The 60948-nt window shown below is 34.8% G+C and overlaps 2 protein-coding genes and 1 long non-coding RNA gene across 3 annotated transcripts; all 3 read left to right on the top strand.

Moving 5' to 3' along the window:
- The first annotated feature begins 1152 nt into the window (after positions 1–1152).
- On the top strand, positions 1153–51963 carry LOC136801539 (DNA polymerase epsilon catalytic subunit A-like). Its single transcript, XM_067058179.1, has 62 exons — positions 1153–1264; positions 1436–1568; positions 1831–1911; positions 2018–2062; positions 2675–2767; positions 2926–3005; positions 3205–3394; positions 3715–3900; positions 4095–4205; positions 4410–4495; positions 4688–4743; positions 4857–4920; positions 5196–5256; positions 5527–5598; positions 5761–5874; positions 6068–6160; positions 6363–6479; positions 6880–6987; positions 7265–7393; positions 7633–7735; positions 8261–8407; positions 8744–8889; positions 9238–9296; positions 10833–10922; positions 11407–11499; positions 11772–11841; positions 12736–12810; positions 13558–13647; positions 14193–14260; positions 16410–16605; positions 17313–17711; positions 18109–18231; positions 18552–18800; positions 20100–20309; positions 21180–21312; positions 22361–22457; positions 29167–29305; positions 29632–29738; positions 31655–31700; positions 32211–32293; positions 32758–32851; positions 33440–33524; positions 33970–34042; positions 34343–34433; positions 34931–35109; positions 37847–37961; positions 38999–39055; positions 39731–39822; positions 40850–40939; positions 41433–41517; positions 42682–42764; positions 43505–43625; positions 44008–44151; positions 44645–44716; positions 44939–45052; positions 45639–45724; positions 46166–46298; positions 47843–47977; positions 48200–48282; positions 48669–48807; positions 49900–50009; positions 51852–51963. The coding sequence occupies exons 1-62, from the start codon at positions 1221–1223 to the stop codon at positions 51907–51909; spliced, it is 6825 nt and encodes a 2274-aa protein (XP_066914280.1). The 5' UTR covers positions 1153–1220; the 3' UTR covers positions 51910–51963.
- Positions 35971–37359, top strand: LOC136801547 (uncharacterized). The gene is made up of 2 exons (XR_010845869.1): positions 35971–36381; positions 36569–37359. It is a non-coding gene; the product is annotated as an uncharacterized lncRNA (long non-coding RNA).
- Positions 51964–55390: 3427 nt separating the features above from the next.
- Positions 55391–60714, top strand: LOC136801536 (uncharacterized). The gene is made up of 6 exons (XM_067058177.1): positions 55391–55476; positions 55784–56194; positions 56676–56972; positions 58457–58585; positions 58825–58855; positions 60186–60714. The coding sequence occupies exons 1-6, from the start codon at positions 55416–55418 to the stop codon at positions 60235–60237; spliced, it is 981 nt and encodes a 326-aa protein (XP_066914278.1). The 5' UTR covers positions 55391–55415; the 3' UTR covers positions 60238–60714.
- The last annotated feature ends 234 nt before the right edge of the window (positions 60715–60948 follow it).

The following is a 60948-nucleotide window of genomic DNA, read 5'->3' as shown; positions in this document are numbered from 1 at the left end:
CGGTTTAGACTTAAACTTGTATATCAAGATTACAGGATTTCGAGTACAGGCTGATTTTACTTTCGTTTTCAGTGGTTTCATTTTCCATTTCAAGCCAACATCTTAGCAATGGGATGCTTGCCCATAGTTACAGGGGTGAATGACGTGGATCCAACACCGTCCGCGCAGAATGCTTATTTTTTGAATTTTTCTAAATATATATAAATCAAACCAATCAAACATTCTGTCAAGAAATGAGAATTTTATGCGAAAAAGAGAGAACCAACGAACCAATAAATATAAAGTTAAAAAAAAAAGCTAAGCAAAAATATAAACACGGCAATCACAAAATTACAAACACTAAAAACTACCCAAAAGCCCAACAAATTTAATGTCATCTAGAGTCCCCGACTTGCGACAGGTGCAGCGGTATTAAACATGTTTTAAGGACGTCCAACACTCAGCCTCCCCCAGATATATACAGTGATTGCAGTTTAGTCCCGCCAAATAATGCCAAATACTTTATATATGATTGCAGTTCAGTACCGCCATTTTTCTTCTTTCTTAAAGTCGGGATTGAATTATGAACCCCTGTCGGGACTCAACTTGAATTTTTGCACAAACCCTGTAACTATGGGCGAGCAACTCGTTGCTAAGAAGTTGGCTTGAAATCGAAAATGAAACCACTAAGAACAAAAGTTGAATTGGTCTGCACTCAAAATCCCGTAATCTTGATAGGAGTTTTAGTCTATTGACTGAGTTTAATGGAACACTCACAACTTTCAAGAAATCTGAGGTTTTGATAAATTTGTTAAATCAAAATTTAATTGTTCAATAGAGTTCAATTAGTACGATTGCTCGATTGGTTTGACAAGTTTGATTGATCTGGTTCGCATAGATTTTATCAGCCTGAGATTAGGTGTTTCCAAGGCTAGTACACCACTACTGTGCAACAGAGAATTTTTTGTATAAACTCAACTTGCTTTTAAATTCTATTTAATTGTAGAGTTTTTTTAATGCAAGGTCATATAAAAAACCTTGTTTTTTTTACTTTCGTAGAAGATATGAAAGTTTCACATGAAAGCTTCATATGAAAGCTTGTCATTTAATTTGACATTGAATTTGAAACTCCATCTGCAAAACGCCCAGCTATGTACTTTTTCATACCCTTAACACAATGTTTCTTATTATAGTTTTCTACACAGAAATTATAATAGATGGTAGCAGAAATATAGGGGAAGATGGTGTTAATGAACTCAGGCAAACTCAAAAAAGTTTCTGAATTGTAAGTACTTTTCCAATTTTACTTGAACAAAAGTTTGATCTGATTCTTGACATAACAAAAGAAAATAAGGATTAAAAAGTCATAGGCTTTATAACTTTACATGTCTCTAAATACGTATGACTTTACATTCTACATCAAGTTTTTCAGTAAATATTTTTCCCATCTTTACAGCAATGATGATGGAAATTCTCTTGAAGCAAGGTTAATGAGAGTTTCAATAATTGATGGAGTTGACTCCAAGTTTGGTTTTGATCGATATAAGGAAGCTATTGATAAAGTTGGATGGCTGATTAATATGAAACCGGTGAGTTTGTAGAAATTACTGATACAAACAAACTGTTTCGGGTCAAAATCTGTCAAATTACCTTTAATATACCTTAGTAGTATTAACCGCTGGTCTAAGACACCTGTATTATTACTCTTATAAAGACTTCATTAAACACCTTTTATTAACATTTAACATTGTACTGTATAATAGCCTTTTAAGATTAATATGATATGATTTGACGCAGTTTGACGTGCCAAGAACGTGATCTGGAATCATCTAATTTTTTGTTGTTTTATAGACCGAAATTCAAGATGAGGAGAAAAAATTGATTAGTGCTGTCGATTATTATTTTGTCCAAGATGATGGCAACAGGTTTAAGGTAAGAGAAGAGAAAATTCTATTGTTTAAATAATTATTTAGATAATTACCTCTTGATTGTTTTTCACATCACTGAGTGTAACATCGTTTCTTTTTTTACTTTATAGGCTACAATACCATTCAAACCATATTTCTATATTGCAGCAAGAAAGGTAATATTTTGAAATTTGGGAACTTTGAAATCAGTATCACATATTGTTAACCGGTTAATGTTTCAAAGCGGGCTACACGTTTTTTGAGGCAATGCAATTGGTTCTTTTTGCATGACGACGGGCCTACACTGCCCAGAGTTGCCCGTCGTTAGGAAAATTCATTGTGACATCACTTTTTGAAAGGAAAATGAACAATGCGTTGACATCTTTTCTCTCATTTTTTATTTGTGACGTCAGATATTATAACAATTTTTGATCTCTTTTCGCTCGTATTTTTCACTTTATTTCGCTATTTTTCCTGGTAAAAGAGCTAAAAATCAATCGAAGCTGAAGGAAAGGGTTAACAAATACAATAATGACCGGTTTTTTCGGGCTGTACTGAAAATATTGCCCACGGTCGACGCAAAAACAACCTTGCAGGCTTGGTCCTTACTTGACCTCGGGCGATATTTCTCAGTACAGCCCTCACTAACCAGTCATTAGTGTATTAATACATTTGTTATCATCTAGATAGTAATTTGCCTTGTTTATCATCATCAATGCAACCAAATAACTGTATCTGTTAGCATGAAATGTTTTAACATTTCAAATCAATGATATTTCTCATTTCAGGGTAGCGAAAGAGAACTAGCAACATTTCTGAACAAGAAATTCAGTGGTATGATTGCTGGTATTGAAATGCTGGACAAGGAAGATTTAGATCTGGTATCTTTTGATAAATTTTCAATGTTTTATTTTGTAGTGAATATTTATTGTTTTATCTGTACGTATGGTACAACAGAGCTTGTGTAATTGGTGTATTGTTAATATTTCATCAATCATTTTTTAGATCTAAGTTAATCCATTTTTTTTCTTCTTTTCAGCACAATCATTTGACTGGTCTAAAGAAGACATATGTTAAACTTTCATTTCACAATGTTAAAGAACTACTAAAAATCAAAGGGTAATTTTCATTGAAAAGAAATTATGATTCACTGAGATTATAATGACATTTGATTCTCTAATTGCTATTCTGATGATTTCAATTTACAATGATTACTGTAATCTAAAACAGTGAAGTGTTCAGTCACAACTGAGATGAAAACATGGCGAAAACATACTGTTTTGATTACATTTGACAATTTTCCTCTTTTTCAAACTAGCCAATTGATGCCAATTGTTAGAAAGAACAAAGAACGAGAAAAAGCCAATGCTACTGTTGCCCTAGTGACTGGGGAAAGTTCTAAAGCACCTTCTTCGAGTAAATCAGATCAAATGGATAACATCTTGGATATACGTGAATATGATGTTCCTTATTATGTTCGAGTATCTATTGACACAAAAATTAGTGTGGTACGTATAAAAGCTTGATGACGACCCTCACAATAATGGTCAAAATATTACATTAAAAATTGTATAAAGAACAACAATACAAATGTATTTAAAATCACTTTCTTATTGCTTCCTTATAAAAATGAATGTTGGAACATTGATAAAAGTAAGCTGTTATTACATAGATGCTTACTTTGCATTACTTACCCAAAACCACATCCCACTTTGTATTGTCAGTTATTAATATGGCTTACGAAAATCATGAAAGGCAATAAATGGAGATCGGTAATTTTCATTTGATGAAATAAACCTTCATAAAAATATCAAATTTTTTTTTAAAGGGTCATTGGTATACTGTCAAGGTCAGAGGTATCACCCATGTGGAGATTACAGAAAGAACAGATCTGCTTCATCGTCCTGATCCTGTGGTCATGGCTTTCGATATCGAAACAACAAAACTGCCATTGAAATTTCCTGACTCAGCTATTGACTCTATCATGATGATCTCATATATGATTGATGGCCAGGTTAGAATACTTTTTTTTAATTTTCAATAATACCTTTACGCACTTACGCACTTATGTTGTTATTTTATAACAAAAACTATTTATACCATCATAGTATGACTACTTGCTAGATTTTACAAGGCAGAAAGAAAGTAGTATAAGCAGCTTGTCTCTTAAATTGTTTCTTCTACAGCTCTTTTTATTTCAAATTTTAGGGTTTCCTGATCACAAACAGAGAAATTATTTCAGAAGATATTGAAGATTTTGAGTATACACCAAGACCTGAATATGAGGGACCGATCATTGTCTTTAATGAACCCGATGAAGTATGCTTTAAATTGAATAGAAGATTATTATAATGTCTTCTCTGTACCATTACCAACTTGATACCCTTTCCAATTTCTGCCATTTGTAATCTAAATCATCAAGATACATTGTGCGCTTTCTAGAGTACATTTCTCTGTTGTTTAGTTCCTTTTTGCCAGAAAGGATTCTCTTTGTAGTACTAAATCGATCATATTTCTTTTTAGGCTGCATTACTTCGTAGATGGTTTGATCATATTACAGAAACGAAACCGATGATTTATGTCACCTACAATGGTGACTTCTTCGATTGGTATGATACCCCGTATTTATTTTTCAAGAATGGGATTAAACTTAACTTTATTTTTTGTAATGTAATGATTAAGCTAGACTTCTGTTACTATATTTTTTTTATTTTCTATAATTGTATTGCTTTTTTTATCTCCCTAAAGATTTTGTATTGTAAATGTAAAAATATTTTTATTGATTTTCTCTTCTATTTTAGGCCTTTCATTGATGCTCGAGCCAAAATTCATGGGATTGATATGAAAGATGAAACAGGTTTATTTTTATTCTCTCCTTTGATTGCATAGAACTTCTCTATTTTTTAGGAATTTTATATGTTTAGCTCCTCATGAGAGACGATAAAAAAGACTATTGATTCTCCTTTGTAGGTTTTGCGCCTGATGCTCAAAAAGAATACAAATCTTCATATGGAATTCACATGGACGCATTTAGGTAATAATTGCTAAATTAACTAAACAAAGTTTCCTTTGTATTCCCTAACTCACTTTGGTAGCATCTTATTTTTTTATATTGGCTGCAGCAAGCTATAAGTTTTTTCAAATTTTCATTGTACGAAGTTAACTTTGTATTTTAAGATTGACAAATAGCAGTATAAATACATCTGTCATTAAAAGTTTTTCAGCTTTTCATTGACTAATAACTTTACTTTATCTCTTTTTGTTAAATCGTGTTATCTTGAAATATTATAGAATAATGATTATTTTTAGATGGGTGCAGCGTGACAGTTATCTCCCTGTGGGAAGTCAAAACTTGAAAGCTGTAACAAAGGTATAATTTGCAAGGGTTTATTGTTTGTAAATACATTAAACAATATGGATGGTTCAATACTGTATATCTTACAAAAGAAAGATTAGTACTGATGGTGTTCCTGTTGGTATTATATAGAGAACAAACCTCTAGCTAAGACTTGGTGTATCAGGCTTGATTATTTTTGTCATTAATAATTAAAAGCTGGGTTATATCTTCTAAAATTGTGGTCCTTAAAACGTTATTGCAAGATTTGACCATTTATTTTAACTTTTTCTTGATTTCTTTTAGGCCAAATTGAGATACAATCCAGTAGAAGTTGATCCTGAAGAGATGGTCCGCATGGCCAGTGAGGAACCCACTGTAAGTAGTTTTTTGTAAGGAAAAATAAAGACCTAATAATAATACGAAAATAGAATTAGATATTGATTGCAGAGCTCAGACATTCAAGTTTGTTCTGTATATACATGTATATGTAAATCAACTCCCACTTCATAAAACTAAATCTACTTATTTGATTCATAGGAAATGGCAAACTATTCAGTGTCAGATGCTGTGGCGACATATTATTTGTACATGCAATATGTCCATCCTTTCATCTTTGCCTTGTGTACTATCATCCCCATGGACCCTGATGAGGTAATGTGATACATCAAAATGTTGATACCATATTATTTCTAATTATTACTTCCCTCTTAAGAACCTTTCAATTTAATGAAGGCAACATTGAAAGTAACGTCTCCTTTTAATGAGTACACCTAACAATATAACTCAAGTATACTACAATACTTGGGATTTCTTTGTTTTAACAACCCCATTTTGTTTACTTCAGGTTTTGAGAAAAGGTTCAGGAACCCTTTGTGAAGCTTTGTTAATGGTTCAAGCTTTTCACGCAAACATCATCTTTCCAAACAAGCAAGAACAGGTACTATTCTGATGCTATTTGTCTTATATGGAATATAGGTATTAGTAATTTTGAGTGAAGCATTGATTTTTCTTGATATTACATTTGATGCGCTCTCTAATTCGATCTTCAAGGGGAATAGGATTTCCATTTAATAGAGCGAATGAGATAAATTTGAAAGTACTCTCGCAGTTTAATATTCATGTCATTTTATTGATCTTAGATTCATACAAAGTTCTTTGAAGGTCATCTGCTGGACACTGAAACTTACGTTGGTGGTCATGTTGAAGCTTTAGAATCAGGTGTCTTTAGAAGTGATATTGCTTCAAGATTTAGAATGGTAAGAACAGCTATAATATATTTATTTAAGAAGTTTGGGAGTCTCCGAATTTGAAAAAGACATACAAGAGGTGGAAATATTGTCAACAAAGAATATGGTCTTGTTTTACTTTATTTAAAAATATGTAACATAGGATTGCATAGGAAACTAACTTCTAATCTCAAAATAACTTTTATTGCTACTTTGTAGAAGAATTTCTTTTCTCCAAATTGAAATCTCTATCGTAAATTGTCAAAATAAACTTTTTCCGATCGACCCCCCACCTAAATATAGGGTCAGGTGACGGCAAACCAACATTTTTTCAAGTCCAGCCTAATAGGATAGTAATAGTAGAATTAGTATGGGGAGTAAATATGATGTTCTATCTCTTTTTTATCCCTGGTTATAATTCAATTACTAGGTACCAGAAGCGTTCCAAGGCCTGATCGATAATATCCATGACACCATAAAGACAACAGTTGAAAATGAAGAAGGTGTTCCCATTGAGTTTGTCACTAACATGGATGAGGTAAAGAATTTCTCTTTCGTTTCTTTTCCTTTCCGTTGCCACATTTTACTTTCTGTACAATATTTTTGTTAGCTTTTTAGGTTTTTAGCTGTCACCCATTGTAGAAAGTTTTAACAGGTACAACAGTTAAAATAGAGAATTAATTGCTGAAGTTGAATCTCACTTTCAGGCGGTTTAAGCCTTTCCCTCCTATTTATGTTTTAACCCATGAAGAATAATACTCATTAAAAATCATTGCCTCAATAATTCAAATTTTTGAGTTTTTTTGTTCCATTAGGTTTGTGAGGACGTTGTGAAACAGTTGGAAGAGCTTCGAGATACACCAAATCGTTTGGAAAAACCAATGATTTACCATTTGGATGTTGCTGCTATGTACCCGAACATCATTTTGACCAATAGATTACAGGTACTTTGTGCAAGTTCAATTTAGTTTATTTGTTAATGGGAAAGCATTTATTGTCTGTAAAGTCTGCTAAAATGCCCTACGTGCTCATATGCCTGGTGATTTAGTGGTGGCTACCTTCCTGCCCTTATGTAGTGCCCTCAGATTTTTGACGTTTCCATAGTTATAAATATTTCTAAAAACGAAATTCTAAAAGCATATTGAGAACTTTGCCCCCTTAGACCTCTTTCTTTTTTTACTAGCCACCAGCCCAAGTGAACGAGGTTACGTGTGCAGCTTGTGATTTCAATAAACCTGGTGCTAAATGTCAACGAAAATTAACTTGGATGTGGAGAGGAGATTATAGTGAGAATTTTAATTTTTTGTTGTATTCTTGGTTTACCTTTATTGGGATTGATTGTTGATTTTGACATTTATCATCTACATATTTTTATTGATTTAGCACTAATCATCGTAGTATTAACCCAATGAATTTGGTCATTCATTTCCTAGCTCGGACTTCTGGGAGATCAGCCAGAGATTTTTTTAAGCACTTTTATGTCCGTATACGTCGGCTAAAATACTCAACCTAAGAGTAACTAATATTATCTACTATTCAAAAATTCTTCGGGAGCTTTGCCTTCTGAACACCCACCAGATCCCCACCAGATCCCCAGCTTCATCAATGTACAGCTTCGCTGAGCGAATTCCCTATCATGTATATTATTAGAAATTCAATATACAAAAACAAAAACGGCCCAAGCTCCAAGTGCTTAGAAAAATCCCTGTCAACTGTTTAAAAGAAAAGCGATGACAAGAGAGGTGGAATCAAGGTTTTTGTTCTTTTGCCTACTCCATTTTAATTTAGAAATTGTCTACCTTCCAAATTAGGTCCTGCTAATTACAGTGAATATCAAAACATTCGCTCCCAGCTGGAAGTGGAGAAAATGCCAGGAAGATTCCCAGGTGACCCACCTCGCAACTTTCACCAACTTTGGCCTGCCGAACAATCCTTACAAGAAAAGAAACGACTTGCAGGTGAGACTTTACAAAATCTCAAAAAGTGTGCATGATATCCACATGTTCCATTATGTTACTTCAAGAAAACATCTCCTTGTTAGTCAGAATCTATTCATTAGGATAACGAAGCTCAAAGGTGACATTTTTTCTCCCTTGCAAATTGCCTTACCTTTACTCTCACGTAGTTTGCTTTAGTGCATGTACTTTAGAAATCGATAGAACTTTTCATGATTCGTTGCACAAAATTACTTTGCCTTTGCAAAGCAACAACGGCGAAGCTTTTTCTTTTTACCTACTTTTTTTCAGCTAATAGTACAATAAGATATTTTTTATTATCTTCCTTTTTTCTTGCAGATTATTCACACAAAGCTTACAAGAAGACCAAAATCACCAAATCTGAATTAAGGAGTACAGTGATTTGCCAGAGAGAAAATTCGTTTTATATCGACACTGTTCGAGCTTTCCGTGACCGGAGATACGAATATAAAGGTTTATTGAAGGTATGCATCAATTTGTTTGAGCCTTTCATGTCGAATGTAGAATAACTTTTTAAAAATCCAGTATCACAACAATAGCATAATTTAGTAAACGAGTTTGTTAATTATTTTCTTATTTATTATTGTTCTTTTGACGTCAATGCAATGTCTTCTTTCAAACCTTTCCAAGCAAATATTTTAACAACCAACTTTGTGCCCTCTTTCTGCCTACTCTAACAATTAGAATAGGCAGGGCAGAAAGTCGACCGTCTAAACTAGAGCTAAGACATTTCCTTCGCCTAGCCAATGATTTTAGGTTCTTGCTAACTGGAATTCAAACAGAAAGTAATCACCGTACTGGTTGCATTTAAGGTTTGGAAGAAGAAGGTATCAGCTGCTGTTGACAAAGGAGACCCTGCTGAAGTCAAACAGTAAGTCCCCTGTACAATTCAGTGTTCAGTTCTTCCGTCTTAAACGGATTTCTTTTTCAACGAGGTACAAAAAGTCTACAAATTGAACAAAATTTAGCAAAATTTGTTGTTTAATGTCCATTCATTTTTGAGGCAAAACATTTTAATTTGTCCACTGCTATACAACTGCTTTCAGTTGAAGTCTCGTTGCCTTACCTTTGAACCTTTAATTATTGACATTTTAAAAAATAAAATAAAATAATATTGTGCCTTCTGAGGAGAGCTTTGGATGCCTTTTAAGGAGGGACTTTGTTTAAAAGTTTTAAAAGTCTAAGTTTATTTATTTGAAGGGAAATCGATATTGATTTATGGTAGACTAAACGCTGTTTTGGATAATTCCTTGATTTGATATTCTGATTTTTTACGAGTGCAATATCTTCTTGACTTTTTGGACCTACCTGGAGGTCCTATAAATTAACCTGTGTTCGTCCGTCCGTCCGTCCGTCTGTTACCAACTTTTCTCGGGATTGAATTATAGGAATTTTTTTGATTTTTGGTACAAAGGTGCAAAATGGTAGTGGCCAAAATGTGACGGAGCCCGATTTTCGAAAAAAAAAATTTTTGGGCAAATTTGGGCCAAAAAACGGCTAAAAAATGGGTTTTTTTGGACTTTGTGAAAAATTGGATCATTAATTTTTTCTGATTTTTTGCATGAAAGTAGGGTACCATTATAGGTAAAAGATGGCTCAAGCAGATTTTTGCAAAAAAATTTTATTGGCTCAAAAAACGCATGTTTATCTATATCACTATTAATAAGCATACATCAATGTTCTTAGTCAAATTACTCAATTTTTTTATGAGATAGATGTTTTTTTGGTCATGAGGGCTACTTTTGAAGAATATGTGTGTTTAGACAGGAAATTTTGGTTGCTTGGCGTGTTTTTATAGAAAAACTGGCCAAATTCGTTATTTTTTTATAAGCACATTATCAATTACTTAGGTATTAGCTTTTCTCGAGATTGGCTCTTTCATTTTTTAAGATTTTTTGCACAAAGATGCATAACTATAAACCCTTGAATATGATGGAGCCCGATTTTTGAAAAAATGTTTTTGGGCAAATTTGGGCCAAAAAACGGCTAAAAAACGGATTTTTTGGACTTTTTTCTAATTTTTTTGCATGAAAGTAGTAACCATTATAGTTAAAAGATGGCTCAAGTAGATTTTTGTAAAAAAAATTTGTTGGCTCAAAAAACGCATGTTTATCTATAAGAATCACTATTAATAAGCATACATCAATGTTCTTAGTCAAATAACTCAATTTTTTTTATGAGATAGATGTTTTTTTTGCTCACAAAGTCTTTAATATGAAAGAATATTTCAAGAGCATGCACGTTTTTTTTATAAGAAACAGACGACTAATTTTAATAGATCGTCACTATTTGTGTTCTGAATGATTGTTTAATGGTCACGTCACGTATATATCAATTATAAATGTGTTAAATGCATAACCAGGTAGGTCCACAAAAGTATCACTTGTTTTGTTTTATATCTCTTCAGTGCGAAGGGTATGGAAGTGTTGTACGATTCTCTGCAGTTGGCTCACAAATGTATCCTGAATTCTTTCTACGGTTATGTCATGAGAAAAGGGTACGTTTTGCAGTGCTAAATATTCTTCCGACTCAGATGGATTCCTCTCTCAGTGAAGTATTGTAAAGAGGCAACTCAAAATTCTGCATGATCTATAAGTTTCAAGAATATGAGGTAATTTTTCTGCGCCTAATTCATTTTCCGTCTCAGATGAAAAACCTTGCTTAGACCATTGGTTTTTAAGATTCTTACATTGATATTTAAAGACATCATTTTTGCGATATACAAATAAGGGTGCATAAATTATGCTGACAAAGCAGAATAACGAAATAATAGTTTCAAATTTGTTTTTCCTTTGTTCAAAAAAGCAGGGTAATCTAAGGGTAGAATTAGTCTCAAATGGTTCGGAAGATACTAATAAATCAAAATCAAAATTTAATTTCTAAACGGTTTACATCGGAACAGTGCCACTAATTCTACTCCGTATGAAATCTCTGTGTTTTGTGGAGGACCATTCTTATTAACTATATTTCTTCATGTTTAGATCACGTTGGTTCTCGATGGAGATGGCAGGTATTGTTTGCTACACTGGTGCAAACATTATTACGCAAGCTCGTGAACTGGTTGAACAAATCGGGTGAGTTTTAAGAAAACTTAACGCCGGTTTCCATAAGTGTGTGCAGCGATCGCTCTTTTTATCTACAAATTCGAACATGCAGTTAAAATTAAAATTCATTCTATTCTAGTTATAAAAACTTGTTTAAAAGAGCATAGTTCGAGTTGAGTAAAAAAAGTTTTCTTAGCAGTTTTTTAAAGTTCAAACTTGATGTGACGACGCTCCACCGACCTCATACATTTTATCTTATATGAAATTCATTGTTTATATTATTATTTTTCTACTCTTTCTAGTCGTCCACTGGAGCTGGATACTGACGGTATTTGGTGCATTCTGCCAGCCAGCTTCCCTGAGAACTTCTTGGTATGTATAATATTATAGTAAACTAAATCAAGAAATATACACCAATGAAGTAAAAGCTCGAATAGCTAGAAGCGAAACTCTTACGTATAATTTGAAGCCGCTAAATCCTACCTAAGCAGCCCCCGTAGTTTTATACAAATACCAGATTGACAGTAAAATTTGCCGCTAGATTTCAGAAGATATCGTCAAAAATAACGGTGAATATCTTAAGGCTTCACTTTTTCCTGCCTTAGAAAGGTTAAAATTCGCTTCTAGCCCTTCGGGCTTTTACTTTATTGATAGACATTCCAATTAGCGGTCAAATGTCCCGGATGGTGACCGCTTATTATATGTTCCACTGTATAATACTAGGCAGGAAAAACTTTATTATTAGGTATAATCGGATGTTTAAAATTAAGTAAAAAGTGATCCATGTCAACTTTGTATATTTCATACAGTTTATCAACCCTCAGCGGCGCGATCGACTTTTAAGAGGACTGGTAATGAATTCACAATGAAAATTTGTTCTCGGCGCGCTATATTTTTACTACCTTTTATACGAACCAATTAAATTATCTCAAAAAACTCTTATGTCATAAGAGAGACATTTGCCCGAGCTTATGCGGGGGAGTACTAAATATTTTTCGCATTCGAATAGCTCAACTAAAAAATGTTTCTTCATCACTTTAAAGCCAGGGCAACTTAAATTGTTCACAAGATAGCGCTTCTACGTCTGTGTTTTCGATGCCGTTGCCGAAAAGTTTCTCGCTTTCATCCTTCTCAATACTGTAATCCATATCGGTGGGGACATTATTAAATGGACTAAAGTCAATAAGTACGACGCACCATTTCGAGAAGTATCCCACTTGTGTGCTAAATGGAAGATTTAAAAATCATTTCATTTTATTTCTTTAGGTGAAAACAACACATCCAAAGAAGCCAAAGATCACCATTTCTTATCCAGGAGCCATGTTGAATTACATTGTCCAGGTAATTCTAACTTTTATTTTCGATGTTATCACAAATTTATCATTAATTATCGCAAAGTCTGTATGCTGCAATTGATAATATTCCACTCTTAAACATCTTTTCAACAAACACACAATGCGAATCCTATCAATATTTACGAATCAATATATTTTTTCCATTGAAGTATTTGGAGATTGGCCTTAATATTTTATGGAATTTCCAGCGGGTTCGCATGTTAAGGAATCCCATTATCGCACTTAAAAAAATCTTTTCTGTGAATATAGTATAGTGCTCCTTTGACTATACATTATATTGGTGAACACTATATGCTATATATATAGTTTACGGACCATAATGGTTGAAGTAAATAACAGGTACTCTGATTATAAAAAGGAAATGTCTTTCTGTCAACAATCCCCCTATTCATGATATGCGCCATTTTAATGACTTCTGACATTACATCACGGACCCAATAGCTGATTGGTTGTAAGTGACCTAAAATCAGCCAATACGTCACTTTCAACCAATCGGCTGTCGGGTCCGTGGAAGACATTGCAATGGTGCACAATCATGAATAATTGTTAGAATATTGAAAATATATATTGCGGGACAATATTTTGCGGACACTGTTTCGATATATTGCCGGAATTCTGCAATATAGTGTCAATATGTTGCCCACCAATCAATATAATATAATGTAGCCCTTAATATAGTCAATTTTAGGAAAAGTTTTATAAGAATATAATGAACCTTATCTTGGTTTTGTAGACTAATTTCACAAACGACCAGTACCACAACTTGAAGAATGCTGAAAAATTGGATTACGAAATCCGAAAAGAAAATTCCATCTTTTTCGAGGTAGGAAAAAGGAAAATGAAGGAAAACTACCGTTTCCTGTAGCTAAGCTACCTTTGAAAAAACCTTGCGTACTATGTCTGGAAGCGCTAGGTGGGTACAATAGACCTCATCGGAGTTTTTGATTTTTCTAAAAAAGCCATGCATTGTGGGATTGTTTCGAGTGTATTACAATAGAATTCCCTTGAGGAATTCCTAAGAGATTTCTATTGTAATACACTCAAAACAATCCCACAATGCATCGCTTTTTTAGAAAAATCAAAAACTCCGATAAGGTCTATTTAACTGTTTTTCCCAGATTCAGCGGTTTTTCTAATAGTCTAATTCGCAGACCTCTTCTATAGATATACTTCCTTTATAGCGCCATTTTCTTTTAGAAAAGGGATTTACCGAGTATAGTATAAAGCAGCCTCTATACTAAACTTTTTTTCGTTGGAGGATAACTAGAAGCATCTTCATCTAATCGATCTTTTTCAGGTATTAGATAAACTTTGTTCGGTTGCAAATTTCTTTTTGTATTATATTATATATGTCCGTTCTTCCCTCAGGTGGACGGCCCTTACAAAGCGATGATTTTGCCAGCTGCAAAAGAAGAAGGAAAGAAACTCAAGAAAAGGTTTGAACAATGTTTATTTAAGAAAAGAATTCATATTTATTGTGTCTGTCGAATCTTACATATTAAGACTGTGATCAGATATTACGGTAGACTAGTAAACTAGTCGGTTATTACTTATAACCTTATAATAAAACTGTCAATCAAATAATGTAAACACTAATTAAATATTCAGCGTGCGTGAGAGAAAAGGAAAATAACCGACTAGAAGCTACTTCCAACGCCTATATTTCTTCACCTAAAATCGTAAGGAGAGACATACAGATTTCTGTATGTCTGACCCGTGCGGAGTTGCATTTATTTTTGGACCTACCCCGGTGGGGTGGAGGTCCTATAAATTAACCCGTGTTCGTTAGTTAGTTAGTTCGTTCGTTCGTTCGTTAGTTACCAACTTTTCTTTTTTGCACAAAGGTGCATTACTATAAACCCTCGAATGTGACGGAGCCCGATTTTCGAAAAAAAAATTTTCCGGCCGGTAGAACCGGAAATGTCCCGAAAAAAGCGGTTTTTTGAGATTTTCTCGAGATTTTATCATTAGTTTTTTGCGATTTTTTGCACATAGATGCACATTAGTACTGCCGAAAAGGTGTCGAAAACCGTTTGCCGAAAAAAAATTTTTTCCGGTCTGTAGAACCGGAAATGTGCCGGAAATCGTCGTTTTTTTCACATTTCCGTCACATTTTGTTCAACTTATTTAATTGTTCTTTAGAAAAATGTTTCTTTTTATGATGATGCCAAAACTTAGCATTGTTTTGATTTCCAAAAAAATCATCCTTTGAATCCGGAACTCCTTAAAATCGCCGGAACAAGCCCGAAAACCGGCGTAAAACGGTTTTCCTTCATATTTTCAAACTTATACTCGACAGATTTTTCATGATTTTTTGCACAATGATGTAAAATGGCAATGCCCAAAATGTGACAGAGCCCCAATTTTCGAAAAAGAAATTTTTCCGGCCGCTAGAACCGGAAATGTCCCGAAAAAAGCGGTTTTTGAGATTTTCTCGAGATTTTCACATTAGTTTTTTTGCGATTTTTTGCACATAGATGCACATTAGTACTGCCGAAAAGGTGTCGAAAAACCGTTTGCCGAAAAAAATTTTTTTCCGGTCTGTAGAACCGGAAATGTGCCGGAAATCGTCGTTTTTTCACATTTCCGTCACATTTTTTCAACTTATTTAATTGTTTCTTTACAGAAAAATGTTCTTTATGATGATGCCCAAAACTTAGCATCGTTTGATTTCCAAAAAAATCATCCTTTGAATCCGGAACTCCTTAAAAAGCGCCGGAACAGCCGAAAACCGGCGTAAAACGGTTTTCCTTCATTTTTTCAACTTATACTCGACAGATTTTCATGATTTTTTGCACAATGATGTAAAATGGCAATGCCCAAAATTTGACAGAGCCCAATTTTCGAAAAAGAAATTTTTCCGGCCGCTAGAACCGGAAATGTCCCGAAAAAAGCGGTTTTTTGAGATTTTCTCGAGATGAATGATTGATTAAAGTGTCGATATTATTTTTCTTTCACCGTTAAACATCGATGCGTTTCTTAATTGCTTTCCTCGTTCCAATAGATATATAAATCGAAATTTAAAATTATACATTACTTCCATTAAATTCTAATTATTCGTTTTATAAATAGGTAGGTCCATTAAAGTATTACTTGTTCTTTCTGTTTATTGCGTTTTTAGAAATGCTCATTTATTCATATGTTCCCATGTTCAATGTTACTATGAAATATCATTTAGTCAAAAAAGTTGGATGGATTCTCAAAAACTTAAAAAAAGTTGTAAAATTAAACAACGTTTTTTGAGGGAAGTAGCTTCTAGTCGTTGAAATTCGGAAAAGAGACGCAACATCACCCCTTCGATTCTTTTTATTTGGAGCTTGATTTTTTGTATATGGGTCTGTTTTCAACGACTAGTTTACTAGTCTAATATTACGGCAGTATATATATTACGGTATATAACCATACGGTATATAACCATACGGTTTCCTACCCGTAACAAAAACCATACTGAAGCGATGTTAAATTGTAATGTCTGAGCATGGTCTAAGTATCATATAAAAGATAGGGTTGTCATGGGCAACGAGCCGAATCCATCATATCTTTTTTTTAAAGAAAATCTAATTTTATTCTCCATGCTTTCCTTAGATACGCTGTCTTCAACGAAGATGGAAGTCTAGCAGAATTGAAAGGCTTCGAAGTCAAGAGAAGAGGAGAATTACAACTCATTAAAATCTTCCAATCTTCTGTTTTCGAAGCCTTCTTGCAGGGCACATCCTTGGAGACTTGTTACGCGGCCGTCGCTAAGATTGCAGATTATTGGCTGGACGTGCTCTATACTAAGGTAAGCGATTACCATAACTTTAACTATCTCTTTTTCTTTTAACCATTGAAACTTTTTATTTGAAATGAGATAATTTGTCTTTTATTGTTGTTATCTTCGTCTAATCTGATGAGTCATTTCACTGTCGAAATGGATCATGGGTAATCAGGACTGATTCTGCTACCATAACAGCTTCCTGTTGGTTAGATGCAAGAAAACACCCAAAATTTTAAACAGCAGAAAGTCGTTTTCAGAGCGCGGTGTACTGATTACCCATGATTTCCTTTCGACAGTGAAATGACCTATTGAGAACTGTTTGCTACCCTCCTCTTGGCAGTGGGATTTAGCAGTAGATTAGTGATCTTGTTGGTGGCGTTAGGAACAGCATTATGTTTTTATCATATGTTTGTTATAAATGAAAACCGCCCTTTATCAAGGTTTAAGTACATTCTAAGACTAATAATTAAAAAAAAACCCTAACATAGAATAAACCCTAACATAGAATAAACCCCATAAGATATTTTCCAATTATTATTCCAAAGGTGAGAGGCATTCTCCTTTTTACGACCTTGTTATAAATCCTCTCTCCCACGGTTTTCCCTAACGATAGATCAATGGTTATAAAGTTGATAATAAATTATATATCGCATGGATCAGGATCCAGGGATGTTACATTGGTATAAATCCCCTTCAAAAGGCATGTTTTAAAAATCTTCTCTTTAATTTAGGGCGAGAATCTACCTGATTCGGAGCTGTTCGAATTAATTTCCGAAAATCGATCCATGTCAAAAGCTTTGGAAGAGTATGGCTCACAGAAATCTACATCAATCAGTACCGCAAAACGATTAGCTGAATTCTTGGGTGACCAAATGGTCAAAGATAAAGGTTTGGCCTGTCGATTCGTTATTTCACGACGGCCCGAAGGTGCTCCGGTTACAGAACGGGCCATCCCGTTAGCTATTTTTCAAACAGAAGAGAGCATTAAGAAGCATTATTTGAAGAAATGGTTGAAAGTTCCGGCCAATTTTGATTTCGATATCCGTAATATCTTGGATTGGAATTACTATATTGAGCGTTTGAATAGCTGTATTCAAAAGATTGTTACCATCCCAGCTGCCTTGCAAGGGGTGAGTTGTTTTGTTCTTTATCTCAGCTCTTCCCCTTGTGACGGAAGAGTCCCTTGGTGATTTGTGATCCTTACGAATCCGAGATAATTCATTCGTCAGATCGTTTGTTTCCATACAACCCTTTAGAGCTTCAGCGTGGTTTGTAGGCTACGTTCACCGCAGTTCACCGTATAATATTCTGCCAAATTTGAAGTACAGTGGAGTCTCCATAACTCGAGCACGCACGGAAATACTAATTTGTTTGAGTTGAGGAAATGTCGAGTTATAGAGTAAGGTTTACAAGGCATGGTTAACTGAAGGAACCATAGAACTTGCCAGAGTTAAGGAATTATCCGAGTTATGGAGGCTCCAGTTAAAGAGACTCCACTGTATTCCTTCTATGATTTGTATCTCTCAGGTTTCGAACCCAGTACCACGTTGTCAACACCCTGACTGGCTTCGTAAACGTTTATTGGAGAAGAATGATTCATTTCAACAACAACGTATCACTGACATGTTCACCAAACTGAAGAAGAAAAAGGTACTGAACACTTCTTATCTTCGCTAAGATCATGTCATGACTCACTTTTATTCTAATCTGAGAGCACGAGAACAGCCAGGTTACATGTACACGAATGTATCGATTGGTTTTTAATTTATTAGAATAAGTTGAAACGCGTAAAATAGTTGCTAACTTCTTGGCTGACTAAAGATTTTGTTGAACCCATCGTCAATCAAATTTATAAAGAATAGGCTCTGGGAAAAGTGTTTCTTATTACCATAGCTTTTCTTATCGTTACTTTTTATTGATATGCCTGATTTTTGAATAACCTATTATCAATCAATAACTTTTTCCTTAAGGCTTCTGAACCACCAAAAAACACAGACCCTGATGTTCAAATCATCGAGGAAAGCAACGACATTGCCGACATCGAAGAAATAGGAGGGGCGTCATCTGGCAAGAGGGCGCATACCACCCCACCAGCGCCCACAGTGACTAAGAAACGTAAAGTTGATAAGCATGTTGAAAATACGGAATTTGTTGAGAGTGATTTGCTGAAATCGTGGAAAGAAGTGTTGGGAAAACCACCTTCCATGGGAACGACCAAGGTATATTTTACAGACCAACCTGTTTATTTAATAAGGGACTGTTATATTTTGGGAGAATCTTTAAAATACTTTTTATCGATCTTGTTGATTAAATTAAACTTTAGCTCTTAATATAAACGATCCTTATCCATTAAGCACCGAGTTGATGTATGTGCGTTTTTTTTGCGACGGAGACGGTTAGCTTCTGATTTGTTTAGATCCTGATCAACTGAGGACGACGGTAAACAAGCACTTTTACTGGCCTCGATTTAGCGGGTCAAAACTGCAGAGGCGTAGTGGTGTAGTGGTTATCGGGCTTGACTTCTGTCCAGGAGGCTCGAGTTCGATACCCACCGTGGCACTACGATTCACTTGGCAAGTGAATGCTCCTTCGCCCGGGTCAACCCATGCCATGTGAGGGGAATTGGGTACCATAACTCTGATACAAGAGTATGGGTAGATATTTCAGACATTGTGGTGTGCCGTGACACTCAGGAGGTTCTACACCTGCGAGGACATCCGTTCTCCCGTGTAGTTCGAGTGTCGTGGTATACACCATGGCTCGGCGGCTCGCATCTGCAGGGTTGCAATGTCTGCTTGCGCTGTGATTCCTACTCCACCGTGGGTAGGACCCATTCCGATGCATCGGAGGGCATATCTATCTATCTATCTAACTGCAGGTTATTCCAAATCACTCTAGTTACTCTAGCGTTTTCAAAAGTGCATATACAAAAAATCGCTAGTATTAGTTTACAATCGTCGAAAAGACTCTAGCGTTGAAGTACTACTTTTAGTGTTGTTATAAGAGTTATAAGAGTTATATTGAGTGCAACCTCCTTCCCTGTGTATAATTGGCTTTTTGATACTGACTGATTGTGACTGATATTCTCTGACGCCCGTCATTAAATGAAAATAAAGCTTGGGATACACGAGGACTCATAAATCCTCATAAATTCGCTACAACTTCGAGGCTTAAGACGTTACAAGTCGTTGTAATACAATAATTTAGATATAATATGATAATATGATACACCCACGATCAGCCATTTGCCTAAAAGAAATGGTAGAAAGGTTATGCACAGGATAGTCTAGTAACACCTTGATAGCTCAAAGTCTTTGAATATTTCCCGTTTGGTCCTGCGCTTAGTTTTTTTTGTTTTGTTTCGTGGGTGAAATTTATGTCAGCTAGGAACAGGCAGCTTGTTTGAGGTTTGCTTGAAGATAGTGCCTGATAGGATATTTGCCGAATCGATCTATTAGTCGTCTTGCATGCAAATATAGTAAGCATTTTTGTCACATTTTCAAATTCTATTTTTACAGGACGAACAAGAAGCTTGGGTAACTTTCCATAAACGCAAGTGGACATTACAACGTCTTCAACGCGCGGCCGCCCGTGAATCACGCCGTCAGTTACGTAAAGAGGGCGTCAATGTTGAGCATCACCGCCGTGCTTTACCACAATCGGGTCTGGATAATTTCTTCCAAAAACAAGCGAGGTCCATTCTTGAGTCAACCTGGGAGATTATTCAGGTATCTATTTGAAATTGCCAAAAAAAGTTTCCTTTCTCGAAATGCCCAATCATCTCAATAGTAAGTGGGTGTAAAGCAAAAATTGTTGATTAATTTGATTTATGCCTTGATCTCCAAGCATGTTCTGATTACTCCACACTGACACGTATGCACTCTAAAGGCCATGTTTTCGTAAGGGAATCTACCAGATTGGCGCACCGCTTTGATCTTTTTCATCCAGGTTTAAAATGAATATTAAATGAGCTTTTCAGCATGGTGAAAGCAAAACAATAACAACATAAAAAACCGCCAATCAACAAACCAATAAACATTAGAGCCCAGTCGCTTTCGTTTTCAGGCAAAGAGCATTTTGTTTGAATTTTTTTTTTTGTTCGAACAACCAGGCCAGATTATGTCATACTCGCCATATCACTTTAGAGCAAGGCGTGGTGTGCGCAGATTGGGGGATCTGTTATTAGATTAAAGGTTTTATTTTTACATAAGTGTTCCCGTTTCATATCAGACACATATTTTTAAGGCAAAAGACATCACGGTTTTGAATGTTTTACTGAACAACCAGGCCAGATTATGTCATACTCGCCATATCACTTTAGAGCAAGGCGTGGTGTGCGCAAAATGGGAGATCTGTTATGAAATTATATTAACCTTTGTCAACCTTAGTTTTACTTTATCGTGGAAGAAATTTAACCTAAAGTGTCTGAATAGTTAAAAGGGAATGATTAAACCACTTCAAAGTCAAGGTAGCCCAACCTTTTCCATACCAAAATCTTTCCAACTACATAAGGAAAGTGTTCACATGTTCCTTGTATTTCCCTATTTTTACCAAGGGAGGAGTCAATAAACAAAGCTTTTTGTTCTATTCATTTGCAGGTCTCGGAGAGCGCAGTACCAGGAGTGTTCAATGTGTTTTCAATGATTAACAACGATTTGCACAACATTAAAGTCAACATCCCACGTATTTTCTATGTCAATTCAAAGAAGTTGAAAGAAGGGCATGGTGCTAGTAAGACCGATAAACAAGATTTTTTCTGACATCAGGTTTCTTTTTAATACCCGGTTGAACTCACTGTACAATTGTCCACTCCATCGTTATTTAAAAACTAAAGTCTGTCTCAATATAATTTGCAGTGTAGACAAAAAAGGCTATACTATTTGATAGAACTCGAGTTATATAGAGGTTTTGTACTTGTTGAAAAGACAAACAGGAGTAGAATATTATCATAAAGAAAAAAACTTAAAGACGATCGGAAAATGAAGATTGAAAATGAAGAAGAAGAACATCAACTTCTTCAACAATTGTGCTATAATTATCATTTTCACACGATTGATTCTTTGATATTAGAGCATCATTAATGTGAACAAATTTTCAAAGAAATTTATTCCATCGAAAGATATAATCCAAAGTTTATCACTGATTGACTTTAAAAGCCATCGAAAAACAACAAAAAATAGTCCTTTTTTAAATCAACCTGGGCAAAGTTTTTTAAAAATTAAAAGTTGTATTTTTTGACTGAATAAATATTTTTTGAATTTTTTTTCGCATTTATCACGTTCTAAGATTAAAGAATTTCTGATTTAAAAATAGATATTATAACATTATTCTACAAGAAGTTGAATTTCTTCTTCTTCATTTTTCATCTTCGTTTATCATTTCTATTTTTTTTTCTTTTTTGACAATATTCCACTCCGGATTATCTTTTTAACGTGTACAAAACCGTTTTTTAATTTGAATTCTATCAAAGGTTACAACCTTTTTTGTTTTTGTCTCCGCTGCAAATTATATTGAGACAGACTTTAGACTTAACTCTAACATTGAATTTCTGGAAATCGTGAAATCTGCATGACGGAGCTAAAAACAAGATATTTTTCATTCTCTCGGCATTGAGCCCCTTTTTTAATCCCCAAAAGTAATTACAACCAGCTCAACGAGACAGTGATATTTATTTGAGTCTACTTGATTTTAAGACTCTAATTCTGACTGAATTAGAAATCTCTTGAATTGTTACCTGTACATTTGTAAGAGTTTAATTTGATCATTTTTATTATTATAGCTTGGCGTAAAGTCAACAAGATTCTCCCACGTTCTTACCCTTCGATGCATTTGTACCAATATGCTGTTCCAGAGGCTATTTTCCGTGAACATAGCAGGTATGGAGTTTGGAAACTATTCTAGTCGCGAGATAGGGAGTTGCTAGTTTCGAGTTGGGGAGTTGCTAGTTTCGAGTTGGGGAGTTAAAAAATAACCGGCTACCGAAAAAGAATAACATACATCAAAAGTACGATTTTGAAAGTAAGTGTAATATGAGAGTAATATATAACACATATAATACGTATAATACATGTACCACATGTAATATGCTTATTTGCCTTAAACACGTGCGCTGAGAGCATGGAAAGCTATTTTCTACTGTCAATTCATATCCATTTATATTTCCTGCATCACATTGAGTATAAATATAATTCTTGATTAAAGTGACTTTAGAACCATTGTATTTTATAATGTTCGACCAAAATTTTTATTAAAAAGTGTCAATTCCAATGATAAAATGACAAAAGAAAGTGTCATTATTTTTCTAGCTCTATAAGCTATCTCTACGAATTTTTGGAGGCTAAGATGACTGTCAACTTATATCCTTTTATACAATAAGCATCACTTGCAGTATGATCAATATTTTTTGGAGAATTTTTTTGACAATCATTGTATTTAAAGATTTTGTCACTATTTTTACAAGAACGTGTCATGTTGTCAGCATTATGACAATGTCATAACAGTACTCTGCAGTACTAAGTATTTTGGCTTTGCTAGCCAGCACCTTACCATTTTCATGATCTTAAAGTCGATAATATGTTTGGTACTAGCTAATTTGAAATTTGTACTTTTGGGCTACATTAGTTTAAATTAGAAAATTTTCGGTCGCCGTAAAGTTTTACGAACTCCCCAACTCGAAACTAGCAACTCCCCAACTCCCCAACTCACCAACTAGAACATTACCTAGACTCGCAGGTATGTAACCCTTATTTTCTAGACTAAAGTCTGCCAGAACTTTTGATGATGTTGAGTTCAGTGAAGTAGTAGATTAGGAGCACTTGGCATGCGCCATTTTGAAGAAAAAAATCGCCAAAATTAGCAAGTAATAAAAAAACTAAAAGAAGTTGAAAAATTTTACTTTAGAATAGGATACAATCCTTGGACATCCAACCATCCGTCAAATTAAATTCCAGTAAAAAAAAGTGCCTCTTTGAAAAATAAGCCATTTACCAGAAAGAGAATTAAATAACGTCGATGATAGCTTTATCAAACATAATGCATTTTACGTACAATCGAATTAAAATGTCCTTGAATATATCGATCAAACAACATTCTATAAGTCTTATAAACATAAAATATTGTATTATTATTAAGTCCAAATAAAGATTTCACTTTCATATGCAATCAGTTTTGTTGAGTATATTACTCTCTTAGTTCTTTCAGCTTTCTGTAAATTGTGTCTTTATCCCAAGTAGGATTTTTGGACTGGCTGTAGATGACGTCCAAGCTGTCAGTTAGATCACTCTCCACGTCAGCTTTATCTGCAATCGCTTTAGTAATGACTCGCCAATCTTCTTTATCAAATTCTGCAATTGTTAGATTTCCTTCAATAATTTCGGCATAACTCGGGGCATTCTTAAAATGATCGTTTGAGTATTTAATGTCAATCTGAATATTTAGATGGTTCATAGCGAAGTCTTCTAATTCACTTAAACAAGAAGAATAATCTCCTTGTCCTCTTGAACATGGTGAGTTATTAAGATACATCTGAACATTTCCTTGCCACCTGCTTTGATCTCCCACAATATTCCTCAAGTCTTTCAGCACGTATTTTTCCGCGTGTGATGGGACTGGATATTTCTTGGTTTTGCTCCATTTATTACGACTTCTTACCCAATACGATTGCCAATCACCACCCAAATTATGCTTGACAAAACACCAAGTGGGCCTTTTTTGATTGTATTCAAGAAATAAATTTATCAGGTCCAACAAATGGTTTTCTGACATCGTCAAGCAAGCTTTCGTTCGAAGTTTTGCTAAGCACTTTTACACTTTTGTCCTTCTTAACTCCTTTTTTTCTCTGTGACTCTTCTGGGTTTTGATGAGTGCATGTTAAAGGATATAATGGATTCTCTGTGTACGTTATTGCAACGAAACTCGACCTGCTGATGGTTACAATAACTCTCCTTTTTTTCTCTGTGACTCCTCTGTTACACAGGGTTTTGATGAGTGCATATTTAAAGGATATAATTTATTCTCTGTGTACGTTATTGCAAAGAAATTCGACCTGCTGATGGTTACAATAACAAAATGACAGAATCACTGTAGGGTTCTTGGAAACACTTTAAAGGATTAGGTGCCTTTGCCTTTTTCTCTACCTTTATAGTATTACTTTTTCACAACTTTGAGTTGACTATTGTCGTTTATAATACGTGTTATACGATAATTCAATTGAAATATGATTACGAAAACGTCTAACCCAATTACAAGATAATGTTTAGTTTGTAATTGTATAAAAGTACTACACTCTCTTATAAATTTAGTCGTCTAGCACGTTTGAATAAACGTTTGGTAGCCTTTAGTGGAAAATTTTTTCTCAAGAGTGCTGATAATTTGCAACAGAATATTCATTTGGTACTAAAAGGATTTTTAAGTTTTTTGGGTATACACGTTTTTTTTTTTACTAGAACACCTAAAATTTGGCTGAGCCTGGATGTGCTTATTTTTTAAGCAATTTTCAGCCTAAAATGTTCTTAAAATGCGTTTTTAATCTTTCAGACTAATCTAAATCGACAATATCATGCAAAATAAAGAGCGCTTAAAATTGGTAAAATTTGGACAATATTTGACTCTCGATTTTAGAAAATCCATGCCTAAGTTCGGTTAAAACTGCTTGAAAAGAGGAAAAATTGTACTTCCTTCTCATTTTTTTCCAAACTGAGGCTGGGCATGTTCTTACAATGTTCTTAATTTTTCGACGAATTTCAGCCTCAATGTTCTTATAAACTGGGTTCTAATAAAAAAAACGTGTGCCACCACGTCACTAAACAACATGATGTCCTAGATTTTAGTATCGCCCCCCCCCTTTGTTCGAGCAACTGTTATACACGATACAGTTGACGCTCTCTAATTCAATTTTCAAGGGGTATTGGATTTTCATCGAATAAGGGAATGGTTGAGTGTCGTTTATGCAAGTTTCTTGTTGATGGTGACTTTCAATATTATCGAATAATGGAGCGTATCGAATAGTAGATTGTAGAATTAGAGAGCGTCGATTGTAATTCTTTTTTCAAAACTCGAAAAAGAGCATGACGAAAATTAGACTTTTCGAACAACTGATCTAGCAGGGGGGGGTCAAGCAGTTAGTACAAGACATCATGCCGGTTAGTACCGTGGTGGTATACCTACAAAATTTTCAAAAATCAGTTAGTACTTGATGGTACTAAGTGACTGCTAGGGTGGTGTCAAGTAAAAAATCTAGGAAAACAGTTAGTACAAATGAATACTAAGTGCTACTTTTTTACCTTTTCTAGAAAAATATTAAAAATAAATACTAAAAGCAATCAGGGAAATCCCCCTCCATAAGAGAAATCAAAGAACCTAAGACATTTAAGTCTTCCCCTTTGGAGTTTGTTTGGTATTACCCTTTAGTTAAACACTATATCAGGGGAATTCCCTAACTATAGATTGATAAATAAAAGAAAAAAGTCAGTTGATTTTCCCCTAATGTTCGTAGGGTAATTCCCTGTACTTAAGAAAAGTTTTTTTCTGCCTTGATTGAACGCTACATATTATGTTTATGTTTTTGGTTTACTGTGTTTCGTTATTGTATCAATTGAGTATCGTTATTTGAAACTCTTGTACATATATCGCTGTACAGCGTTGTGTTAAAATAAAATTTTTGATTCATTTTAATTCATCATACCAAATCAATAACTGTTTCAAAAAAATTTTGGGAACATGGTTTGACAAAAAGTAAATATCACACTCTCGTTTGATAGGTTTTAAGGGGTGGTCCTTAGTGAATTTCCTTTGAAATCACTTAGTATATTTCATACTAACTGTCAAAGGGTGGTGGTGTGGCCTCTTTCCTCCAAAGAATCACTTAGTAGGCATGATGTCTTGTACTAACTGCTTGACCCCCCCCTGGATCTAGACAATTTCTCAAATTTCTCAAAGATTTGTATAAGCATGCAAAATGTATCAGAGCTATTCATCAAGTTTTAATGTTATCTTTCATATGATATTTCATATACGTAGATACTGGATAGGAAATTCCATAGTCCGTATAAAAAGCTCTGGTCTGTAGGCTTATTGTTTTAACTTTTTGTTAGCTTTTTCCTTTGTTAAATATCAATAGATAAAAATCGATTTGCTCAGTTTTTAATCACGTTACCAAGCATTCCTCTTGGGATTGGTTTAGGATTTAATCACATGATCAAAAAGCGAGCAAAACAAACTCATTTCTCAAACCGCCAGTTCAAGTAAGAAACAATGGAAAGAAACAAAAGGCTTCTAGACCGGAGTTTTTATACGGACTGTGGAAAATCAAACTATTCACATATATTTTATTATTTTCATCTTTTTCAAGTTTTTCTCTACATCATCAGTCAACTCTTGTAACTTTCTCAGAAAAGTTTTTGGCTTCCATGTTGGATTTTGAGAATCGTGGACAATTTCCGATAATCCTGACCTCAAAATGCTTCCGTTTTCTGCCTCTTTTTCCATGTTTTGACAGAAAGATCGCCAATCCTCTCTTTCGAACAACTCTTTGATCGTCAATTTTTTCTCTCTGATGGTGGAGTAATCAGTTGCATTTTCGTAGAAGTCGTTCGAATACTTGATATTGATCTCAATATCGGGATACTTTTGAGCAAAGGCTCTCAAAGCTGATAGGCAGGAGGAATAAACAGCTGTATTTTTTGAACAAGGGGAGTTGTTGATTAAAATTGATACTTTTCCTGACCATCCACCACCATTTTGAAGAATTCCTTCCAGGGGGGGGTCTTGCAGTTACTCCTTGACACTATGTGGAGTAACTGCAATTTTGGACATTTTCTACAGACACCACCACCCTTGCAGTTATTCCATAGTGTACTAACTGATTTTACCCTCAAAATTGGTGTATACCACCCCCAAAAATGCCAAATTTGGCAATTTTTCACTGAATTCCTCATTTTTGATACCATTTTACTGGGTACGTCTTATTAACGACCGTTCAAGAGTTAAATATGTCAATCATTTTCCAAGCTTGTTAAAATATCTTTCATGCCTTGATTGAAGAAAAAATTTTGAGATTTTTTTTGACTTTTGAAAAAAATGTTTTGAATTTTTTTGCTTCCGGCTTCCTAAAATTTTAAGTGAAAAATTGAAAAATGTGCTCACTTAGTACACCATATCCTACCAAAATCGACAATTTTGGGCTTAGGCACCACCCATTTGGCAGTTAGTCCACTGGTGGAGTAACTGTTTTCCCAAATTTTGGTTTATATACCACCACGGTAGTAATTGTCATAGTGTTTATATAATAACTGCATGACCCCCCCCCCCCCCCCCTGTTCCTTCCAAATCTTTGAGTACATATTTTTCGGCATGAGATGGTTGATCAGTTTGATTTTTATCCAGACTTGATCTCCAATACGTATCATTTACAAGTTGAACGATGACGCCTTTGTTTCTTCTTTCTAAGCTGCGTGAAACTAAGCACCAAGTTTGACAGTATGGAGTGTAACGAATAAACAATTTTATCCGTTCTATTAAATGCTCTTCTGACATTTTTGATGTCATTTTTTCAGTATCCCCTCACTACCAAGTCAGCCTGTCTTTGTCGAACTCGAATCACAAAATTTCCTTTCTGTACTCCCCTTTCTACAAGTACTTCTCTCTTACACGCTTTTTAAAAATAAGAACAAAGTACTGAGATTTAGCAAGAAACATTAGAACAAATTAAGAACAATCTGATCCTCAAATTTTTTACATTACAAAGAAAAGGCTGAATTTAGGGCTTTTAAAGCCTTCGGGTAATTTCAAATAATTAGATAAAATTGAGAACAACAGATGTTGAGTTAAATTCACGAGTTCTAATATAAAACGCGTGTATTTCTTTCGAGTGAAATTTGACCTGACTTGACAATCAAAAGATAAACAGAACGACAATTTCTCGGAAATTAATTTTTATTGATACTTTTTTGTAATTCTAGTCCTCGTCTTTCCTTTCATACCTAAAAAAGTTCTTTTCTCAAAATGACTATTTGGTGATCAATTACTGTATTACTTCAAATAAACGCCCCCTTCTTTTAAACGCCCCCCCCCCCCGAATAACCACCCCTCTTTGAGGAAGAAAATTAAATGAAGGCCTCATTTCGATTAAACGCCTCCCCTCTAGGAAGGGCGTTTATATGAAACAATATACAGTAAACAAGAATCATATGGAGAAAAAATTAGATATAATAATAATAATAATAAATGAATATAATAATGACATATTTGTACTCAAAGTAAACGAAAAGGCAAAACAAGCTTCTTTACCAAACTTTACCAAATGGACCATGTTAAAGATTATTTAATTGAAACCTTCTTCTTTCAAACGACACCCCCTCCTAATAAACGCCCTTCCTAAAAACAAAACGAGGTGTTTATTCGAATTAATACGCTATAAATTGATAAGAATAAGATATACAGCCCTAAAAATTTACAGGCCACCGTGCGAGCATGAACCGCTCTCTGTTTGACTCTCAATTTTCGTTGTAAGGCAGAGTTTTTTCCTTTGGATCCCAACTGACTTTAAATTTAATGTTTTTTAAATTTGATTTTTATTTCATTTTGTAGTGAGCTAGTAGCAGATTTATCCTCACCTGATGTTGAGGGGATATACGAAACGCAAGTTCCTTTGGATGTGAGAGCTGTAATCAAGCTTGGTTGCGTTTGTAGAGTTCATCGCAATGTAGCTAGAGCCTTGAACGGAAGGGTATGTTTACACCGTTTATTAAATGTTTATTGCTCTCTTTATTACTCTACGTACGATAAAATGAAATATGGTTGATCGGAGAACTTTTTCCAGAGGATAGGGGTATTGAATTTTTACAAAGGGGGTCTAACAGGCGTCACCTAAAACTGAAACCAATACTCGTTTTCCAGGATATAACTTGGTATTCGAATTTTTCATTGGGGTCGTCAAAACTCGTCAATACCCTGGTATACCCTGGTAAAAATGGAATAGTTGAAAGTTTTATGATGCTTTTTAATGGACTTGAATAACATTGGTCAGAACAACTTCTATATTGAACTTTATAGGATGTAGATAACTTCAACTTGGACCAATTGGAATTCAAAACGTTGGCTGGTAACACTTATTTGGAGACTGACAAATTGAAACATATTTATTTCTATCATGGGCAGTTGTAAGTCGTTTACAAAATAAAACATCTATATGTGGTGATTAGTAATTAGTAACGATAAATGTCTGAACATTATTACATTGTGACGGACTCATGTAAACTAAACGTTATTGGGCTCTGGTAATAACCCCATTAAAAATTTTTTTCGTGATGGTTAATAGGTTTAACTATTGATTTGTGGTCTTGATGTAATTCCATTTACTTTAGCACTAGTTCTTTGTTTACTAAAAGTACTTTTAGACCAGCCATTTTCCTATACTTGACTATGAAACCTTTTTGGACCTACCTAAGGTAGTCCTTTAAATTCGTTCGTTCGTTCGTCCGTTCGTTCGTCCGTTCGTTCGTCTGTTGCCAGCTTTTCTCAGGATTGGCTCATTAGTTTTTTCTGATTTTTGGCACAATGATGCAAAATGGCAATGCCCAAAATGTGACGGAGCCCGATTTTGGGAAAAAAATTTTCTCCGGCCAAAAATGCCGGAAATATGCCGGAAAAACTGGTTTTTTGGCATTTTCTCGAGATTTTATCATTAGTTTTTTCTGATTTTTTGCTCAAAGATACGTATTAACAATGCCCAAAACATGGCCGAGTCTGATTTTTGAGAAAAAATTTTTTCCGGCTTAAAATGCCGGAAATATGCCGGAAATCGCTGTTTTTTTTGCAGATTTTCATTGGCCTTTTTTCCTTATAATTGATTGTTTTTTTTTCATTCAAAAGTATTATTAATAGCAATGCCCACCATCAAGCATGTTTTAATTTTCAATAAAATTGATTTTTGAAGCCGGAACTATTTTAAAAATCGCCGGAACAACCTATTTCGCCGGGAAATACAGTATTTCTTGAATTTTCTCGAGCTGTACTTATATATTTTTTATGAAATTTTGCACATTGATGCAAAATGACAATACCTAAAATATGACGGAGCCTGATTTTCGAAAAACATTTTTTTCCGGCCGAAAATGCCGGAAATATGCCGGAAAAACCGTTTTTTTGGCAATTTCTCGAGATTTCATCATTAGTTTTTTCTGATTTTTTGCACATAGATGCGTAATAGCAATGCCCAAAACATGGCTGAGTTCAATTTTTGAGAAAAGTTCTATTCTTGCCGAAAATGCCAGAAATATACCGGAAATCGCCGTTTTTGCAGATTTTCATTGGACTTTTTCCTATTATTTCTTTTGTTTTTCACGCAAAATTATTATTGATAACAATGCCAACCATCAAGCATGGTTCAATTGTCAATAAAACTGATTTTTGATGCCGGACTTTCTAAAAATCGCCGCCGGAACGGAACAGCCGAATATCGCCGGAAAAACGATTTTTCTTGAATTTCTCGAGCTGTACTTTATATTTTTTCATGAAATTTTGCAGACTGATGAAAAATGGCAATACCTAAAATGTGACGGAGCCTGATTTTTGAAGTAAAACAATTTCGGCCAAAAATGCCGATAATATGCCGTCAAAACCGGTTTGTTGCCATTTTCTCGAGATTTCATTAATCGTTTTTCCCGATTTTTGTTTGCATGAAGATGTGTATCAGCAATGCCCTAAGTGTGGCCGATTCGGATTTTTGAGAATCTTGTCATGCCGGAAGTGTGCCGGAAATCGCCGTTTTTGCAGATTTGAATTGGGCTTTTTCCATATATTTCTTTGTTTTTTCACTTAAAAAAATTATTGATAACAATGACACCATCAAGCATGATTTAATTGTCAACAAAACCTTTGCAAATTTGCAACCGGAACTTTCTATTTCTTTTTTCCCTAAACCCCTCCCCCCCCAATCAAATATCAATGATAAAATTTAATGCATTTTTGCTAACTGCTATATATTTTCTAAATGATTGTTTTTCTCCTTATTGCTATCTAAGTTTCATCATCAGGTAGGTCCATTCAGCATATTGCTTGTTTTTTGTATTTTCAGGGACAACCGAGCTATTTATGCACTTTTTATGCCTGCTTCCCAAAAGGTATCCAAATTTCCTGATCAGAAATGTTCGATCCAAGCTGGTTTCAGTTTTACAATAGAAATATACACTGTCAAACCATTTCCCTCTTTGAACCTTGGACAGTTCCTAGTTTAAAATTGGCTATTCCAGAAATCGTCTTAACCCCATTTTGGTGTTGAGGAGGTGCTTCGTCCAGGGTGGTCTAGAAAATAAAAAATCCAGTAAAATGAGATGGAAAATCTAGGATAGTCAGTAAGATGAAGTTGAAAATCCAGAGTGGGCAGTAAAATGAGATTGTGTCATCAAAACGAGGTCGAAAATCCAGGGTGGTCCAAAAACGAGAAAAAAATCCAAGGTGGCCCCTGAGAAAAAAAAGAAAAAATACACCTTTCCCACCTTTTTCCTCAAGCAGGGGGTACAAATTTTTTCTGGAATAGCCCAAATTTCTTTTCAAACTTTGGAAGTTTATTCTTATATTTTGATGCTGTTAAGTGTTATGGTCTTTAATTTTAATTTATTTTTTATTTTCAGGTGTCAGTGTTTGTCTTGAACACAGTGAAAAGCAACCAGATGCCGAACCTTTCCAATCTCTACAAGAATGAACGCTCAAACAGGTTAGTTCAACGTGTCCCAGTGGGCACACAACGTTGTTTCAACGTTCATGTAACGTTATATGGACGTCGTGAACGTTAGATAAACGTTGAAACAATGTTGCGTGCCTGCTGGGGTCTTGGAGAAAGACTCCTTCTTTGATGATCTGTAAAATAGAGGTATTTTTTCGGTGTACACGCTTTTTTTATAAAAATAATTTCATAAGAACACGAGGCTGAAAATCGGCTAAAATCCTAATTGAACAGATTAAGAACAATAATTTTAACACATTTTAAACTCATTTTAAGTTTTAATAAACAAATATATAACGATATTAAGAACATCGTAAGAACAATTAAGCCTGAAGATTTCAGGTTCAAGTTAAGAACAACCCAGGCTGAGCCAAGATTTACTGGTTCTTATAAAAAAAGCGTGTAGTTTCGTAATATTATAAAGATTAATTTTTCTTTTTCATTCTCTCTTAAAGAATTCTTGAGATGGAAGAAATGGGACGAGCATACACTCCACCCGATGTTTCTTCGTATTCGTTCGATGTTCGCGTGGAAACCGATACCCGATTGGTAAGATTTTGAAGTTTGAGAAAGGTCACGTGGTGTACTTCTCAGCCAATAAGATTTCATCATTTCGAGGTAAAAATAAACACCATGGCTTAACTCGCTACAATATTTTGAACACAATTATTGATTGATATTGATTACCGAAAATAGGCCATTCCATTAAATTTCCATACAGGGGGGTGGATGAACCTTATCAAGTCAAAAAACATTTCTTGGAAATGCATAGATACCCCCCTGGAAAATGGAAAATTTTTACAAAAACTCCCTTAGAAAATTTATTTCCATACCTTAAAGTGACGGTGGAAATTTTAAAATATTTTTTACCCCCTGGAAAAACAAAAAAACATTCTTTTAGACCCCTGGAAATTCTGCTCAAGTCACCCCTTAGAAATGTTCGTCACCTCCCTGTATAGACATAAAATGGAATGGCCCAATGCAACACCTTGAACTTCTTTTTTTTTTGTAAACCAAATCTTCCAAACCAAATCACCATTAAAATTCATTGTAAACCTATCTTTGTCGAACCTTTTTTGTATGAAGAGAATCTTTCCACCAAAAAATTTTTATTATTCATATTAACTTCTTTACAAGCTTTACCGTGACATTCAACGCGCATTGAGTGCTTACCGTGACGAAAAGAGAGGACCCACGCTTGTTATGCTACAAACACAATCAGGTGAAAACTTTTTTACTGTCTGATTTAGAGAAGAGTCGTATTAGTCTTCTGTGATTCAGTAGATTAGAAGTTAGTTCATCTAATGTTTCCAGCTCACGCAAATAGAGACTTATACGCATGCATGAAAATTTTGCGTTCTTTAAAACCACATGTAGTTAATTCCCGTGACAAACAAAGAGGAATGAATCGCTAGGGGTGGTACAGTCACTTTCGGTTGGGGGTTGTGGACAGTAAAATATGTCGTTCTTTTAATAGTTAGGGTTAGGGTCGTTCTTTTTATCGCTTTTTAATAGTTATTTGTCGTTCTTTTTAGATGGTCTGGAAACGTTAGATGATACGACAATTGTTTTATGGGATAATATCAGTTTGTTTATGTAAACTTACTAAAATTCTATTATGAATAACAAACTCATTTTGCAGTCTTTTCGTACTTCTTTTTTTCTAGATCAAGCGCATTGGAAAGCCAATATTCCGGAACTGGATAATTTCCCGCTCGTTGAAATGCCCTCTGTCGAAATGTAAGCTAGTTTATTTCACTTCCTGTACACGTTTCTTTCATAAGAACATCCAAAATTTTTGAAGCCTTTGGATGTTCTTGACTTTTTGAGTTTTAAGCCTAAAAATGTTCTTAGCATGTTTTTATTTTGACCATTTTTTAACAAGGGTCTTGTTATTGACAATAAATATCACCTACTCTCGGTTACCTAATAGCCGCCCCCCCCCCTTACAGAGAAATAATATAACTTTAAGATCCTTGTTTATTCAATCATCCAAATAAAGCACATATCTAGAAAATGTTTAATGTTTATCTTTTCAAGTGATACCGATCAACTAAATGCGTTGGATTGGCAGCGTCAATTCGCAAAGAAATTCATCCAAGCTTACTTGGGAGTCAATGACTGGCTACAGGTATTTTGTTTTATCCATCACTGAAATACATTCGACGTTCTCCAATTAGACGCTCTACTATTCGATACGCCGATGAAAATGAAAATCCAATACCCCTTGAAAGTCGATTTAGAAAGTGTCAACTGAAATTTACTGTCGTGCATAGCTTCTCCTTCACTTTAGCATCTATCACTGAGATCTCCCCATACTCGAACAAATTTGATGACACTTGTATCAAAATCGCTCAAATAATTTACCTTCGAGTTTACATCAACAATTCTTTATACCACACATATAGTTAAATGATTTGCGGAAAAATTTTGAATTTTGAAAGGTACATGAGAAATCCCAGCATTCAAACATAATAATGATTCCTTTCTCTTGGTTAATTAACTTTCATTTATACACTAAAGCAACTAAGGATACAGGCACTATGAGCGAAAAAGTGGCTTTTCGCTGGATAAAGTCAACAAAATTAACAAAATTTTCCCCAAAACCTTTTCTTTTTATCTTTACAGGCTCAACTTGACCAAGCGCGCTATTTCCACATTCCAGTCGGTAACATCCCGCCCAACGATCCATTCCTTTACGCCTCTGATATTTTCTTCGCCCGTCACTTGAGTCGTTCAAATCATGTGTTATGGATATCGCCCACTGACCGCCCTGACCTTGGTGGAAAGGAAGAAGATAACTTCAGGTAATGTGCCTGCTGTTTTTCACAAAGTCAACGATCCTCTCTTTTGTTTTCTTCCATATTTTAAAATAATAAAACATCATTATGTTATCATGTAGCCCAGTTACACCTTTTTTTAAGAACATCCGAAATTTTTTAAGCCTTCGGATGTTCTTAACTTTTTGGGTTTTTAAGCCTAAAAATGTTCTTAACATGTTCTTATTTTCACCATTTTGTGGCCATTTTTACCCATTTCCTAAGAAATCTGGTGTTTTCGAGTCCGCAAAGCCTTAGAATGTGCTTAAGTTGCTCTTAGCATTTTTGCCATTGAAGCCTTATGTTCATTATATAGTTTGTTCTTATAAAAAAAATCTTGAAATTCCAGTTTCTAAAGTCTGTTCCAAAAAGATTTTTAATTTTCTAAACATTGCTCTATATTATATTTTAATGAAGAGTATACCTCGTTTGAAAGATAGTTTTGAGTTACTTGATATAAGATTTTTAAAATTCCCTGAAACTTTGAAAATGAAGATGAAAAATGAGAAAGAAACTCGACCAACAACTTTAATTATAACTTTCAGCCTCGCTGACCCCCCCCCCTTATTTGAACCCTTCTAGGAGGGTTATAACTTCTGAACCAAAAGAGATATGAAGAAAACATATTTGAACTCAACGGGAATCAAAGTCTCAAAAAAGTGTATAATAACAGTTTTTAGTCTAGTAGAAAAAAAATCTTAAATCAAATCTTTTTTGGTTCAGCTAGCTTTAGCGTACTGGGCCTTTCATTAGCATTCTGCCCGGTGTCAAGTGTGTAACAATTTACTAGGCGATACGCGTTTTCAAGCACAGCACAGGCTAGTACATATTGTGAAAGATCTGATTAGCGAGGTTAAGCAAGAAGCTATCTATTACGTACGGAATCTATTACGTGAGTTTTTCGCGGGCTAGAGCCCGAATCTCAAGGCTAACTCTGTCCCGTGAAATTTGACCTGTACGTCATAGCTTGGGGAGTGGATCTATTGCGCGAAATTCTCCAATCTCACGTAATAGATATCGATTAGGATATAAACATGATCCACGGGAAATTTAGCTTACGGAGATTGGGCTGAATCGTTTAGGATCAAAAATCACCCGAAAAAAATGTAAACAGAAAAGAAACTTTGGTAAATTTTTTTTGATTTCTGACAAGTTTGAGCTGAGAAAACTAACAGTAGAATTTTTTTGAATCTCATCTGTGGAAACTATGATGCATACAGACAAAGTGAAATGATTTATTGCACAAAAGAAGGTCAAGATGTAAGTGTAATAAAATAATCTTTGCTGACTTTTTTATCAAACCAAAACAAACAGAAGTTTCTTTCTGGTTCTTTTTTTTTCTTCTCTTTTTTATCTTGTTTTTTATATGCTCTCAAAGTCCAAATACATTCAAAGTAACCATTACAATGAACAGCATGTAACCATATTTCTTTTTCATGTTTTTCAGTGTTTCTTTGGTGCCACCATCAAGTGCGAAGAAGCCAAAGTTATAATGTCACCCACCCAAAGTAACAAACACTGCTCTGCCAAGCTCAAATAAATTTACCATTCCACCCGAAGCATAAAACAGAAGAAATCTTTATTTATTGTTCCAATTTCAACTGCTACAACTAAGCAAGGAGATTCAATTTCTGCTCTCCGTCATCAACTGTATTGTACGTACAAATCAGCCTGCTGAGTAAGAAACTGATGTCACACAACCGCTGAACTTCAAACCGTTCTCGAAAATTATATAAAGCTCTATCTTCTGGACAACCGCTACTGCTTTAAGTTCTCAATCCTTTACTGAAAAATGTTTATTGACTGGTCTATCCTTCAACTTCTTCGACATTATAATGTTATAACGTTCCAGAAAGGTTAGTTTGATTCAGAGACATCTCCCTTCCTAAAAAGGTGATATTGATACCTTGGAATGTAAAGAAGCAGAAGAAGGAACACCTGCCAGATATGAAACTCGAGACCTGGTTTGCACACTTTTTTATTGGTAATGCTAATGGTGAAGCATTCATATAGAAATGCAGCTAAGTAAGGATGACAGACTGTATACACTATGCTCTTACAGATTATTTTTTTTGTTTATAAATAAAGCAGTAATTTTTGATTGGTACCTATGTAAACTAGGAATGAAATTATGAAATTATATATTTTTATTGCAATGTTAAGAATTCATTGAAGTATAGACATATTTTTTGTTTATAAAAATGTTGAATAAAAATAGTAAAAGTAATATAGAGAAAACTCTGACTATGCTTGTCTAGTTTTAATTTTTATGTAAACATTTGTCTTGGGAAAAAACTAAGTAGATTAAGATTGAAAGTAAGGGGGTTTTATAGACCAAACCACCAACAAGAAAGCTGGAAAAGAAAGAAAGAAAAATAAAATTTTATAAGTTGGGGCCGAAAGTGAGATACGGAAAAATAAACATTACGTCATACGTCATAGATCGCCTTTTTGCTTAACCACTTTTTTTTCTATGCCGTGAAGCTTTAGGAATCAGGCTAAAACGCCTCGGATCCAGTCTAAAAACTCACGTAATAGATTCCGTACGTAATAGATAGCTTCTTGCTTAACCTCGCTATTGTCAGCTAATCCTGACTTCGTTTTTTATTCGGGCGAGCTAAAAAAAGGGCGGCGTGGATTGCGGGTGATTTCATATGATGCCAGTGGTATGTATATTTCTTTTTATAGCATCTGCATGAGTGTGATTATTTCTTCTCCACTATAGATTGGTGACAGAATTCGACGAGGGAGGAAGTCCAGAGATCAACCAACCAGGATGTTATTCAACGGTTTGCGTAGAAATTTCCATCGACTCTTTAGCTGTCAACACAGTACTACAAGTGAGTTAACAAATTGAAAGCTTTTGTTTCATAATAAATTAGCGAATATAGGACTAAAGTCTGTTTCAATGTAATGGGCTGTTCCATGAAATGTTCACACATGGGGGGGGGGCTGGACGAATCTTTTTAAGTGGCAACAAATTCTTGGAAAAGTGTAGATACCCCCTGGAAAATAGCAAAACTGCAAAAGAACCCTTGGAAAAAATTCTTTTCATGTTCTAAAGTGAGGCTAGACGAACTAGAATTAGTTGTTCATCCCCTGGAAATTCAAGTATAACTTTGGACCCCTTGGAAAAATAAAATACTTCTTTAGACCCCTAGGAAATTCTTCCCTGATTACCCCCTGGAAATGTCCGTCCATCCCTCTGTATGGTCATAAAATGAAATGGCCCAATCTGCAGTAGAAAACAAAAGAGGCTATAACTTTTGATAGAATTCAAATCAAATTGTAGTTTTGTGCTCGCTGTCAAGATATAAAGAGATGGGATATCATCATTATGAGAATGTTTGTAAAAATTGGATAAGGAAAATGAAAAAATGAAGAATAAGAAAATGATGTCTTATCTATCATACTGCGAAGTTTCAATGCGCACAGGGTGTACTACGAAGCGATAAACGTGAGATACACTCTGGTACAGAGTTATCGTTAAGTAGAGGGCACCAAGTACGGGATTACCCAGGCCCTCGGTTAGATCCGTATAGAGACCACACCTTTTTGCCCCAAATACTATACAAAATGATTTTCTTGTCTTACCTTCGCTGTTGTCGATTTCAAAATTTATATGTATATTATAAATACTGGTTTAAACCAGTATCACACCCCATGAGAAATTGCTAGAAAAAGTGTTGCCAGTCGTCCTCAATACACGCCTTCTGGAAGATTGTTTCTAACGAGTTAGCCTGAAAACCATCGTGATTCTCAAATAGATGTTTCAGAACCCAAAAATATTTGAAGACCTTAGTCGCCGGCAAAGTAGGGGTAAGTGCCCCATATTGCCTGGAAAAAAAGCCTCTTGATTTTTTTTTATCTTTTTCAGTCTCATCACGTACACGACGCAGAGGGAGTAGCGTCTAGCCTGGATACCATTCAACAGGTTTGAAATATTTGGCCTGTTTACTGTTATTGTTATATTTTTCGAGGCTAAGCAATAGCTCACATACGACTTTGAAAATGTGTGTGTATGTTCGCTCTTCCTAAGTGTAAACTACTTTAAAACCGAAAATATTCCTAAAATGTTCCATATTATGATTATGTCTTATAAGGGTATTTGTGACCGTCACATATTTTTTGTGTCTGACTGGATTGTGAATCGACAGTAGTTTGTACAAAAAAGACACACAATTTGAGTTATGATAGTACTTTAAAGGTTTTACCTTTTTTAATTTAAGAATCAGAATTAGTTTATTATAAGGCCCATTCTCATTTATGTGATACTTACAAAAAATTACTAAACCAACAATGGGCTCTTCCAGAAAATCTTGTACATGGTGGTGGAGGTTATAAACATTTTTTAGAAATTTACTCCCCGGACATTGTGAATTTTGACCCTCTCCGGACAACACATCTCACTCCACACTGGACATTCAAAATTACCCCTAAACAGCAAGTTAGCCCAAAAAACAACGCAAATTTTGCAGATTTTTCACCACCCCCGGACAAAATATCCAATATATCCTCAACCCCCCTATGTACAACAATTTTCTGGAAGAACCAACAATTCAATTCTTCCGAATTTCTACATTGAATTATTTTTCACTATTTTTTCTAGGCATCCTTGGAAGAAATGTTGAATTCGCGATCGGGAGCTGCTGCTACTCTGACGTCATATGATGAAGCTGCTTCTTGTGCCCAGTCTTTCAAGTAAGTGCATTGAGAGATTCCGATGAGTGGAATAGGTCCTATGCATAGATTTATAAAGCCCGACGAAGGGCTAGATGTCGTGCTTTAAGCCATCGCAGGAAAAAAAAGTGAATATCGCAAGAGATATAGTTTTTATTGTTTTCAAAAATACGCATAGCTTTTAATTGGTCAAGGAGTGAAATTCAAGTGTAATTGAATAGTTTTCCTACCTAACCTCGGCACACTTTTCAGCCAATGCACGACATTCGGGCTTTATAAATCTATGGTCCTATCCAGGACATCATTCACTACATGATGTAGAAATTTTTTGCTTTTCACTGCTTCTGCTCTTACTCTTGACTTGCTTGTGTATCTTATTTCCTACCATCTTTCATCTTATTTTCTTCATTATTGAGCATTTCTACCGTCAACTGCTCTAACTTGGGACGATTGGTCGAAACATGGGACTGTTGCATATCTGGTCTGTATTTTCACTTACTGTAAAATCAAAAAGAGAAATCGTGTATTTTTAAATACGCCGCTCCTTAACTCAAATCAAATGACTTTGGAGGTTCGATGAAATGGTGGCCGAATTGCCGTCCCATGTTTTGTCAGATAGTCCCAAGTTAGAGCAGTTGACGGTATATAATATGTACATGCAGTTATTTAAATGCAACTAGAATTCGTAAAAGTAACAGTGTCATCAATTTTTGAGGTTTGGAAAAGTAAAAAAAAACTTTTTCCAACGCACAGTTTTTTTTCATTGCGAGAATAAACATCAACCCATAGTGGTGCGGATTGCTTTTGTGGGGACTGGTAATAAAGTTACCAGAAAGATGCCGTGGCGAAGAATGATTTGAACTTTTTTCCAGTCCCCGTCAAGGATAAACCCTTTTAATATAACCCTCTTAATTTGAATCTATCTGTAATTCGAACAAAATGAGATTATCCGTTCGAATTCGAATTAGCGAGAGTCGGCTGTACTTCTTTTAAGCCACACTCCGTTAGTTCTCTCTGATATTCTTTATTTCTATTTCTTGTCTTGTAGAGTGTTGAAAGGGTTGATCATCAGTTGGATTCAAGAAGTGTTTGCCAATCGAAACGATTTTGCTGATACACAACTCATCCATTTCTATCGGTAATTACCATCTCATATATGTTTTGTGAGCGAGCTTTTCCTTAGAATGAAAACTGGTGACTTTCGCTTAATCAAAAAGGTGGTTTTCTGGAGCTTTTGACACGAGTATAGTCGTAAAATGTCGGGAATCGACATTCTGAGTTTTATTTTCGTTGGAATTTTTCCGGTACTACTGAATGGATAGAAGTGAAAACTTCATAATAAAATTCCCGAAGATCGTTAGAAAATCGCGATATCTTTTTTGTGAGAGGCCTTAACAGTTAATTTTTCTGAAAGATATTCATACCATGCTGCTCTTTAGTTCTCAGAAAGATTAAACAGTTTGAGAGCCTTTTTCTAGTTTTTCTTATTCAGGCCTTTCAGCTAAGAATTATTCTTAACTTATTCCCGGCAACTGCATTTAGACAATTTTCTTTGCCCAAGTATTTAGTGGTTAAAGTCACTTTTTTGCATATTCCTGAAGATTGAACATTTGTATTTCTTTTAATTTCAGTTACTTGCGATCACCTGAAGCTATGTTATATGATCCAGCTCTTTGCAAATATATTCACGGCCTGATGAAAAAGTTCTTTATGCAGGTACGATTACGAGTCTAGTTTTCTAATAGATGAAAAGAATTTCCTACTGATTATAAATACCCACTTTTTTGTCTGCTTATTTAGGGACGTTATTATGAAGCAGTTGTTGGACAAAGTCGAATCCAATATTTTTCATATTGGATGAGACTGCGTCCAAATAAATGGTTTGTTATCCGTTCATCGCTAAAATATTTCTCGTTTTCAAACATAATTTCAAAGCCTCCGTGGAAGCTATATATTCGAAAATATTAGACAGCAAAGAAGCCAATCAAATGTCGCTATTACGAGCGTCGGATAATAATAGCTGATAAAGGCTGCTACCCGCTCAGCATTTTATGGTCGGCGAACAAGGCGCACGGCTCGGGCGCTTTGGTCGCTGAACGCTTTTCTCATTCCACTGATCCACACATTTTTTATTTTTTCTATTGTTGATATTTTTTGCACACGGTACAAAAGAGTTAAATGTCTCTTCTGATTGGCAAATTAAAAAAGAACAATAGGGAAGCTGCACAGCTCAGCGAAAAAAGTTGAAAAGTTTCAACTCTTGTTGCGCCCAAAGCGACAGCCTTTGAGGGCTTGATTTATGTAATTTATGCAATAATTAAGCTGCGCGCCTTGTTCGCCGACCATAAAATGCTGAGTGGGTGGCGGCCTTAAAGTGTCACGTACTGTATGTTGAACTGAACATCTGTCGTGATAAATAACGTTTAAGGCCGCTACCCACTCAGCATTTTATGGTCGCCGAACAAAGTGCACGGCTCGAGCTCTTTGTTCGCTGAGCGCTTTTTGTCATTCCACTCTGCAGCACATTTTTTCTCTTTTCTTTTGTTCATCATCTTTTGCACATGATACACATCTTTTGCACACGGTACAAAAAGAAAATTCTCTTTTCTGATTGGTTGATTTTAGAAAAACAAAGGATGAGCTGTACAGCTTCGCGAAAAAAGTTAAAAAGTTTCAACTCTAGTTGCGCTCAAAGCGACAGCCTTTGAAGGCTTGATTTATGTAATTTATGCAATAATTAAGCTGTGCGCCTTGTTCGACGACCATAAAATGCTGAGTGGGTAGCGGCCTTTATTATGACATGCTGAGTGTTAGCTAATCAACAAAATTAATCTATTGTGATTTCTTATAACAAAAAGTTCTGTTTTTAAACTTTTACAGTTGATTGCGGAATTCAAGACCCTGGGCTCGACCATTGTTTACGCCAACTTCAATAAGATCATCTTAAACTCGAAGAAGAGAAGGTATCAATCGAATTCGAGCTTTTCAATCCTTTAGATTATTTCGTATGTTTAGTATTGGGCTTTTCGAGAAATAGTCCGTGCCCCCCCCCCTTTTGAGGATATCCAGGGGGTTAACGATTTTGTATAAAAATTGAATATCCAGGGGGTTAAACATCTACAAGGGAGAGGATATCCAGGAGGTAAAGTGTCTTTCCAAGTAAAAAAATACGATATCCAGGGGTGAGCATCTTTATAAGAGAGGATATCCAGGGGTTGAGGATATTTTTAAGAGTGGATAGAAGAGGGGGTCTTTACTAATAAAGTAGGATATCCAGGGGGTTCGATACTTCGAAAAATCAATATCCTCAACAGTGGGGGTAAATGTTTTTCTGGAAAAGCCCATTGAACCGTGCACTATTCCCCACCAAACTGTATAATGATGAGTTCAAACTCAATGTGACTCGTTAAAGTTATTCAATTTTCTTTATCATATTAATTATTGTTAAAGTTAAGTTAGTTCTTCTGTCCCAGTTGGGTTCAAAAAATTACATTCCCGTCTCAAAATTGAGAACTTATACCCAGTCCCTGTCTAGGAAAAACTTTCTTTAAATACTTTCTGTATTTCAAATCTCTCTGGAACTCGAATGAATGAGATTTCCTTTCGAGTTCGAATTAGCGAGAGTCAACTGTTATTTGATAATATTTTCCCTTCTGAGTTTCGAATTCGTCTTTGAATCTTGAAATGTTAACTTATGTTTCAGAGTGAAAGATGCATTAGCGTACGTGCAATATATTTTGACAAGCATACGTTCCAAACCATTATTCAAAAACATTGCACTGGAACCTCGCTCATGTTGGGAATATCTCATGTGGATGGACCCTGTAAGTAACTGCTGACACTTGATTGTATTTTTTCCGCTCTAATTTCGGGTGATGTTTCGTCCTTCCTGCCAGGACATCTTCCGTGTGACTTGGATAAGTAAGCATAAACTGTTCTTGAATTTATTTGTGAGTGCTAGAAACTTTAAACTGCTGAATGTTGAAATTCAAGCTAAATTATTACACAGTATAGTCTCTTAAACTCGAATGCCTCCTTAACTTAAACAAGTTTTCTCGTCACTTCAGTTAACAATGCCTTTTAAACCCTTACTCCATAACTCGAAATTTCCTTACTTCGAAAAGAATCGTGTTCCACGAGCGCGTTCGAGTTATAGAGACTCCATTGTATTTTGAAAGTGGGAAAATCATTCGATATTCATTTTAGGCGAATCACGGTGGTATCCGGGCTAAAGAAATACCGGAAAATTTCATGTCGAATGTGGATGACGAAGAGAAAGAGGAGAATGGAAACGAGTTTGATTCTGATGATGATGAAGATATCAGAGACCTGGTTGCACACGCTAAAGAGGTAAAAAGAGAAGTTTACTCCAATTTTCATTTAATGCGTTCAGTCAAGATTAGTATGAGAAAAGTGAAATTGAAAATGGTTGAATTTTTAGCGCAGACAATTTAAAGCCTATTTTAATTGTGATTTTTTATAGGTATAAATTGCACTTTGCAGTGTTTACCCTCGCTCTTTAGCACCATTCGATGACTAGTGAGAAAAATATTTGAGCTCCAACGGGGAATCTTAATTGTTCAAATTACAGAGAGGTTTTAATTATAGAAAGTATATTGAGAGGGTTTCTCCTTGACGGGAACTTAGAGTTAGTTCGAATTATTGGAAGATTCGATAGTAAAAGTTCGAATAAGCAAAAGGTTCCTGTATTTATACTGGTTGTTTGAGAATGAATTATTATGTTATGATTTGAAACTATTTTCCAAGTTTGGATTTAAAAACAATTAAGCGGTATATTCCGTATCCATTTTAAAAATTACTTTCCTATTTTTCTATATTCCAGCAAAAAGTGGAGATGAATTGGAATTTGGAGAAGTTTTTACCAACCTCTGCTGCATGCCAAACCTTCTTCAAGGTAACAACCTATAACAACTGGTAACAACTTATTGAGAAGTATAATATAAAACTTTATATCAACTATATACACAATAATCTATATTATAATTTATAATTTATATATCAACTATATATAAAACTTAACGGTTTGGTTCCGAGCGACGGAATAAATTCAATTGATTAATTCCACTGACAAAAGATTGCATTATTATCACCACAAAATTTGTTTGTTATTACCTAGGTGTGCATAGCGGATCATATTCATTCAGTGTACGTTCATATCGTGGAACAACTTCAAACACACAAAGGTGGAAGCACACCAGTCAAAAGACGTGGGCTCAGCACTCAACAAGAGGTTACATACTAAATGTTTTATTTTTAGTTTTTTGTCGTTCTTGGTAACGAATTGTTATTAGTTATTGGGTATATGTTATTAGTTTTCCCTCACATCTAAATCAGAGGAGCTCAAAACATATATCGACTCAGTACTTATCTTAGCGAGTTTATAAATCTACCTTTTTGAGTGGCTATTCTCTGGAATGGAACTTTCTTTGGAAAAAGATTGATTAGTTTGAATTCACGAACATCTTTTTCACCTTGGCAACCTAAGCTAATATTCTACTCTCATTAACCTATCATTACCCTTCTTTGTGTAGAAGGCAAAACACCGATTATCTTGTGGATTCCTTATTTTTTCCTGACCAAAATCTCAAAATATTTTGCCTAACTATTTTTCAAAATCGAGATAGTCAAGTTACAACTTTTTGGGTTTTCGTAAAAAGAAAACAATACAAAGAGTCCATTTCGAATTGTGATATCTCACCTTAATAGAAATTAACTTTAAGCAAAAGATGCTTGGAGGTTTTACTTAGGATCATTGAAGGTTCTTGCAGGCTATATCTCAAACCATCGGATTACCTCTTTGATATTTTCAACTTTAGATGATGGCAGAAACAACGACCACACCCTCAACCGTTGAATTTGCTCAATCGCGAATCCAAGATGTTTTAACTGAACAACTTTTCGGGTAAATTTCCCTATTTTTTCTCCTTATTGTCTAGTATTCATCCAATGTTTTTACACTAAAACTTTTACTTTTAGCATTTCTAGTTTAACAATGCTGATTTTGACTTATTCCTTTGAATTTTTGGTATTACCTGTGCACATTTTTGTCAATGTATGCTTTTCATCAAATGAGTCTCAGAAGTCAATTCACATCAATATTTTGGAGTTCGGATGATGTGCATCCATTATACACAGTGTGTCCCGAAAAAGCGGACAAATTTTTATAAAAAATAAATACGCGAAATTTTAAGACTTGTATGTACTTAATATTAGCCCAGTTAAGATGATGAGTTTTGAGGATTTTACTTTATAAATGGTCTGCTTTTTTGGGACACACTGTATTTTTTACGGAAGCTAAATGTATGCAATCTTTACTGAACGAAACCTATCTTTTATCTTTCAGCATCACTCAAAAGATCCATAAGACGTTATCAGGAGGACGTGGAAAAGATGCTGGTCTTGAATTTCCTGTTCTTGCTGGGTCACACTTGCCCTTGAAAAATCCTTCACTTGAGTTCATTAAAGCTGTTTGTCAAGTAAGTTCAAGGATTTTTGGACCTACCCCGGTGGAGGTCCTATAAATTAACCTCTGTTCGTCCGTTTGTCCGTTCGTCTGTTACCAGCTTTTGTCGAGATTGGCTCGTTAGTTTTTTCTGATTTTTGGCACAATGATGCAAAATGGTAATGCCCAAAATGTGACGGACGAAAAAAAATCCTGTCATTACTTTTTTCATATTTTTTGTACAAAGATGGAGGGCAAGATTATCTAAAGAATGGCTGAAGTGGTTTTTCCCGGAAAATTCTTATTCGCCTTAAAAAACGGATTTTCGTATTTTGGGGAAATTCCCTTTAACCAAATAGGAAAATATAGCTTTTCTCAATGTTGACTCATTACTCTTTTTTGATTTTTTGCACAATAATGCAAAATGGCAATGCCTAAAATGTGACGGAGCCCTTTTTTCGAAAAATTTGGGCAAATAGGGTTTTTTGGACTTTGTGCAAAATCCTGTCATTAGGTTTTTCTGATTTTTTGTACAATGATGCAAAATGACAATATCTAAAATGTGGCGAAGCCCGATTTTCAAAATACATTTTTTTCCGGCTGAAAATGCCGGGAATATGCCGGAAAAACTGTTTTTTTGGCATTTTCTCAAGATTTTATCATTGGTTTTTTCTGATTTTTTGCTCAAAGATGCGTATTAACAATGCCCAAAACATGGCCGAGTTCGATTTTTGAGAAAAAAATTTTTCCGGTTGAAAATGCCGGAAATCGCCGTGTTTGCAGATTTTCATTGGATTTTTTCCTTATATTCATTTCTATGTTTTTTACACAAAAACATTATTGATAACAATGCTCACCATCAAACATGATTCAATTGTCAATAAAACTGATTTTTGCGACCAGAACTTTCTATTTATTTTTTCCCTACAACCCTTCCCTGTCCCCCCCATCAACAATCAATGATGAATTTATTGCGTTATGCATTTTCGCTAAACGCTATATTTTCTGACTGATTTTTTTTTCATTTTTCTTCTCGCATTGCTATCTAACTTTCATCATCAGGTAGGTCCATTCAGCATCTAGCTTGTTTGTTTTTGTGTAGTGGTTGCTGTGTGCCATCCAACATGAAGGACTGTGTTGTTTTTATCATCAAGCGTCGTTTAAAAGGTTCTGAGCAACCTCGTCCCCGTTTATCCTAGGCTTTATTTACGTTACTGATAGACGCCAGAGAATATTATCTAGCGCCATCAGTCGGCATCAAAAAGCTGGTAATAGATAGGCAACGAGGTTGGGTTCTGAGAAAGTCTAGAGAAGTCATATTCTGATTAAGATTATCCTAAACGCCTTAATATTGACGAAAATCAGTTTAAGAAATTTCTGGAGCGCGGCTTTTAAATCTGTTCTTATCGGTATCCGATAGTTTTAATCCAATACTGAGTGTGCCTTCAAATAAAATTTGATTTAGAATAAGAGTATTTTCGATATAAAAAATCTCCCTTCAAAAATCTCCCTTCAAATATAACGTTGTTATCCTTTTGCTAGTTTCTACTGAATAAAATGAGTGTGCCTTCTTTATAGGTGCTACAACTAGACGTTAACATTCGAAATCAAGTCAACAAGCTACGACGCGATCTCCTCAAACTCGTTGGCATCGGCCAATTTGCTGACGAAGCAAATTTCCAAGATCCATGTTTGTCATTTATCGTTCCAGAGGTTTGAATATTGAAAATAAAGATTAAGTTTTTGTCATTTACATTTGGCCTACTTTCACCAGCGACCTAAGTGCACCAAAACGACTGATGGGAATGAAATAAATTTTTTTTTTGATTTGTTTGCTTTTACTTTGCGAAATAATTCATTGCCCCAGTCGTACACTAACATAAGTACAACGAATTTTAGCTTAAGACGTACCAATGTATAATTTTCTTTCACTAGATGATTTGCGAGTATTGTAACAGCTGTCGTGATTTGGATTTATGCCGAGACCCGCTCATCACTCCTGCCAAGGGAAACCAACCGTAAGTTCATGGATTCATCGATCTTTGTGAAGTGTTGCTTCTGAATGTGTCGGAGTGATTTCTCCCCTGGGATTACTGCCCTCCTCACAAAACTACATCCACGATAAATATATCTCTGAATAAAAATATTTATTTTTATTGAAATAAGTTTTAGGTTTTTTGTCCATGGCTTAATGACCTTGAGATAAAAGCGCGAGTTGTTCTAGAATCATTAAGAAAGTCTTACAAGAGTACCACACATTGAAAACACCACCCAGATACAATACCTTGCATACTTCCCTACACTCTTGCTTATGGTACCCCATATATATTTCTACGTTAACCACTGCCCCTACTACATCTTTAAATGAACCTCAGCTGTACAGTTCAATTTGTTTTACTTTCAGAGCAAGTGTTCGTTGTGACAACCCAGATTGCCAACAACAATACAACATGTCATTGGTGGAAGAACAATTGGTGTTGATGTTGTCAAGGCGTGCTATGAGTTACACGCTACAAGATTTGAAATGTCTCAAATGTAAAATGGTAAGAAAATTTGCGTTCTAACCATTGACCTTTACATACCCTGGACCAAGTTTCTCAATCCTGGCCAAGCAAAATCTTTGATCGGAGTTTTTGTGGTACCCTAATGGCGGCACTACTCAATACTACTTTCTTTTCAATACTGTTGATTATGCAGCGCCGTTAAGGCCGGTCTCCAGTTGCGTGCGCTGCGATCGCACTTTTTCGAGCAAAGCTACCATGCTATTGGTCGAAAGAAAAATGAAGCAATTCCATTGGCGCGATCTGACGTAACAGTTGAAAAAAGTTGAAATGTGTTCAAAGCAAAAAGGATTGAAGACAAAAAGTGCGATTGCAGCGCGCGTAAGTGGAGACCGGCCTTTAGACGTTAATTTTTAGCACGGCAATGGCTTCTTCTCGGGTACCAATCCCAAAAAAAACTCCGATCAAAGAAGGCGGATATAGCTTGGTTCAGGGATATAAAGGTCAGTGGTTCTAACAGTAATAGGCCTTTTCATGAATTATTTTAAGAGCAACGACTGCCTCGTTTTTAAACCATTACCAAGGTATATGAGTGAAGGAAGAGAGTCTGTCACCAATTTCCCTAACACCCTGCCTAGAAGTGCTTGGGATTCGAACACACGATAAACACGGTATTATTACTAAGGTGATTCTATCCCTTAAATCTCCAAATGTTAAATTTATAAATAGAGTAAACTTCTTATGAACTCCTCTTGGAATCAATTACTATAGTAGTATTTTGAAAACGAGGTAAGTGTTGTTGGTGACGTAATTTGTGAAAAGGTCTATCCGGTATTTTCAAGATAGAGAGAAAAAAATGTGTAAAGGGAATATCACCAATAGAAAATGAATAGAAAAAGATTTCCTCCAATAAGAGGTTAAAACCTTGGAATTTCAGGCAACCTTAGGAATAGACCAAAAATTACGTCACGAACATCAAAACGAGGCGAGTGATGCTCGTAACGTAATTTATGAGAAGGTCTATTCCAAATTTTTTTGCAGATTTCCCACGTGGAATTTCACTACACTGCATACAAAACTGTATACAAAACTGTATACACCAAAATAAGTTGTTTTCTCTCTCATTTTAAATAGGTGAAGGACAAGAACATGTCGAAATTTTGTGAATGTGCTGGACGATTTGGAAATCTGACAAGTCCTGATGATTTCAAAAAACAACTCAAAATCTTTGGAAATATCGCAAAGTAAGCACGTCGAGTATTAGATCATTTGCTATTCGATCATTATATCGTTTGTACGTGGCGGTGCCCTTTCGCTCCGAAACGAAATGAAGCCATTCTATTGGTTACATTCGAGTTTTACGTCAATTCTAACCAATAGAATGGCTTAATTTCCTTTCGAAGCGAAACAGAACCTTCACGTGCGAACATAGCCTTGATTATTATTGAGACTGTCTTTAATTCGATCGTCAATAAGCAAAACACTTTCTTCAAATTACAGAAAGATTCGAATTATGGAGAGTAATCTACGTCTTTTAACGCTGAGGGGACAAAAACTTTTAGTTCGAATTACAGAAAGATTCGAATTATAGAGGTTCGGACTAGAAAGAATTCTCGGTGTTTTAAATTACTTTCGGCTGTTATTGCTGGTATTTTTTACTCAAAATGCTTTTAATTTAGTTTTCCTTATCTACATGTTTCTTTTATTAGAACAAACTATGTAAGAAAATAAGCTTTGATGGCCAAAGTATTAAGAACAAGTTGATAATATTTTAAGGCTTTGCGGACTCTAAGACACCAAATCTCGTAATAAATCGCACAAAAATAATCACGAAATGGTTAAAATAGAACATTTTGAAGATAATTTCTAGGTTTAAATGTCAAAAAGTCAAGAACAAACGAATACTTTTATTTTGGATGTTCTTATAAAAAAGTGTACATTTTGTCACATGCAGAATTCTTAAAAATAAAAAGGTCTGAAAATTATAATTCTCGTCAATTTTCTGGCGATTGACCACGTAAGGCTAGCATCAGAACTTAATAATTTAACCATATTCTTTTAATGCCTGAAAATACTTTCACTTCAAATAAAGCATGAGATGATTGGTTCTTTTCAAAGTGTGAAATCGATTTTTACTTCTTCGTTTTTTCGTTTCATTTTTCCGTTACTTTTTCGCTCATGAATGATGGGGGTGCTAAAATGGAAAAAGGAACCCCGTCTATTCTATCTAGCTGCTTAACACTTGATTAACAGAGGAATTTTTTTTCTTTTTATAAAAAACCTGAAGATGCTAGTAAAGTAATTTTAATCCATTTTTAACTCCATTATGGAAATGGTCACAGCAAGTTATACAAGTTTTTTTATAAGAACGTCCAAAATCTTTAAAGCCTTCGGGTGTTCTTAATTTTTTCAAAATGTTCTTAAGATGTTTTTATTTTTAGTACTTTGAGGGTATTTTAGTGTAATTTCCTAGAAGTTGCATATCTGTTCTCAGAATATTCTTAAATATTTTGGTCTCGAATTCTTGTGTTGTTATGGACTTTGTTATAAAAAGGTGTATACTCACACCAAGAAATGTTAAAATTCAAGACGTCGTAAGAACCCAGGGAAGCCGTTTTGAGCCTCTCAAAAATAAAATCACTTTTAAGTTTTTCTCGATTCTTTTCCCACCCTTGTTAAGTGACAATTCATGTTTTGATGAACTTTGTACGTTTTTTTATAAGAACAAACTATATAAGAACATAAAGGCTTCGATGGTCAAAATGTTAAGAACAAGTTAAGAACATTTTTTAGGCTTTGCAAAAAAATTCTCAAATAATGATGAAAATAAGAACATGTTAAGAACATTTTCAGGCTTAAAACTCAAAAAATTAAGAACATCCGAAGGCTTTAAAATTTTTGGATGTTCTTATAAAAAAACGTGTATTTGCTTTTTGTAGGATTATTTGAAACCATCTTTTCTTATTTATAAATGTTCCTATAAAATTTGCTTTTTGCACTATCCAGTAACTTTATCGGTTGCTCATTTTTATATCTCTCTGATTGTCTTTAATGTTTTTTGTTTTCATATTTTCCTCCCTTTTCAGGCATTACCAGATGAGCCACTTACAAGAAACATTAGATTTCATGAACTCTTCACCATAGTGAGACTAGAAGAATGAGTGGATATATGGCTATATGAACGGATGGATGAATGAATGAATGAAGCTACCCATAGTTAATAAATTATGGCGAGGTATCTATAAACTAGAGGTTATACTCAACTGAGAGTAAAGTGGTGAAAGGAAGCTTGCTAATTTTGGTCCGGTTTGATTATGCTATGACTGACTTGACTATAACTGATTACTGCTTTTGGTTCACAAACAAAAAATATCAATTATTTGCCGGACTAAGATACAATTTTTTCTGGTCCAGCCCTTTTATTTTGTTTCATTTTTGTTTTGTTTCAAATTTTTGAAAGCCCTTTTGAAGAAAGAAAATTGATTGGATTGAGGAGATTTAAGCTTGTTATTTGATCCAAAATTTTGATAAAATATTTTAAAGTTTACTACATTTTGTTATTTGAGAGAACCAGTCAAATTTCTTTACATAGTGGTGTGGTAATAGTTAAAGCTGAGTATGTTTGTCTATAAATATGTAGCCGTATATCTGTTTGTGCTTTCAAATGACTCTATGTAATTTTTGTCATTTTTTATTTCTTTTGTTTTATTGTTTTTCTTGTCATCCTAATTTCACTTTCGATTTTGTCTAGAACCTTTTTTATGTTTTGTTTCAACTTTTTCCCATTTTTATTTATAAATCAAGTCAAGTTTTTCCCTTATTTAAATAAGGGAATAATTATATCCGCCAACTTTTTTCTTTTAATTCTATAATTATAATATAAAAAGTACGGATAAATTTTATTAAATTGTAAAAATGTTGCTGTTATTTTTTTAGCGGCAAAATATCACACACAGAAAAAACAATTATTTTATCATCGGAAGGAAGATTTAACTTTTCTCTCAATTTTCAGTATTTTCTTGTCCAATACAATAGAAAAATAAATTTTTGATGATGCAAAAATCAACAACTCTTCTTTTTTCGACCAAGGAACAAGAATTAAAATAAAATCTGTCAAATATTACGACATATTTTTCGCCTTCAAATTTTCTATATTATTTTTCTATTGGGAGGATAAAAAGAGTTCAGAAAAAGTCATAAATTTTTCGAGGCGAAATTTATTATTTGGAAAACTTAACAGCGTGTGGTACGCCCCTAAATGTATTTTCAATCTGTTTGACTGTTAAATATTTAAGAGTGAAATCATAAGGTATTCTTATTGACATTGCTTCGATAATAATTTTGATAAATTTTACAACGCAGTAGAGAAGGCCTTTCTATAATATGGACCACTAGATATAATGGTCTTTTATACCCAATACTTCACTTGCATTCAATCAGCTGCTATATAGAGTGACGTGATGTCGGTTAAATTGCATGGACACATGTACTGAGATAGCATTTTGAATCTTTTAAATAATTTGTGAAATTACTTTACTTTTGTAATTTTGTTTTAACATTATTTTAGTCTTTACTTAAAGGTAAGTAAGTATTGCCTTATGATGCATGCTTAATTTTTTTTAATGCGAATGTAATAGAAATGACACTACTGTAGCGTTTTTTGAACCATTGCTGTCATTTCTCATTTTAGATAACAAATAAATAACCTGTTTTGGAAAGATTTCAAGTGGAAATTTTCATTATTGTACTGTAAGTTTATCGATATAAAGGCTTTGTTAAGTTGGAGGTAGGACTCTAGCCTGTATATTTTTTTTTTACATTTAACTCAAATTTCACAGTCTATAAAGATTGTTTGATTCTGTGCATGATTCATTTGAATAAATTTGCATAATTAATGAAAACAATAGATTGTCTTTGCAACTTGACTGTTCATTCACTTAATCGTTCAAGCTATGCATTGTGACGTTGTCAGTAGCTCTCACTAATCTATTTTCAAATTTGTCAGCCCACTTTTCTTCTTTGTACTGGATACTGTTTTAAAGGTTTTCTTTTAAATAAGACGCAGTAAGAGTGATATCGTTTGCTTACTCATCAATTTTATTTCACAAGCTTTTTCGTATTGGATTGACACGGATGTGGAGCAAGATTGGGCAGAAAGAGGTTGCTTATATCATTAAAATATTATAACAATAGGGAGACACTGTCCTGATATGAAATATGTGTCTGATATGAAACGGGAACACTTACGTAAAAACAAAACTTTTAACATGATGTTACTTGTAGTTTAAGTTTTCCCTCTAAAATTTTTCGCCAAAATATTCGCTTTTCTAAAAATTTAATAAACCCTTGTATACAATATAAGTTAAATAAAGGGCAATAAAATAAAGTAAAAATCTTATTATACTGAAAAGTCGACCTCAAGATTTTTCTCATAATATAAACACTGGTTAATTGAAAAAAAAGGGGGGGACAAAACGGGGCAAATCCTTGTCTCTTCCCCTACTATTTTATTAGTGTCTACTCGACATTCTTGAAAAAGAAAACTTTAAAAAATATGATAAGACGATACAAAAAATTTATCTGAAACAAGAGAAGAGATTTTCATAAAATGGTTCGAAAAAATTACTTATTATATTTTTTCCTTTAAAATTAAATGAAAAACATCACATTATAGACCCCCGAAACAATTCATCTCGTATAGATCATTATTAAATTTTATCCCGTCTTATCTTGGACTCAAAAATATCATACTTTTTCAATGGGGCAGTTGAGGTTTTTCTCGATATTGTAACCAATACGTATTGAATGCTAATCTGTAGTTTTGACTACGCGTATTGATCTAAGTATGTATGTATCAATGACTCTTTGCCTTCATCAATACTTTATCCCCTTCAATTTTTACGAATTTCACTCTGTATAGATATAGCTTCAATGATGCTTTTCTTCTTTCTTAGTACAAAGTTGCTTGAATTTATGTTGTTATTTTCGCTGCTGTGATTTGTGCTGAGATATCGTTCTTTTTTTTCTTTTTTTTTTTGAAGGATCAAGATTCTTTTTCCTTTTTGAAAAGTAGTCGGATACATAAGTGACAGAAACTGCATTACAACGTGAAATAACGTGCGATTTAGTATGATTTTTTTTGTCATCTCCACTCTTAGTTATACTACTTCAATAGAGTCAAGAGAAGAGAGATTACGAAAAACGTTTTTCCCGCTAGATATAAGCAATGGGGCGCTTATTTATTCTTCACAGAATACTCGTGAAGATGCTATTTCGATTTTCCTCTTTCTTTTTTCTTTCTTTTGGTATGTAAGAGTTGTCATAAAAACAAGAATGTCTAATTTTGACACGCACCATTTTTAATCCTCATTTTTCAAAAAAGACGCTGCTGGTTTTAAAGAAAATTGTTTATCTCGTCGTGTTTACATCTAAAAATTGTGTAAGATGCAATATTATCAATATTGCTCCTTTTATGTTAGGGAGAAGTGTACTATGAACGATAGTAATCTCCCAGTCGCATCTAGTCCCGTTCCGTCACTGAGACCAAGGAACTTGCTTAGAACACTTAGACATGGGTGTTTTAAAATGCTGTTTCATTCACACTTTAAACTTCTTTTTCAGAAATATATAATTTACAAGTTTCGAGAGCAATGTTTATATGTCTCACCCATGCACTCCAACTATACATACTGTTCTTCTATTTGCGTCTAGGTAAGTCATTTTTCAGGTATTTTTAGATTATCTGGTGAATCACATAAGCTTTGAACTTCTTTGAGTTTTTAAACCTGAAAGTCCATAACAATCAATATCAAACAGAAATCCATCACTCGTTCAAAATTAGTGAATCTAATACGACTATTGCACGGCGTGTTAGTGTGTCGGGTTTTATTAATTCGATTTTACTGGGAAAAGAAAAATAGAGCGGTGACAGGGTTAAATGAATGCTAGTGTTTATTGTAGCTCCAACTTTCTACCCGGCTAGAATCCAGGCTAATGTCATTTGCGTTTTATTTCGTAGTAAATAGCCTCGAAATCAAACGTATCGGAAATGGAGAAAAAATCGAAAGTGGTGTTGGAGAGAACCTACAATTCACTTGGAAACTGGACGGTTTACCTTCAGAAGATGCTAATTTACATTTCCGACTTTATTACAAAGAAAAGTTGCAAAAGCAATACCAATTATTATCCGCAGAAAACAGCGGAAAGAAAACGGAGACTTTGAAGCTGGAACAAAACGAACATGCTGAATTAGGACCCTTTGATTTAAACAAAATTTCTGGTTCGTGTCAGATAGATTTACCAACTGCCACGTGTACTTTTCAGCTGAACGAGGCTGATTATACACACACTGGAGAATATTTCTTTAGTTATTTTCATGTTGGTGAGGTCATGGGTCAAATTCGTGATCGAATCAGCCTCAATATCGTTGGTAAGTTTGTTAAATTTCTCTTGTGAAAATAATTTCTTGACTGGAAGATTTTTAAATTTCGGTCAAGTCGAAAACAGAGAATTTACATGCGACTGATTCCCTTTGGTAGCTAATTCGCTATGTATTAAAGATAAACCATAGTTCGTATAAAAACCCTGGTTTGGAAGCCTTCTGTTTCTTTCCATTGTTTCTTACTTGAACTTACTTTGAGAAATTAGATCGTTTTGCTCACTTTTTGATCATGTGATTGAATCTTAAACCAATCCCAAGAGGAGTACATACTTGGTAACGTGATCAAAAACTGTTGCAAATCGATTTTTATCTTTTGACATTAACAAAGGAAAAAGCTAACAAAAAGTTAAAACAAAAAGCTTCCAGAGTTTTTGATACAGACTATGGGTAAACAGATTTCTGAGTTAATCAATGTTACTCCTGAAATATGTGTGTCCGCTTATTCTAAATTTCAGATTTGTCTTCTTAGGCGGTCCGGACAGATGCACAGACATTATGCCTCCACAGAATGTATCATGCTACATCAATACTATCATGAAGCTTTCTGTCGACTTTTGTGGTAATCCTGAACCGAAACTAGTCTGGAAAGTTGGTGGTGTTGTTATTAACGGTACTGTGGATCGCAGTCTAAAGGAAAGACATACCTATCAATACGAGGTTCAATTTGATACTACAAAAGAAAAATGTGGTCTGGTTGTCTCTCATAGTGCAATTGGTTACAGGAAAGGAAATGTGACTGGCAAAACTCTGATCCTTTCAAGGCCAGGTATTGAAAATTATTGTTTTCTTTAAATCAAACATACAAACAAAACATTTTTTGACGATTTATGTTTAAGTTTCTTTCTAGAAGATCTATTCTAAAAGTAAATTCAAAGCTCGAACGTTCAATAGTAAAGATTTAGACTTGTACACGATTTAGTAAATTGCTACACTCGAGGGAAAATCTCATTGCTCGATAGATCATTTTGAGTTAATAAAATCCAATCAACTAGAAAAACTTTGTACTGTGAACCATGGATTGTATTGATATTTACGTAAAAGGGAAATTCTTATTTAAAATGAAGCGCATTTACTAAAATTTTCAGTTCTAAATATTATTTGAAATCTCAAGGTCAAATATATACATTGCATTGCTAAAACTTTATCTGACGTCTTACAACGTTACATCCACTGACCTTTATATACCCTGGACCAAGCTTCTCAATCCCAGCCAAGCAAAATCTTTGATCGGAGTTTTTTGAAAATTGGTACCCTAATGGCGGCACTGGTGTGGCGTAGTGGTGTAGTGGTTATCGTGCTTGACTTCTGTCCAGGAGGCTCGAGTTCGATACCCACCGTGGCACAACGATTCACTTGGCAAGTAATGCTCCTTCGCCCGGGTCAACCCATGCCATGTGAGGGGAATCGGGTACCATAACTCTGATACAAGAGTATGGATAGATATTCCAGACATTGTGGTGTGCCGAGACACTTAGGAGGTTCTACACCTGCGAGGACATCCGTTCTCCCGTGTAGTTTGAGTGTCGTGGTATACACCATGGCTCGGCAGCTTGCATCTGCAGGGTTGCAATGTCTGCTTGCGCTGTGATTCCTACTCCACCGTGGGTAGGACCCATTCCGATGCATCGGAGGCCTTATCTATCTATCTAATGGCGGCACTACTCGATAGCGGTGTAAATGCATCGAGAGCGCTAGGTCTACTTTTCCTCAAATTCTTTTGATGATGTAGCGGCGTTAGACGTTAATTTTTAACATTGCAATTGCTTCTCCTCGGTACCAATTCCAAAAAAACTCCAATCAAAGACGGCAGATATTGCTTGGTCCAGGGTTATATAAAGGTCGGTGGTTACATCACAATTACCCCTGTGTTTTAACACCCAGATTGAGTAGTGGTACCATTATGGTATCACTTTTTTAAAAACTTCGATCCAAAGATTTTTGCTGGTCGGGATTGAGTAACTGCCTGTATGACTCATTCCAAGTTCATTGACTTCAGCACTTAAAGGGACATTAAAGTAGTAAAATGTAAACATTGTGCGAACCACGTGTCTTTAAAGAGAACAATTAAAACCACGTGTCCAAAACAAACTTGTAAAACAATTGAACAATAAAAATCAGCCATATTTGGCTTGATGTTTTATTTTGACATGTGACATTTGTTTTGATTTTGTATCTGCTGCATACAGTTTGTTTACGAATTTCGCAAGTACTGTTATGTCCCTTTAATACTTCGAAATCTTTATATCTTAGAAACATTAAGTGGATCGCCAGAAGGCCTACAACTCCATGCAACAGTCGGTATCGTAGTCGCTAGTGTCTTACTTCTTCTCATTGTCCTCGTCGTCATATGTTGTCGTTATTGCAAGAACAAAAGAAACAGTAAGTTGATATCACAAATCAATAAGGAAGAGCTAGATAGGGTACTTTGGCTGAAAGTGTGCCGTCGTGGTTAGATAGGAAATCCTATCTATGCCACGTGACATCACAATAGAATTTCAGCGCTTGACCAATCAGAAGTTTCACGGATTTGGATTATCGGTATTACGAAGTCCCGAAACACCCCCCCCCCCTGCATGATGTTGTTACGTTTAAATTTTTTTTTTTTTTTTCATTTGTAGAAAATCCCAAGAGCAAGGAAGGGGCAACTTGGTAAGTCGAAGTTTCACTGTTTTTCGAAAATTTCAATGTAAAAAATTACTCACAGAACACTGTATACTCCTAATACACGAGTTGCAAAACTATATCAATGGCAGACAAATGTTACTTACCGTGAAAAGCACAGGTCAAAATCATATATTAACGCTGTGCCGACGAATCGAGATTCTATTCATCGTGCAATTAACGAAGACAAAAGTAACCATGACGACCATCCAAGATCTTGGATGAAGTTCAAAGTTGATATTTTTATTCCCATCTTTGAAAACACAACTAAAAAATATCATCAATGTTTTTTAAAAAGAGTCAGTGATAGAGAACCATAACATAAAGTCTGTCTATTATTTCGATTCAATTAAAAGTGACATTTCCATAATTAATAGTTTAGTAGTTACTGTTATACAGTTGGGGATCATGTAAAAGATTTCTTTCGAAAGAAACTCACTTCGATTATACTTGGAGGTTTCTGGAAGGTTCGTAAATAGTAAACTGCATACTGATACAGTCTGCTAGACATTAATAAGGTAATATTTGCTCTTCATCTTTGATTCTTTCTACAGTGATTAGATTGACACATGCGCGATAAAATTTCTAATATTGGTCATCAGAGGTTAATATATTATTTGAAAACTTAACCTCTGATACTCAGGGTACATGTTACTTGCTTTACAACTTACAGCTGATAACTTTATTAGTGTCAATAAATTCGAACCAATCAGAAACAAGCACATAAAATTTCGAGTAAAAGCGTGATTTTTCTTTAGACTTTAATTCTGCAACCTGTGTCTTACTAGTCACTTTTAGTGCCTTCCATTCAATGAAATTGAGCTCTGGATACACCCCTGTCTCGCTGTCCCGGTGCAACTTTTTTCTTCAGTGGGGATAAAATCACTATTGAAATCCCAATGGGGATAGAAATTCTATCGTACCAAGGTTAAAAAATCCAGTGTTGATGGTTTTTGAGTGCAGTTTTCAAGCATTGAATTTCGAATGGAGACGAAATCAACTTGAATGTCCCAGTGGGGCTGAAATTCCAGGGTATTTTCCTATCGGGGACGAAATTTTCCGGTGCGGCCGGGGTATTAGCGGGTCTGTGACATAGGGGGGGGGTGTCTGAATTTATACTACTCAACGAAGCAATGGTAAAATAACACTTTTGAATATCTTTTCAATCAGAAACATGAAACATACCGATCATTTTGTGTACTGTTGAAACACGTCAAATGACCTTGCTCTTTACCATAATGTTTAGAGTTTAAGATTTGTATCAACAAAATGGCAGTTTTTTAAGTTGTAACAAAGAATGTATTTTTTTATTTTTTAGGGGTGATGATTCAGCTCTAGCTTCAGCTCCTTTAGCCTCTGAAAATGCTTAACATAAAAACTGCAGAAGTCAGGCTGAAGATATGAGACAAAAACGAAATCGGTGAGGGGTTTGAGAACCAGACGATTCAAGCATCGGCCAAGTATGATTCTTCTCTGGTGCAAAACATGTTTCAATGTTTATCAAACGCCATTGGGGCATATGGAAATTAGATAAGCGTTATTTCTTCATAAGCTATGGGGCATAAGCAAATATCATAAATAAGAAAAACTATTCTAAACAATGGAACGGATATGGCTACTGTATTACTTGGTATGATATTTACATCAAAAATTGAAAGTGTTTGGAGATATTATGATGAGAAACTGCTGGTATACAAAACTATCGAGAAATTTCTAATAAATTTCTAATAAATTAAAATTAATTAAATTTCTAGGACATTCCTGTATATATTTGTAAATAGTTTATTTACTTTGATTTATTTATTTGTATTTCGTTTTTTCAACTTAAAAGATTGTGTAGAAACTTTAAAACTCGCCTCAAAGACATCTACAAAACCACAGATAGTAATAAGCACGAAATTATCATAGAGGTATACCATCAGTCTAATGCCTCACAGCAAACTTTTTAATTTTAACAAGTTACAGGGGAACCTCTAATTAGCGGACACCATCGGGGAAAGGGGTTAGTGTCCGCTAATTAGAAGTGTCTGCCTTTTAGAAACTTTTGATCTTGGAGCTCCAATTTTGAAATTAGGCCATCC

The sequence above is a fragment of the Clytia hemisphaerica genome, unplaced genomic scaffold (assembly GCF_902728285.1).
Source record: "Clytia hemisphaerica strain Z4C2 unplaced genomic scaffold, Clytia hemisphaerica genome assembly, whole genome shotgun sequence".
NCBI classification, from domain to species: Eukaryota; Metazoa; Cnidaria; class Hydrozoa; order Leptothecata; family Clytiidae; genus Clytia; species Clytia hemisphaerica.
The sequence above is the reverse complement of the archived record's forward strand: the minus strand, read 5'-3'. Positions and strand labels throughout refer to the sequence as shown.

Excerpts from the sequence above, each read along its gene's own strand:
- LOC136801539 (XM_067058179.1), top strand. The coding sequence starts at position 1,221 with ATGGTGTTAATGAACTCAGGCAAACTCAAAAAAGTTTCTGAATT. Across the intron at positions 10,923-11,406 it reads GGTTATGTCATGAGAAAAGG|ATCACGTTGGTTCTCGATGG; the intron begins GTACGTTTTGCA and ends CTTCATGTTTAG. Across the intron at positions 44,717-44,938 it reads CATGCCAAACCTTCTTCAAG|GTGTGCATAGCGGATCATAT; the intron begins GTAACAACCTAT and ends GTTATTACCTAG.
- LOC136801536 (XM_067058177.1), top strand. The coding sequence starts at position 55,416 with ATGTTTATATGTCTCACCCATGCACTCCAACTATACATACTGTTCTTC. Across the intron at positions 56,973-58,456 it reads TCTGATCCTTTCAAGGCCAG|AAACATTAAGTGGATCGCCA; the intron begins GTATTGAAAATT and ends TTTATATCTTAG. Across the intron at positions 58,856-60,185 it reads AGCAAGGAAGGGGCAACTTG|GGGTGATGATTCAGCTCTAG; the intron begins GTAAGTCGAAGT and ends TTTATTTTTTAG.